At 35.2% G+C, this 69696-nt stretch overlaps 2 protein-coding genes across 2 annotated transcripts in view; both read right to left on the reverse strand.

The window, feature by feature from the left end:
- Positions 1-14676, reverse strand: part of tm9sf3 (transmembrane 9 superfamily member 3) — a 25815-nt gene extending 11139 nt beyond the window's left edge. The window contains 9 exon segments of the mRNA XM_030155936.1: positions 1742-1872; positions 1969-2063; positions 3063-3229; positions 3373-3504; positions 8462-8539; positions 8685-8845; positions 12192-12314; positions 12460-12655; positions 14584-14676. Of these exon segments, the coding sequence (XP_030011796.1) occupies positions 1742-1872; positions 1969-2063; positions 3063-3229; positions 3373-3504; positions 8462-8539; positions 8685-8845; positions 12192-12314; positions 12460-12655; positions 14584-14676 (1176 nt within the window).
- A 13320-nt stretch (positions 14677-27996) lies between these two features.
- LOC115434227 (lysophosphatidylserine lipase ABHD12-like) lies at positions 27997-53045 on the reverse strand. Its single transcript, XM_030156049.1, has 13 exons — positions 52882-53045; positions 35263-35375; positions 35076-35181; positions 34825-34944; positions 34621-34651; positions 34481-34526; positions 34067-34196; positions 32313-32350; positions 32133-32212; positions 29134-29216; positions 28971-29049; positions 28763-28884; positions 27997-28665 (listed from the first exon to the last, which is right to left on the reverse strand). Exons 1-13 carry the CDS (start codon positions 52965-52967, stop codon positions 28641-28643), a joined length of 1059 nt encoding a protein of 352 aa, XP_030011909.1. The 5' UTR covers positions 52968-53045; the 3' UTR covers positions 27997-28640.
- Positions 53046-69696: the final 16651 nt, after the last annotated feature.

A 69696-nucleotide genomic window follows, 5' to 3' on the forward strand; every position in this document is an offset into this window, starting at 1 on the left:
TCACTTTTAATTCCGGGTTTATACATGCATTTTGGGGGTGTGTGTGAAGTGTCCTATTTATTGATGTAATATGCTATAAACTCTATATGCATCACATCAGCTGCAAACTTGTAACGATGTTTGACTGCATTGTTCCTGTCAAATAAATAAATGAATAATAACTGCACGCCAGGTGGCATCACCACCACCAAGACCAAGCGCCTGCGTTGAACCTTTCTACTTCTCTTCTTCTTTTCTCCTTGTGCCAAATACAATCACAAAACAGGAAACAGAACATCTTCCTTCTCTGCTCTTTACTACTCTCCATAAAGATTTGTGACAATGGACTCTATGCTCAGCCTCACTACTTCCTGAACTTCAGGTGGGTCCTTTATTTCCTGTCTTTCATCATTGGACACACTGATTAGTCCAGGTGTGTCTGCTACTTCTTGTTGTGACTACTGATTAATTAGGCACACCTGGATTAATGAGTGTGTCCAATAATGAAAGACAGGAAATAAAGGACCCACCTGAAGTTCAGGAAGTAGTGAGGCTGAGCATAGAGTCCATTGCTGAAACAACTCTTGGATGTAAACTGAAGCGGCTAGGGCAACTTGAAGTCCGTCGCAGGGAAATAATCTGACATGTTGTTTTCCTGGACTGGCGCGTTTGTCACAAACTATGCAACGAGAAAACGCAATTTTGTGTTTTCAACCCTTTAGACGGTGATGCGAGAGTGAAGCATTTTTAAGGCAGTGGTTTCCAACCTTTTTTGGCTTGTGACCTCATTTTAACATCACAAATTTCTGGTGACCCCAGACATTCAAAATGGAGCCTTTTTTTTTTTTGCTGAAATTAATTTGTTTTTGATCATGTAAAAGTTTGCTATACTATGTTGCAAATAATCGTTAATTTTAGAGGACATTTAGTCTATATAATGTATATTATTATGGATGGAGGCAGTAAATCCAGGTGTAGATTACTGCACAAAGGGAGAATTTTATTTTCCTTGGTCAGGATATGTACAGTCAGTCCAGCTTGGATTTACAAGGAGGACAATTAATACTGAACAAACAAGAACTCAAACTATGAATTATGAAAGAGCTGCAGCATCTGAAACTGACCACAATGAACGTTTGAAAAATAAACAGAACCACAGTGCTGCAGTTTCAGACTCACAGTTTGTCATGTCTTTTATGTTTGTGATTGTCTCTGTCAACTCAACATATATTTTTTATTAATAAGTTTTATTTATTAATTTTTTTTTTATCAATTACTAGAAATTTTAGGTGACCCCATGGATGCAAAACACTGCAATAGAACCTTGATTCTAACTTTATGTGTAACAGTGTAGATTCTATTGCATCATGCTGAGCTTTCAGGTAATAGGATTTTTTTAAAAAAGGACTATATTTTTACATTTTTTATCAATTACTAGAAATTTCAGGTGACCCCATTTGAATTCCAGGCGACCCCACGTAGGGTCCCAACCCCAAGGTTGAAAAAACAGTTTTCAGATTTCCACTCTGGAAGGTGGTTTCACTTTTTGCATTTCCAACCCCAAAAACACTGTTGCCGTCTAAATGAAAGGCGCATCTGATCAAATATTTTGTCCTTTTCACCCGACAGTGTTGTGGTGTAAACTGGGCCTTAGTCCCATCTATTTCACCGCATACTTTCACAGATGAAGTGTAGCTGTTGAGTCAGGGGATGCTTTTCATACTCTGTGGTTTTGGTGGAAGTGTTGCAGTGTCAGACCTACCATGGTGCCAAATGGGATGGCTCTGGAGGCGTGGTAGTAGATAGCAATAAAATTGATGAAGAAGGCGGTCCCGCACACCATGGCCGGGATCATGAAGGCCCCGATGAACATCTGCTTAATCCATCTTCTGCCTGTTATGGAGGCAAAACAGAACAGTATGGTGTGAGACGCGCAGCCTGGGACGCCCCGCTGCGGGAAATAAAATATCACAGTGACAGTCAGATTACCTCCTTGTTTGGCGTACAAGCTTCCCCCAAAGTAGCCGTTGACGGGGGAGGTTGCAGCGTACACGAAAATGGCTGTGCTTAGCATGGATCCCCTCCTGCAGAGAAAAATGATAGGTGTCAAACCCAGATCCACCCAGACGGGTACCGAAAGTGGTGTTTATTAAAAATATTATCTTAAAAATTTTAACCGCTACAAAAACTCATTCATCCCAACATCCTGCTAAATAATCAGCAACATCTGTCAGAACAATAAGCTACATGGTGCAATAATATCATACTTGTGTGTGCAATCCACATCTGTGCAATAACTTATTTATGAATATGTATATATTGCATGCAAATCTATTTATCTGGTACTTTTCCATTTTATTCTGTTGGCTCTTCTTATTCTGTCCACCTGTAAACTGCAGCTGAACAGAGTCCAAGAAAAATTTCCCCACAGGGACAATAAAGTATATCTTATCTTATCTTACAATCATCTGTAATGTTTTAACCCATAAAGACCCAAAAAGCCATGGACGACATCTACTGATCTAAAATGTTTAATAAATTATGACTCAATAATACTATCAATACATGTAAATGGTGTAAAATACAGTTCTTCATCTTGTCATGGTCATTAGATATGACCCATTTGGACGTTCAGAGGCTCCGTAGTTACCGTGGAAACACCGTCATCTTCTACAACATTGATTCACCAGTAAAAATCCATGGAGTTGGATCAATGACAGTGGATAGACACTTGTTTTTATATTCAGTTAATGATGTATTTTGCTGGAAAACAAATAATCACTTTTTCTTCAGTTTTCTCTGTTTCTGATATAATAACCCTCAACTTTAATCTGAGCTTTTATGAACATCTACATTATGAGTGAATATATAAAAAATATATAAAAAATGAAAATACAGAGGATAATGTCATGATAAATGTTGATAAATCACTTAAGAAAAGATAAATTTAGAGAAAAATATATTTTGGAACTGCCACAAAAGTAGCTCTGGGTCTTTACAGATTAAAGAAAAGGCTCTCCAAGTACCAACAGAGGACAAAACAATCTTGTCATTTCAACCAAGCAGTGAAACGCATTACTCACTCTGTGTACAAATCTTCCACCATAGCGACAATAATCACAATGAGGGAGACGGAGAAGATCTGGCAGCCGGAGCCGATGAGTGAGGAGAAGATCAGCGGATGGCTCGACGGCCGAAACACATCCCCGTGGACCTGTTTCCACCCGTATTCGTCTCCCAGGTCTCGGTCCTGTTGGTGCGCAGTGACGATAAAGAAAAAACAAAGCACTGATGAGGATGAAGCTTCATGAAAAAGGCCCCGTTCTGACAAAACTGAAATGAAAATGAAGCAGGCCTGCTTTGAATCAAATGAGACTCAATCAGTGGCGTTACCATGTCATCCATTTCCTCTTCTTTGCTGTATCTGGCGTAATCCTTTCTTAGTGTTCTCATCAATATCATGGACACCAGACCCACCAGGAAGATAACCATCATGAAGGAGTTGAAGATGGAGAACCAGTGAATCTAAAAGAGGAAACAAGATGGTTATTCAGGAAAGTGCATCTTCCAAAATGTATTTATGAAGCACATTTTAACCTCCTGAGACCCAGTATTTTTGTCCTCTGTAGCAGATGAGACTTCCCTTAAAAAATAAAAATGGTTTCAACTGCAAAGAGGTCAGAATTTAGTCCGAATTTAGTCTGATATGTGTAGGATTTTTTAGTTACTTATGGGATCTAACATAGGAATTTAGAGTAGGTAGAAGGATTGGGTGGGGGGGCAGGAGATTGTAAGTTTAACTTCATCCCGCTCCTTTTCAAATGTTTTCCTTTCTTTTTATATAAATCTTTTTATGGTTTGGTTTTAATGTTATATTTGAAATAAACAAACAAGAACATTCCATTTAAAAAAAAAATCTATCTGGGAAAAAAAAAAAAAAAATGCTTCATGCTGTTTCCAATCAAGGCAATTATTTAATGTAAATGAGCCTAAACTTGTACTTTCCTTGGTCTCAGGAGGTTAAAACAACAGGTTGGCAAAAGGGCTGTACACAAACCAATAAAATAGAATATATTAAACCAATAAAATATTTTAAAAGAAATATATAAAATGCATAAAGGACAGGGTAAAACCATCACAAAATGTCTCCTCTAATGACAAATATTTATTTCAGATTTGAAGTGCTGCTTGTAGGAAAGCCATAACAAGAAAGTGGCTATAACTAGAAAAACCTACAGTGGAGGAGTGGATGGACATTATTTATGACATTTTTAAGATGGAAAGAATTACGCTTACAATAAGACTACAACAAGGTCTGTTTTTGAAAAGATGGGAAAGATGGGTTAGGTATGTCACACCAGTTCAACCATCGTTTATCTAAGGCCATGTCTTATGTCCATTTCACCCCTTTTGTATCGATGTTTTTTTTTCTTCTAATATCACAAATGCGCACCCCAGCATTCCTGTTCTAGGGAGTTTAGTTCTTAATATTGGACTGTATAAATTACATCTTTTGTATTGCTGAGCGAGGACCAGTCATTCTTATCTGTATTGTCTGTGGAGTCACAGACGTATTGCTGTGAGATTCAATTGTAATTTTCAGATGAATGGATGAGAATGGTGAATAGTTAAGTGAATAAACCTGTGAACCATAGAAAATCCAAATAAAAAGATAATTAAAAAAAAAACAAAAAAAAAACAATACAAAGTGACAAATTCAGTAACAACTGTTGCTAAAAAATATGTGTGTGTCTAATAGAACCCCTTATACCAAAACAGAATTTCCTTTAACAGGAGGTTTAACTCAGTAAAAGCTATTGTGTTTCAAAGCATCAGTTTCAAAACTCAAACCAAAACAAGAGAAACAATACACCCAACTAAAATCCTCGCTGCCAGAGGCACAGATTCACTGTACCAGTCGGGGTTAGAGACCGACCGTTTCCCCACTGAATGCAGCAGAGTTTGGATTGTGAATTTCAGGTTTTACTTTTAAAAACAACAGACTGCAGATTTGTACAGAAGTGAGAGCAAAAAGAGTTCACAGCAATTCAACGCACCTTTGTGTGATGTTTTCTAATGGTTTAGTTTCAGTGTTTTTTTCTGAATAAATGAACTATGACTTCTATGTCTGTTGTAATTCGCCTCATTACGTCCTCCTTCATGTGCGCTCAATGCCTTTTAATTAGAACATTTTCTGACATTATGGGAAAAAAAATAGTAAATCTTGAATATAACGACATAAACAGTCCTGTGCAAAGGTTCCTGTTCCAACATTCTGTTTGTCAGTTTAACCCTTTATTGGGCAAATGACTATTTTTGGTAATTTACACAAATTTTAAATATGGGGCCAGTCCTGTGCCTCAGTGAGGTCCAGAAGCATGTTGGATTTATAACACTATACAGTGATTCACAGAGATTTTATAGAAATTTTGAGGCTATAAATAGTGAATACAAGTAATTTTTGTCAGTTGTAACAGTTATTTTATAGCATTTGTTTACTTTTTGGCAAGTGTCTGCTCAGATGTTTTAAGGCAAGATGAGATAGATGATGATGTCCAATTACACACCAAGGTAAGTATTTCAGTGAGTGCCCTATAAAGAGTTTAGTAAAGTTCTACTGTCCACACACATGCATTTGTCTCTGTATTAGATCCAATCTGATATGTGAAGTATGAACAGCAATAAAAACAAAAGTTTTAGAGTAAAAACAGCTTCTGTACAAAGTGGTTGTATTTAGTGTGACCTCCCTTTGCATTAACATGTCTTCAACCCTTTTGTTCAGACAATATGAGATTTATAGGATTAATTTTTTGATGTTTTATACCAGGTTTCATTCAGCACATGTCAGATGTTTCTGTTTGTGCTGCTTCTTGTCATGGGGTCAGAGGTCACAATAAATACGGACATTAACCTTTAGAACACTTTTAGTTCAGTTTTTGTGCGTGTCTTTTACAGCTGTGCACATATTTCCTGTATTTATTGTTGTATCTGAAGAAAAGAGAATGAGAAATAAATATATAAATTCATTTCAACCCTGAAAAACAACAAAGATAAAGGTGGACTAAGGCTACGTTCAGACTGCAGGCACATGTGGCCCAAATCCTATTTTTTGCTCATATGTGACCTGTATCCGATCTACTAAAGAAAGTTTGAGAAGCACAAACCTGATTTTTTCAAATCTGACCCAGGCCACTTTCAGATGTGGTCCTAAATCAGATACGTAGGGATGTAACGATATGAAAATTTCACATCACGGTTATTGTGACCAAAATTATCACGGTTATCATTATCACGGTATTGTTGAAATGTGCTCAAAATGTTCAAAAAGTACTTATACACACACTGAAATAATGTAACCAAGTTATAGTTTGGAAAAAAACAAAAGAAATAACATGCACAATGTACTTTCTGTTGGTAAAAACATTGAAATATTAACATGTAAATATCGAACATACAAATGTGCATTAAAGATTGCACCTTATGACCCTAAGAGACATCTGCACTAGAATTAATAGGATTTTATCAATATCACTGCCATTATCGATTCTGCTTACTAATCCAGCTGTATGACTGAAAGAATGAGGATTTTAAAACACGTTAGGGTGATCTGCTTCTCCAGGAAATGAGCATTATCACTGTGAGTTTCAAAGTGCGGTAATCAAACACGGTTACCATGATAATTAGAATTTAAACGGTAATACTAACCGTTGGAAATTTTACCGTGGCTTATTGCTATACCGGTAATTGTTACGTCCCTACAGATACATATCTGATATTTTGCAATGCAAATTCAGTCTGAACGGCCAGGTCGCATTTATCCGACCTGTACATCATTGAAATGCAACAAATGTCACAATTCTGCGTCCCAGGAGGAGGAGCGGAGGGAAAAATATTTCCTTCTGTAAACACAGTGTGTTCCTGCGTGGTCACATATTATGTCAGGACCTCCTTTAGTGCATGCGGGTCACTTCAGGGTAGGACTGCACGCTATTGGAAAAAACTGACATTGTGATTTTTTTAACCCTGTGATATATATTGCGATATGAAAAAATACTCAAGAGGATATAATAGCTGTGTGATGTCGACGTACAAGGTCAAACAAATTGGTTGTGTTTCCTCTCGTTGTGGCAACAGGTGGAAGGCACTATCGACACAGAACATGTTTCAATATCATCCTTGTAGCTGAAATAATTCCAGATAACTGAGGTTGCTTTTCTTTTTTGCACCAAGTCTTTGTTTTTGGTGATTTTCTCTTGTTCGTTGCTCATTTTTCAATGTTGTCACTAGGGATGCAAATTATTGATTAATCCATGAATCATTATTTGGCTGACCTTATTGATCGATTAACGATTAATTGATAAGCAGCGATTTTCCTGAGAATCCAAATTTCTCTCTTGATAGGGTCTATAAGAATAAAAGCTAAATACTGTTTATATACTTTATGAAAAAAGCATGTCATATTCATTAATGATTGATTTATTGTACCAGTGGATACAGTACAGGCAATGACATTTATGGAGTAGAACTAAATAAATTCTGCAGAGAAATGCAATAACATAAATGGATCTGAAGAGGGGCAGTTTAGAAGAAATGGGCATTTCTGACTTTGCATCACTGACATGATGGAGTGAGATTTCAGCGGAGATGTTACCAGTGACTCACTCCAAACTGATTAAGAACGATTGTGATTTGTGTACTACTATGTGCAGTGTGTGTCACATACCCTTGAAATTAGATGAGAACACACTGAGTTCATTTGCCTCCTACATTACAGGACCTGCGATGTGACTACTGCGCACACCTACAACACAACGATGATGCTCAAATGATATATTGTGCAGCTCTACTTCAGGGTTGCATTCAGTTTATTCTCAAAACTGATAAAAGTCGCATTTAATGTGTAATATGAACAAGCACACAAAAAACTCAGATTTCACAAAAAAAAATCCAAATTGTGCATTAAAACCTGCTGTCTGAACATAGCCTCAGACTTTTTTCACAGTATTGCACATGTGGTAATACAACCTCTGCAGTGGGTGTTACCCCTCAGCATCTCTGCTAAATATCTGTAGCAGACTATGTGGAAAATCATTCTGGATTCTTTCATCTCACAAATCCAGCTCCCTCACAATACAACACAAAGTGGGCAGCAGGACCAGCATATTCTCATGGTGGCAGTAATGTACCCTTTAATTGTTTTTTCTACCAACATAGAAAAAGAGAGTGAAAACAGGAGGGAGAACGTGACATTGCAAATACAGCGCAGGACGAGGCAGGGTTTGCTCGCATGGAAGACTCAAATAAAAGACGACAATGATAAGGTTCAACTGAATGTGGTTATTTTATGTAACTATTATATGCATCATTACTGTAACTGCCCATAATGTTCACCTCTGTAATACAAGTGTGTCATTTTACACAAAGCCACTTGGTGTTCTGGGCTGGAATGATAAAGCACAGAACACTTCTGCATTCAACTCACCCTGTGCTGAAAGAAAGACGGATCGAGGTACTTGTCAAATCGGTCCTCAAACTTAACATCAGACCGCTTCCATTTCACCTGCAAAAAGGGAAAAGGTGTTTATTTTATGTTTTCATTATATAATGTTGACACCTCCCTGCTCCCACATGATTCTCAGTCATCTGGTCTTGAAATAAGCAGGAGGCGTTTACACAAGACAGACTAGACGAGCGGTGGCACTCACAGAATAAGACATTCCGATTCTCGTGTTTGGTATAAGCCTGACTTTGCCTTCGCTGGTCAGATTCACGTCCACAATTCTGTTGCCGTTGAAGCCGATCTCCAGTTTCTTGTAGGTCCACAGGTAATGATCTTCTCCATTTTCATCAGCTTCACCAACAATACCTGAAGAAAAACAGAACGACAGAGCCTTTAGGTGTTTCTCAATGGCAAAGTCGGGCTTGTTAGCCACTGCACAACAATTAAATGCATTCCTCCAGTATCTCCTCTGCATATTAACCAGGGGTGTGCATTGGCAAGAATTTGGCGATATGATACAATCACAATACTAGGATCACGATACAATATATCGCAATACTGTTAACAAAGTGATATTTTTGGTTTTGTTTCTTTTTAAAAGATTATTTCCTGGAAAAACTTTTAGTGCAGCATTTCGATGTAAAGTTTTAACAGGTGGCTTTACTGGTACAAAAATCACACAAATTAATGAATAAATAAATAATGTTTTACAGACAATACAGTTTAAGATCCTGCTTAAATGTTCATATTCTATTGCGAAAAGAATGCATAGTGTTCAGTCCCAGAATCATCCAACATCAGAACATTATTTTTGTGCATTCTCAATAAAAAAGAAACTAACATTTGCCTCTTTCAGACACTAAAAAGTGCTTTTAGGATTCTTGAAATGACCATTATCAATTTAAAAAAAACTACATGTATGACCCGCAATATCACAATACTACTTTTGTCGTATACAAACAACTGAGCAAAATACCCATTTGAATATAGAAATAAAAGAGCAAAATACCCTTGTGAATATAGAAATAAAAGAGCAAAATACCAATGTGAATATAGAAATAAAAGAGCAAAATACCAATTTGACTATAGAAATAAAAGAGCAAAATACCAATGTGAATATAAAAATAAAGAACAAAATACCAATGTGAATATAGAAATAAAAGAGCAAAATACCAATTTGAATATAGAAATTAAAGAGCAAAATACCCATGTGAATATAGAACTAGAAGAGCAAAAATACCCATGTGAATATAGAAATAGAAGAGCAAAAATACCCATGTGAATATAGAAATAGAAGAGCATGATAAACAAAAAAGAAAAACAAAAATGAATCTCCACCATGTCTGCATTTAAATAAATACTTAAAAATATCAATACAGTACTTTTTAATATCGATACAGTATCATGAAGTGAAATATTCCAATATATTGTGGAAACTAATATTTTCTTACACCCCTGATACTAACCTGAGAAACTGAGCTTAATATAGAAATTAAATATCATTCACCTCATGGAAACACACAGTGAAGCACAAGAGAAGGTCTTAGAAAAGCATGAAACTGATACAAATGTCTTCCACACTGACCCAAATATGCTTTAGTGTGATCCCACTATTTCTGATAAGAGCATTTATGACAGGTAGGCATATATACTCGACTTCTAAGAAAAATACACACCATCATTGCTGACAAATACATCTTGGCAGGATATGTCTTATTAAAGATAGCATGAATGACATGAGTTGAAGCTAATTTAGGATAAATGTAATAAAATGCGATCAGACAGTGAATACAAAGCACATCTGTCCTGTTTCTCACACACTGGTGTAATTACAACTCTGGCATGAGGTCAAAGTCCACTTTTACTTATTGTAATTAAACCCTCAATGTGCTACATAGGACGTGGGACTTGTTTGACTAGTGCCCCACCCATAATCCACGCCATCAGAACTGACATTAGGTTTGAGCAAATGAAGGAGTGGCATGCATGTCCAGGATGTCATCTGCTGAGAGCCTGTTAGTGTGTCAGTCTTAAGAAGTGTTTGGGCTGATGGTGACTCATTAATATCCTGCTTAACGTGGAGTAACAATGGAGCGCACTACCTGTGTGTTAAAGCTGCGAGTGACAAAGTTCAAGGTCTGATTTTATACGTAGAGCTGATGTATCAAAAGTGTGAATGTAACTGAATATATACCACATGTCATGACATAAACAGACAACCAGAGTGCTGTAATGTTTGACAGAATCTGAAGCAAAGACCAAAATTATCCGCGTGTGCAGGCTCTCAGTAAGTCACATGATACAAGACAAAGTGCATTGTTACACCTTCAGGAAAATGAACGTAAGGTTATACAAAACTGGTTTAACTTCTCCAACATTAAGATAAACACACAAGACATCTGCCTTGCTGATGAGAACAACATCTAATAAGCAAATACTCAGGTCACACAGACTCAGTGTGAGGCCATGACAGCGTTTCTTCAGGCTATAGCAACTCCAGCTTAAGACTTTTTAAGATCATTATGAACGCAATTTAAGAGCTTTTCCACGTCCATACTGGCAGAATAAGTGTAAAGGGGCACTAAATGCATTGGTCTCAAGTCAGATCTTGTTGAACTTGCACTGGCTCATATTAGATCATTACCACATTATTATACTAAAGCTGGGTGTGTGCCAATAAATGACTGGGATGCACAGTTTGTGTTTCATTTTGGAGTTTGGTCACAGCCGGATCAAGCAAGATTTTTCCCCCAAAACACATTTAAAAGCAAGAGAGTTAATGCAAATTAGGGCTGGGTGATATGAAAAAAAAATCATATGACGATAATTTTTTTCATAGCAGATGATATCAGTATGTGTCACGGTGTATATCAAATCACTATTTATTTTTGTCAAGCTGAAATTTTCCATTACTCATAAGTTAGTTGTGAAGACATCAGAGGGTTATTTTTGATTTAAATGATTTATTTTCTGTCAGAAGTTGAACATGACAGATGTGCTGAAGAACATTATACAGTTGATTCAGATAATAAAACAGGTCCACATACTTAAAACTACACTAAAAGTCTGACCAGCAGGAAAAAGCTTTCAAGTTTTAAAATAGAACAAACAAAACAGACCATCTTCATCAAACAATATCGGGGGTATATTCGTGGAGGTGCATTCCATAACTGCCATAAACCGAAAAACGAAACTTAACATGCTTTGAACGTCTGACTCCCAGCTTCTATGCAACACCCAAATCTTCAGTAACCCAGTCGCCTGAGTTCTTGGGCAAATTTTCTCCTGAGGGAACCCTTATTACCTCCCACTGCAGCCCAAACATTAGCGTGTGTGCTGCGCCTGCTCTTAGACCTGTACTGTGTGCGTCAACCTAACTTGTCATGGCTCTAGCATGATTGGTTCACTGTGGCGCTACTTAATTATGATTGGCTGTTCTTATGACTGTCAAAACATGGAATTCTATCAAAACTGTATCGAGCATGTCTTATATTTCTATCGAGGAAAAGTTATATTGCAAACTATATCATTATCATTTTATCACCCAGCTCTAATGCAAATGTATTGAAATAAGACAATAAATTCTGAAGATACCTCAAAATTATAACTCCTGGATATTAGGGTTTCGAAAGACTCACAGAACCTCCTAAAAAGTCATTTCTAACTCTATTTAGTCCAAAACTACACATATTTAAAGTAAAGCATCACTCACCCCAGATGGGCAGGTCATCTATGTACATTTGGTACCAGTAGTGATTCTTTATAGCATAGACAAAGGCGTCCCGCTTCGCTTTGTCCAGGTCTATTTCACAGTATGTTGTCTGCATCACTTCATCTACAGGTGTGAGAAAAAGGCATCATCTTTGTTAGACAGAAACATGTGCAAGATAATACATCCAAAGCTTCATATTCAACCGTTCATTACCCTCATTACTTGGTGTGTGCTGAGCAGGTGAAAGATGGCGTTAACAGCTAGATACCTTTGAACTTTATGTCGAGGCCGCTGAATTCCAGCTCCACGCCCTGCAGAGCCTCTCCAAGAGTCTCATGGTAATGACTGATGGTCTTCTTCGAGCCCGCACAGAACGGCAAAGAGAAATACTTGTATGTCTCCTGTCGGTTGTGGTAAGGCCCCACTGTGTTCATCCATAAAACTACCTCCTCCTTATCTTTGTACTGAAAAAAGGAGAAGATTTCTTATTGTGAAGCCCTGGAATGCAACACTGGTTCTGCTTGTCCTACTGGTTTCATCCTGTAGTTACCTGATATTCCAGCAAAATAAAGCAAACCTCCTCAAATGCATGTTCAAACTCAGACTCTCAAACTAGTGACGCAACGCTGCAGCATTTCAAAGAAAATCATGATAACATTTCAACTGAATCTGATTAGTACAGAGAGCGGTATGACATTTAGAGTTATGCAAAAAGTATGAAAATACATCCTGATGGAATAAGTATTCAGATCCTTAAGACAAAAATAGCATCCTGTGAGAATACATCACTACAAGTAAAAGTCCAACATTGGAAAGTATGTAAGTATTACCAGCAACAAGGAAAAAAATTGGAGTTAATAATCCTGACATGACAATGTCACTGTGCAGTAAACAGTCGCTCTCAGTTACAGCTATGACATTTTACACTGATGTTTTGAGTTCATGATACTTCTGCATTCATGAGTATGTTGCATTTAACTGTTGAGGACTTTGGACTAAATTTAGCCACTTTCTTTACTCTTGGCTCATTTTGTATCTAAGATCATCAAACAGTACGTTTGTGGCATTGTTTTCCAGGGTTACTGACTCTTTGCATTACAATATTTATAAAATAAAAAACAGCGGTCACATATTTTCACAATTACACTCAGATATAAACAGGAAATGAGTGTAAATGTTACCTTCCTGATATAATCCTTCATAGTTTTATGTGCCATAAAAATTACAATCAGAAAATGTTCAACTGTAAATGAAGAATTTGAACACAAAGAAACCTAACTATTGCCATAAATGACAACACAATGTAACAGAGAACTGTGCAGATATGTTTCCACTTTTCATTTGCTTTAGGAGCTGCAGTAGTGTCATAACACCAAGTGAAACCCCTGTTTTCATGAGCACAAATAAAGGGCTCTGGTTCCAGCTTTGTGCCTTCCAAGATGTTTTTTTTAAGCGTCGGTTTAACTTTCAGAATGGCCCCTGAGGGAATACATAACACTTCAGTTTACCACAAACATTCAGTATCTATAAATGTGGGGATTCGTAGCTGTCACTGGAGAGGAAGAGGATGAAAAAACTATGATTTGAAAAGTAACTAAAACTGTCAGACAAATGCGGACGACAAATGTCTTAAATTTGCCTCTGAGATGTAATAGAAGGTGAACAAGTCCTTTAAAGTTGAGCAGAAGGAAATGGTTTAACTCATCACTGAAAAACAGCCAAGGAAGTCAACTTCACCACCATATCCGTCTGATCACATGTAACCAGAGCATGCAGACAGTGCCTAGTATGTGTGGATTAGGTGTTGTGGACAGAGTAGTGTAATAGAGGTCATGGCTTAGTCAACCAGCTGTAGTTAGTTACTGTGATTGTGAATGAAGGTGAAAAACAGATGAAACACCAGGAGGCCTTCAACCGGTGTTTCAACATAATGTCACACTGACTCGTTGGACAACTATCACATCAAGGAAATTATGTTTTAGAAAAATAGCCCAAATACTAAGACTCTACTTTAGAATATGACAGTGTTTTTTTTTTTTTTTATTTTAGTAAACGTCAGCAAGCACAACTTGAGTATAGTCCCGCCGGTGCTCAAGATAAGATTGTATGGTAGACATGCTAACATGCTAGCAGGCAGCCGTTAGCCATAAGCACTTAGGCCGATAAGTGGTGACAGGTTAGCTAGCTAATTGTATCCATATCTGTGTGATAAATCTCACAGTACCGATAATTAACCCCACAGGCCCGGCATTCTGTACTCTGTCATGTCTCCTGGTTCTTGTGAGCTGCTAGCCATCGCTGCTACATTCTGCTAGCAGGGTCCACAGAGCACAAACGTCCATTATTTTCAAGGCTCCCCCTTTTCTATCGGCCTCTGTAAACGCCGTCTTACCGTGTGTTCGTGTTCGTCTGCGTGGACAGGTAATAAAGAGCCGACTACAGCGAGAAACGCCGCCGCTGCCACCTTCCACCTGGACGATCCCATTATTATCGGAAAAAGTGAGCAGAAAGATTGGGGATGTTAGCTTTGTAGGGCTATCCCACCTTCTTCCTGGTTGTATGACAGAGGCAATTTTTAGGGATGCTCATGTACGCATTTGGCGTAAGCGTTTCACGATTGCTCATCACACTCACTCCGGATTGGTTATTTTGTGTCACGTGGCTCTAAGGGTCCAATAAGAGCCTAAAGCGATGGATTAAGCGGTGAGTAAAGAAACTGTGTCGGCGGATCGTCCGCAACCTTCAGCCACGTCATCCGACTGCCAAGGCTGGAGCTTCACCTCTGACAGAGCTGAGCTGCTGCAGGAAACACGATGCCGGGCTCTTGTGTCTGCTCAAGCCTCACACAAAAAGTCACTTTTATTGAATTGTTATCTTCCACGGCGGCTTCAGTTGTCACCTAATCTGTTTTCTTTCTCTTGGTCTTTCCTTTGTCATCATGAAGAGCAGACAGTAGTACTGAGGAAAACAGAAGCACTGTTGACCAATGGGATCCAGGACAACACACACACACACACACACACACACACACACACACACACACACACACACACACACACACACACACACACACACAGTAAACTATGAATGCATCAAGTTGTAAGACACGTCCTTCTCAGATTCAGAGCAGTCCAGTCACACTGCAAAAGTCTAAATCTTGCCCAGTGTATTTTTTTTTTTATCATTTCTAGTCAAAATATCTCATCGCACTTAGAATAAGACATAATCACCTAAAGAGGAACTTTTCAGTGAGATATAAGAACTTGTTTTTAGACAATAGATCTTGAAAATCTGATTTCAAAAAATCTTACCAAGATCATTTATACTTGTTCCATTGGCAGATTTTTTTTTTTTTTTTGCTTGATTTAAGCAAAAAAACAAAACAAACAAACAAAAAAATCTTGAATTAAGCAAAAAAATCTGGCAAGTGAAAATTATCTTGGTCAGGTTTCTTGAAATAAGATTTTCCAGATCTATTGTCTAAAAATAAATTCTTAAATCTCACTGAAAGTTACTCTTTAGGTGATTATGTCTTATTCTATGTGCGATGAGATATTTTGACAACAAATATTTTAAAAAAAAAATACACTCGGTAAGATTTAAACTTTTGCAGTGTGACTGGGCTGCTCTGAATCTGAGAAGGACATGTCTTACAACCTGATGCATGCCTCTGACAAAAAGTCACTTTTATTGAATTGTTATCTTCCACGGCGGCTTCAGTTGTCACTTAATCTGTTTCTTTTCTCTTGGTCTTTCCTTTGTCATCATGAAGAGCAGACAGTAGTACTGAGGAAAACACAAGCACTGTTGACCAATAGGATCCAGGACAACACACAGACACACACACACACACACACACACACACACATACACACAGTAAACTATGAATGCATCAGGTTGTAAGACATGTCCTCAGATTCAGAGCAGCCCAGTCACACGGTAGAAGTCTAAATCTTACCTAGTGTTTTTTTTTTTTTTTTTTTTCATTTCTAGTCAAAATATCTCATAATATCTCACAAGTGTTTGCTCCTGGAGGATTCTGTTGGGTTTCTGTAAATTGGTTTAGAGTCTGGTTTTGACCAACTCTATATATAAAGTGTCATGAGATAACTTTTTTGTTGCAATCTGGCGCAATATAAATAAAATTTGATTGATAGAGTGATTTCATTGGTTTTTCCCCTGTAAGTCGCTTTGGAAAAAAGCGTCTGCCAAATGCATAAACATAAACATAAACATCTCATTGCACTCAGAATAAAACATAATCACCTAAAGAGTAACTTTCAGTGAGATATAAGAACTTATTTTTAGACAATAGATCTGGAAAATCTTATTTCAAGAAATCTGACCAAGATAATTTTCACAATTTTTTTTTTTTTTGCTTAATTCAAGATTTTGTTTTTGTTTTTGCTTAAATCAAGCACAAAAAAAAAAAATCTGCCAATGGAACAAGTGAAAATGATCTCGGTAAGGTTCAAGGTTCAAGGTTACTTTATTTGTACCTGTGGGTAGATTTGTTTTGCAGTCGAGGTGATTGCTTTGGCATTACAGCAAGACATACATTGAACATGTTAGACAGGTACTTGATCGAACTTACAGACAGGACAAAAAGTGCTCAGTGTTCCACCATTCATTATTATAGCAGTATGGATAAGTAAAAGAATAAAATAAATTAATAAGATCAAATAAATAAAAACAAGATGCAATCAAACACAATAAAAACCCAGAAGATAAAAACAGTCTGGGATAAAAACCAGCATTAGAACATAAAAATTAAAAACAATTTGAAGTCACCATAATAATAAATAGAGCAAAGAAATAGAATAAATAAATAAAATAAGTTAAAGTGCAATGTCACTATTTCTTATTGAGCTCAGTGACGGCGACAGGAACACAGCTGTTTTTATAAACGCTGTGTCCTGCACCTGGGACTAAGAACCTCCATCCAGAGGAAAGGAGCTGGAATTCACCTCGTAAAGGATGGGAGTCATTATTAAGAACTGATGAAGCCATCCTCTGGACCTGCTTAGTGTACAGGGAGGCGGGACAAGACTGGGACTCACCAATCAGGCGACTGGACCATCTGACTATTTGATTCAGTGAGTTTCTCTGCAACTGAGGTCTGACCGAACCATGCCACCAGGCAAAAAATTATATTTTAGACAATAGATCTTGAAAATCTTATTTCAAGAAATCTTACCAAGATAATTTTCACTTGTTCCATTGGCATATTTTTTTGCTTAATTCGAGATTTTTTTGTTTTGTTTTTTGTTTTTTGCTTAAATCAAGCAAAAAAAAAAAAAAAAAAAAAAAAAAATCTGCCAATGGAACAAGTGAAAATGATCTTGGTAAGATCTCTTGAAATCAGATTTTCCAGATCTATTGTCCAAAAATCGGTTCTTATATCTCGCTGAAAAGTTACTCTTTACGTGATTATGTCTTATTTTAAGTGTGATGAGATCTTTTGACTAGAAATGAGAAAAATACACTTGGTCAGATTTGGATTTTTTCAACGTAACTCCTCATGCACTACTAAAACTGTTCCAAACCCAAACTGACAGACTGATGAATATGTCAAACCTACAGTAACTCTGGTCTGAAAACAGATCAGGTGTGATTCTTTACCTCCTCTTGGCGTCTTTTCAAAGACTGTAACAGACGCTTGTAAATGTTAATACACTCTTAGATCATTCCCCAAAAATCTAAATCATTTTCCACTCCAGACCTGTTGTTTTATTCTACCGACACTTATTCATTTTATGCATTACTCTTTAGGTGATTATGTCTTATTTTAAGTGTGATGAGATATTTGGACAAGAAATGAGAAAAATACACTTGGCAAGATTTAGATTTTTGCAGTGCACCTATAATAATGAGATCAGTGCTCCAGCTGCAGAAGCTCCAAAGTTTGCAATTTTATTTCTTAACACACAAGTGCAACACATAAATAAAACTCATAACATACTTAATTTAATGTTCAAGATTAATGCTAAAATAGTTTGCAGTAGTGACTTGTACTGTATTTATTGCCTTTTGTCCACTTTTAAAGTTACTCTTTACATACTCTATGTTGGTCTTTATTTTTTTGTTTTAACATTTTGCTCTTTCTTGCTGTTACACTACATTTACACTGTGGCACAAATAAAGTATTATCTGTACCTTCCTGAACCAGAGAAAGATCACATGAGAACTGCACCACAAGCTAAGTTTTACATGAATTTTACATGTTAAATATTGGTTGTCTTTGTAATGTTTTTGTTTATATCTTGGGCTTATCTTGCGGATATGAGCCAAATTTCCATTTTTGACAATAAAGTTGTATCTTATCTTATCTTATCTTATCTTATCTTATCTTATCTTATCTTATCTTATCGCCGTATTTTGCATTCAATTGTGGTCAAAATTGTCTTAAACTAGTGTATTTGAGTTATATTTGATTTGATTTAGTGATTTATTCCGAACATGCAATGAAATTTAACATATATGCACTTGCAAAACATACATAATAATACAAATATCAAGAATCATAACAATCTTAGTCAGAAGAAAAGCACAACAATTCCATTTACATTTACCCGAAAAGGGGTGGGAAGAAGTATAATTTATTTAATCCCACCCCCTCTTCCTACAATATTATTAATAATATATGTCCCTCTTCCTTTTACATTACTCTTCTATATTTATATATCTATTCACACACACACATACACACACTCATTCATCTATATACACATATATACATTTATACATATACACACATACAAATACACATATAATCTCTTACCAGTGCCTTTCTTAGTTGTGCTAGCTAATAAATAAACAAATAATAACTAACTCAAGGAAGGATCATATACATAAACAACAGTGAACAGTGAGTGTATTAATCTACTCTATTTATACATACTTTGAGTGTATTAATCTACTCTATTTATACATACTTTTGAATCCATGGTTTTAATAATGCAAGGATGTAAATGTTCTGTATCAGTCAATTTTAAACAGATGTATAGGGGAATGAATATACAAAATTAATATATGAAACAAAGAAATAGGCTTAAAAATGAAGAAGTCATGTAATTAAACACAGTAAAGTTGAGACCAAAAGTTCTTCCAGTGAAACAAACTGATTCTTTGCTTAAATGAAAAACATTTTACAACAGAACTTGTGTCACTGCAACATGTGATTTTTTTTAAAACAGAAAATCAATATTGCAGTTTACACTTATACTTGGAATCAAATTTTTTGACATTATTTTCCATATCAGATTTTTCTGTGACTTTAATTTAAATACAGCATATTTCCTTATTTCATTTGTAAAGTAATATTACGCATCTTCCAGGTGTTTGCCTGAAATTTGCACACAAGAAAAAAAGGCGTTTCATGAATTTGTCAGTGATAACATTATAATGAACCAGTCTCAGTTTTAATAGCTGTTTTGATTTTTTCTCGATGTATTGACCTAACATGAGTGCGAGGTTTTACTTCAGAGATTTTAGATTTAGATACTGTAGATTGACTGTAAACTCGTGGTTCAGAAATGTCTTAACATCCACAGACGTCATCACCGAGGTCAAACCGGTTGAAAACTTATGTTAGATTTTTCATCATGTGTCAGACAGAGCTCTCCTCTTCCATCATCAAACACAAAATATCTCAAAAATGTTTTCAGTAGAGTTCACAGACATGTAGGATCACTGTGGAGCAGCAGGGAAGCTAGAGGCATGAGGTAAAAAAGACATCAGAGACACTTTTTCCTTCATTTCTCACCTCAGGCTTTATGTTAATTTTACTTCTTACTGTAACTGAACCAGAGATTATAAAGAAAAATTTGCAAAGTTAATGACATCTGCAGACAAAACATAAATATATCACACAGGGTCGTAAATCAACAGTAAATGAAATGATAAAGTTGTATATTCTCCAAAAGGAAAAATTGCATGAAAGGTTTTTTGACACTAAGACAAATCAGACCAATTTAGTGCAGGCAGATTTACTGGTAACACATCGTTGTGGATATTCGACTCAACACCTCTCATAAATCTCATAAGACAGAGCACAGTGTTTGATTTAAGTTAAGTTTTACTCATGCAAAAGGTAACTGAAATAAGCCTTTATTGTGAGAGTTTAATCCTTTAACCCCCGAGACATGATTTCTGCAGTGAACTGTTGTCTGTTTCAGGTTCGTTAACCTCCTAAGACCCAGGAAATGTCAGCAAAGTACCAGCTGTTTTTGTTTTTTATTAACTCAGTGCCTATACTGGAAACATGATGCAACAGTTTTTTCAGATGGAGTTTTTAAAATTTCTATAAAATGTCCTTTGTGATGACAGTTTTCTTTTCTGTTTTTAGGGGTGGCTGTGGCTCAGGTGGTAGAGCAGGTCATCCAATAGCCAAAGGGTTGGCGGTTCAAATCCCGCTCTGTCCTAGTCAGTCCGTTGTGTCCTTGGGCAAGACACTTCACCCTCCAGTGCCACTCACAGTGGTGTATGAATGTTTGGTGGTGGTCAGAGGGGCTGTAGGTGCAAATTGGCAGCCACGCTACTGTCAGCCTGTCCCAGGGCAACTGTGGCTACAGATGTAGTTTACCACCACCAGAGTGGGAATGTGAGAGCGAATGAATAATGGGTCAATAACACTGGGTTACAAAAAATGTTTTTTGCAAGTTGTCTAGGTTTTTTCAACTGAATTAGGACCATTTTGCACCACTAAATCCAAAAATGACATCTGTTTTTCTCAATCAGGTCAGGTGTTTTTTTGCTAATTTGATTTTGAAAAATTTGATCTCACAAAATTGATTACATTTTTCTGACTTTATCAGTTAATTTTTTTATATAGTTCTCACCCAAAATAGGTTTTAAGAGAAAAAAAATCATTTTCTAACAGGATGTATTTATTAAGTGTTACAAACTTTAATTCCTGTAAATTGAATAATAGATATTGATAAAGGTACGTACATGTAAATTGAACATTAAATCGTCATTGTGCAAAATTCAGGGCATGAACTTTCGTTTCTTCGAACCTCTCCAATGCTCAGCAACAGGGATGTCTCTCTTCAGAGTCCAGCAGTAATCAGCCATCATGACCGCATCCCAGCGTCCCTGATACCTGGCCTCCATCTCTTTTATGTCCTGATGGAATCTCTCTCCCTGCTCATCACTCATTGATCCCAGATTCTCAGGAAACCGATCCATATGTGAGAATAAGTAATGCATTTTGATGCTCATGTTGCATTCAAGGTACAATGGTGTATTCACCACAGATGTAGCAGAATACGTCAGGCTTATTTTTGCAAGATCTTCTAGTCGAAGCCATTTCATTCACCTGTAATATTAAAAAAAACAATCATAAATTGGCAAAAGTCAAATCTTCAGAACTCGTTTATTGCAAGAAATATGAAAGAATGTTGTATCATATGATGTGAAAATGCCCATAAATGTAAGCAAAAATGTTAAAAAGCCAATATGTAGCATAGTTCAGAAAGTTGACCTGATTGAGCAAAATTAATGTGATTTTTGGATTCAGCACCAAAATGATCCTAAATCAGCTCAAAAAACTTAAACAATAAATTTGTTGTTGACCAGTGTAATGCAAAGTGCTTTGGGTGTCTAGAAAAGTGCTATATAAATCCAATCCATTATTATTATTATTATTTTTTGTATAAAGTTGTGAAACCATTGTCCACAAACGTGGAGGTTAAAGCTGTTGTATGTGTTTGTGTTCCTTTTCTTCAGTGGTTTTGTTTTACTGTGTGTTTTAGGGTCAAAACAGGTGGAAGAACAGCAAAAGACAAAGAGAGGAATTGAAGTTTGAAGTTTTTACTAAACAAGGCACTCACAATGTACACCAATAAGAGATTTAGGATGTTGAACATGAACTGTGAACTGGAACACACTGAACAACAAGAAGGATTTGAATTTTGGGTTTTGTTTTGGGGCTCTTTTTTTTTTTTTTTTTTTACTAAATCAGTCCAGGTGCTTTTTCACACCTGGTTGAATGCCAAAAAGCACTTACACAGTCAAAACCTGATAAAAACATAGTAAAATAAATAAATAAATAAATAAATAAAGGAAAATCACAACAACACCGCAAACAACAGTAAAAACAAACATAACCTGCTGTGCACTTTTAATCCCCTTCAGCCAAATACAGTGTAAGGTTTTGTTGAAAGTTACTGCCCTATAATTTAGATTAGATTGTCTTTGTGTAAAATGCATTACATACATATACTCAGTGCCAATGAAAACGCAACACTTGAATGTGTTTTATTGTTCCTGAGCTGCAACAACATGTTTAAGTTTCACCTGTATAAGATAATCCCAGACAGTTTCTTAACAACCTGAGACGGGTTGAGCTATTGTCACGCTTGAATGAATTTGTCTGCATTCATAAGACTTGTTTTTCTCATTTCTCAGCAATGAACTGCTCAACTTAAGGAATTGTGGTCAGTTAAGGAGTGGTCATGTTCTGTATATAAAGGCAAACTGAAAAGCACCAAAATCATTTGCAATAACTCAGCGATGCCCAGACTGACACGTGACCACAGATGCCATGCTATGGGGCTCCTGGAGGCCGGAATCTCTGCTCGGCAGGTGGCGCTCCGTTTTGGATGCAACGTGTCCACCATAGTCAGGATGCAACAGAGGCATGAAGAAACTGGTTCAACTGCAGACAGACCTGGACCCTGGACGAGCACGTGTGACCACGCCACAGCAGGATCGCTACATTGAGCTGCAGCACCTCCGGGACCGCTTTGTGACTTTTGGTTTGGGGGTCCTTGAGTTTCTTTCTTTATCCTTATTTTTTGTCAACAAATTTGGATGTGATTTTTTATTTTTACTGTATAGAAATGGCCTATGATTAATTCCAAAGAGCTTATGGAATAAAAATCCTCATCGATTTAAAAAAATATAAGAACCTTCAAGTGTTGCGTTTTCATTGGCACTGAGTATATTTATATTTGAAAGTTCTCAAATATTATAGCTGCACAAGGCCATTTGACCTTAAAAAAGTAGGTCAAGGTCACCTAATTTAAATAGGCTTCTGCTTCATACCAAGATGCATCCACAGTATAAATTTGGTGCAGATCTCAATGCAAAAAGGATTACAATACCCCTTCTAAAAAATGACAAGGAAAATGTTAAAAAAAAAACAAAAACCTCAAACCATCTATTTTTATAGCGAGTCGGTCTCACTCAGTGCTCTGTGTTTTGGGGGGTGCACTGAGCATGCTCAGATGTCTGTGGAAAGTGCGAGGTCTATTCTCTGAGCACACTTTAAAATTTTTCCTACTGAGCAAATGGTTGAATTTTTATGAATATTTAAAATAAACCGTACATTCCGAACGCTCACCACAGACACATCAGGGGTTAAAGGGTTGAGATGTGATGTTATGTATTTGTTTTTTGAAAAATTAAAAATGGATTAAAATGTTTAAGTGTTAAAATATAAAGACAGACATGACACAATTTGACAGCTTTTTATGTATTTATTAAAATTTATATGCAATGACAGAGATTTGTAAAAACAGTAAAAAAAAAAAAAAAAAAAAAATCAGAGCTCAGTCTATGTTGAGTGTCTCAGAGGTATTTCTGAATTCCTTTGTCTTAAACCCAGATTTGAGGACAGAGGAAGTCTGTGACCACAGATGTTTCACAGCTGTTCTCATGGTTCTATTTTGAGACGTAACCAGACCCACTGATGATCCAGTGGAATAGACACAATATTCACCACATGACAATGTCCAGTAGAGGGCGCCTGCTCTGACAACAACTCACAACATCTGCATATTAGAGGCAGATGTTCCAAAATGAATGAACATTATCTAAAAAGTAAAAAAAAAAAAAAAAAAAAAAAAAAAAAATCAGTGTTAATTAGTTGTTCTTATATGGAGACATCACTTAAAATTACAGGATTTATTTCTGTTTCTTCTTCACAGTTGAAATGAAATGACCAAAAATAAGAATACATGAAGTCTGTTCATGTTAAAATAGTTACGATCTTGAGCTGATTTATGCTTATAGATTTTAGGAAATTAAACAAACAACCCAACAGTGTAGCTCTGCTGTGTTTGTCTTTCATCTGTACTGTTCTGACAAACTGCAATTCCACTGCTATGTAAATATGTATATAACCTGTAGAGTTTTATTACTTACAACTGTTATTTTTGTATGGTTTGTATTTGGCACTATCTTTATCCATGCACATTTTTCTTGCTCTTTATTCTGTGGCTGCCTCGAACAGTGAATTTCTCCACTGTGGGATCAATAGAGTCTCATCTAATCTAATCTTAATGTGTGTATTTGTTTGGAAGCTGTAAATGTCATTGAGTTTTTTGACAGTGAATTAGTTTTATTTTCAAACCGTTGGATAATTAAATGATCAGTGAAAGCATCCAGGATGAATTAGTGCAGTGGTTCCCAACCTTTTCTGGCTCATGACCCCATTTTAACATCACACATTTCTGATGACCCCAGACATTCAAAACAGAGACTTTTTTTTGCTAAAATTAATTTGTTTCTAATCATGTAATAGTTTGCTATACTATGTTACACATAAACATTAATTTTAGACAACGTTTAGTCTATATAATGTATATTATTATGGATGGAGGCAGAAAATCCAGGTGTAGATTACTGCACAAAGTGAGAATTTGATTTTCCTTGGTCAGGATATGTACAGTCAGTCCAGCTTGGATTTACAAGGCTGACAATTAATACTGAACAAACAAGAACTCAAACTATGAATTATGAAAGAGCTGCAGCATCTGAAACTGACCACAATGAACATTTGACAGATTAACAGTACCACAGTGCTGCAGTTTCACACTCACAGTTTGTCATGTCTTTTATGGATTGGGATTGTCTCTGTCAACTCACCATATATTTTCTATTAGCAAGTTTTTTGTTTTTTTTTTAATCAATTACTAGAAATTTCAGGCGACCCTATTTGAATTCTAGGTGACCCCACGTGGGGCCCCGACACCAAGGTTAAAAAGACACTGAATTAGTGAAATTGTGTGAAAAAGTTTTGTTAAAGAACCACAATGAAATAGTTGTACTCTGACATTTTTTTCCTTTAAAGGAGTGATATTTTACTTTTTTAAATGGAATTATGCATCTTCAAACATGTCCTTGTGGTCTACATAAACTGTAAATGCTCTGCTTGGGTCTGAATTCATAAATTCAACTCCACAGGTCCATCTTCAACCCTATTTCTGAGTAATGACACCAGAAAGGTGGTTTGGAGCGGTGGCCCTTTAAATGCACATGAGCCACTTCAGGCCCCGCCCCCTCCAGGTTGTTGACTGAGCGTTCTGTCCCGTTCAGCCACTTGTGTTCATGAATACAACCAACAACTGAACATTTTAGGTAATCGGCTCAAAGTTTGGACATATTTTCAGTTTTTAGTACAACTGCTGCTGCTGATAAACAATTATGTCGTACTCAGAGAAATGTTCGTCAGAAGTCTGGACCTTACAGTATATGTGCAAATGTCGTGATGTAACTAGTTCTAAAACGTAACAAATTTTAAGACTGTCCATCGTCTCCACAACTCCAAAGTCAGGCTGAACTAGATTTATCCCTCAGTCTCCCCAGTGTGTGATAAAATGTTGGAGGGTACCTTGTCTCATTCCTTTTTTTCCAGTTACTCATCGACAGCTTTCTGGTCTAAAATATTTGACTGGTTCTCCTGGGCCTATAAAAGGCCTCTTCAGCCTGAACCAGGACTTGCTATTTTTGGCTGTTCTCAGACTGTGGGGAATATACCTGCAACACTACATCATCCACTGGAACTTGGAATGATAATCACTAAGAGGCTGATATTAAAAGAATGTAAGTCCCCAAATCTTCCTTCTTTTTAAGCGTGGGTCAATGACATGTTGTCATTAATACAGATGGAAAAACTCAGGTCTATGAGGACCTGCTCCGTGAAGACTTTTTCAAGTGCTTGGACTCCATTTCTCACATACTTAGAGGAAGTTAAATTGGACTAAGAATTATATCTGTATACCAGTGACTCTCCTCTGCCCCTCATTCTGTCTTTGAATAAGGACTGGCTACTTAATTAATTAATTAGTTGTTACACACATCAAGGTTTTAATAGTTTTGGATTTTACATCATAGTTTAGTTTTATTTTGTTTTGACTTTTTTTCCCCTCTAATTCAGTTAGTTTTAATTCGTTTTTAGGGCAGGTTTGCTAGTTTTTATTAGTTTTTGTTATTTTCTAAAGGCTTAGTTTTAGTGTAGTTTTGTTTTTTTCATATCTTTTATCTTCCTCGCCGTCAAATTCATATAAATCACGTACAGGACTCTGTTACTTTCTCCCACCTTTAGTCTCCATGTTTCCCACTAGAGTGGGGATGAGAAGACAACTCTAAACGACAAGTGACGAGAAGTAACGGACCGTTAAATATCATATGGTGCCAGCAGCTAAAATTGCTTGAAAGAAATAAATCAATTTCATATCAATCTGACATTGACAAAGATGAAAACGAAGGGAATTTTATCCATAATTTTTATGCGTTTTAGTTAGTTTTCTAAGTACACAATACAGTTTCAGTTAGTTATGTTTTTTTCTTTTAATTATAGTTTTTATTTATTTCAGTTAACGAAAATGGTTTTACAATTATAGTTTTCATCATTTCGTCAGGTTTCGTTAACGATAATAACCTTGACACACATCCTGGGGTGCCGTTAAGGGGGGGTAAACATGACAAATTCATGGGGTCCAGTATTCCTGGGGGGCCCATACAGCAGTGGAGTGTGCCTGGAGAGTTAGAGGAATAGTAAAGTGTTTTAAGTTTCACTTCCTATCTCCCATCCCCCCGCTCTGACAATCACAGATCGCTATCCCCTCACCCTCATCCTCTGGGCTCCGAACATCACAGACTACTACCCCCAACCGACAGATTGTTTCCAATGAGTTTTTTGTAGCAGGGGCCCAACATGATTATGTTTCAGGGTGCCCAAAATTGGTAGTGGCGCCCCAGCACACATCTGAGCCTTTGTTTTTGACATAACTGAAAACTGCAAAAAAAACCCAAAAAAAACCAAAACTTAAATTACGCAGGAAATGAAACAGGTTGTAGAAATCCACTTGATTTTTGCCAAAATGAATATAAAGATAACTCTGCAGCACCTGGAGGGTTCAAATTCAAACTGTATGAACTATTAGGGTCCAAATATAATACTAATATAAAATAATAATTTAATAATAAGTATCATATTATCATATTATAGTATATAGCATCGTTACACTTAGACTAGGAAGATTACTGTTATTAATTACACTGGGTTACAAAAAAATGTTTTTTGCAAGTTGTCTAGGTTTTTTCAACTGAATTAGGACCATTTTGCACCGCTAAATCCAAAAATGACATCTGTTTTTCTCAATCAGGTCAGGTTTTTTTGCTCATTTGATTTTGAAAAATTTGATCTCCTCAAAATCTGCGCCCAAACTTTATCTTGGTCACCAAGTTTAATACCAAAATAAAATTGGTAAGCACACTTTATGAAACTTGTGACTTGATTCCTGTTAGGTATAATGGTGTATTCACCGCAGATGTAGCAGAATACATCAGGCTTATTTTTGCAAGTTCTTCTAGTCGAAGCCATTTCATTCACCTGTAATATTAAAAAAAAAACATTAATCATAAATTGGCAAAAGTAAAATCTTCGGAACTCGTTTATTGCAAGAAATATGAAAGAATTTTGTATCATATGATGTGAAAATGCCCATAAATGTAAGCAAAAATGTTAAAAAGCCAATATGTAGCATAGTTCAGAAAGTTGACCTGATTGAGCAAAATTAATGTGATTTTTGGATTCAGCACACCAAAATTATCCTAAATCAGCTCAAAAAACTTAATAAATTTGTTGCTGACCAGTGTAATTTAAGGAGAAGGGGAGGGAGTTTATAAATTATGTTTCTTCTCACTCCTTTTCAAATATGTATTATATGTCTTGTGTCTTATGTTTAAGTGTTTTGTTTATTTATTTTCTTCTGTTCTGACATTCATATTTGAAATACATCAATCAATCAATTAATCAATCAAAATCAATCAAATACACAAATAAATGTACCAAAAGACTAATAAAAGTGAGTTTAGCAAAATATGACCTACTCCATATTCTGTGGTGTCCTGTTTAAATTCGCAATTTCTCTTTGCCTTTTGTTCACCTTTATTATTATTTTATTCCTACTTATGTTTGAAATCAAGCTTATCATCATCATCATCATCATCATCATCATCATCATCATCATCATCATCATCATCATCATGTTAAGCCTGAGTGTCAATCAAACATCGGACGTCAAAAGCGGAAAAATCACCACTATAGCAATATGATCAAGAACGATTAACGTATATTTATCTGTATATGAAGATGATTTTGCTGCAGCTTGTGCCTCTGAAACTTGGTGAGATTCTTCTGCGTTAATCGTCTTTTCCTTATGACAGCGAATCCACAAAATTCCTGTATAGGAGACGTGCAGAAATAGAACACAAAGACTTAACAAACATTAATTTTTTCCAAGCAGAGATATCATCCCTTTGAGTGAAATGTTGATTACTTTAAGATGCCGGGCAGGCGGTGGTCTCTGTATAAGCCGTTGTGCAGATATCCCAGAGAACCTTCAAACATGACCAGCTTCACCCGCTCTTCACTCTGGTAACTTGCTGCAATGTCACGCATCTGTAAAAGAAAAACAAATATGGAAGCAGAAAAAAAATGACCATCTGAGTTCGTTAGTGTTCATTAAGTCACAGAGTAAGCCATACCTGCTCACAGACGTGGGGAGGGACTAGGTGATCGTCCTCTGAATGCAGGAAGAGAATCGGGCTTTTCATTTTCTTCAAACTACAGAAAAACAAATGCTTTATTAGTTCAAACACTATTACGAATGAATATGTGTGAACGAATGCATGTTTCATTTAAACGTACTTCTCTTCAGTGGGAAAAACCAATTTGTTTTCAGCCCATGGCTCTGGAAACAAATACTCCTGTCCTGGAAATCTCCAATAATACTTAAAAAGAAAAAGAAATAAACACGAGATGATGTGTACGGTAATAGTAACCATTTGAAGTAAATTAATTCAGGTCCATAAGTATTTGGAAAGAGACACATATTTTGTAATTTTCCTCTTCATACCACAGTGTGTTTATGGACTTGTAGCTTTAATTCAAGAGGCGAACAAAAATACTGCATTAACCATTTAGGTTTTATAACCATTTTCAATAAAGTCCCTCCATTTCCAGAGGCTCAGAAGTAACTGGACAACTGAGCAACGAGCAGCTTCATGTCCAGATATGTCCTGTTCCCTGGTTATTCTATGACCGATGAGGCAGATAAAGGGTGGAGTTGATTCCAAATGTTGAATTTACACTGATAAAGTTGGAACGATTTTATTTTCAGACACATTTTTATTCGTATTTCTACACATCAGTATCACTTTCAACCAGGTGCAATGATTACATATTCAGTTACACTTTATCCATTAGGAATAATTCATACTGTCACGATCATTTACCGTGCTTTTAATTGAATGTGCAATAACCTGTTCTACCTCCCAGTACTTTAATTCAAATGTGCAACAACTCGTTTTTTTACCTTCCAGTACTTTTATTATTACTATTATTATTTTTTCCTGACACAGTACTCTATTTTACAAGTGTGTATTTGTGCTTGTCTGTGCAATAACTGTTTTTATATGTTTTAGCTGGGTTTCTGTTCTGTTTCGGTTTTTGTTCATGTCTTTTTTTCTTTGGATTCCGTGACTCAGGGAAACGCACAAGAATTCCAATGTACCTATACTGCGATGAATCTGTGCAAATGGCAAATAAAGTCTATTCTATTCTATTCTATTCTATTCTATTCTATTCTATTCTATTCTATTCTATTCTATTCTATTCTATGAGAAGAAAATAGTTTATTCCAATTTTATGTACCAACAGTGTACATTTGGCAGATGTTCACTGTAATTTGTAATATGACGTCCAAAGAGGTGTCAACACAACTGAAGGAGGCGTCATTCAACTGAAATAAACTAAATACTGAAAACTTTAGAATCAGAATACTTTATTAATTCTGTTGGGTTTCTGTAAATTGGCTTGAGAGTCTGGTTTCGACCAGCTCGATATGTAAAGTGTCATGAGATAACTTTTGTTATGATTTGGCTCTTTTTAAATAAAATTTGATTGATTGATTGATTGATTGATTGATAATCCCAGGGGAAAGTGCCGTGTTACAGTTGTTCCATTCAAGTAGAATAAAAAAGAAGCAGGAAAGAATTTATCAATACAACAAATATATATACAGCTCTAAATACACACATGTATAGCTCTAAATACATATATACCAAATATACATATTAAATCACTCTATTAAAACACAATTAGAACAGGAGTGGTCAAATAAACAATTTGGTCTCATTCTTAAACATAACATGATGCACACTTTTACATTAAATTACCATTAATTTGGCTGGTTATGTTTTCTGGTTTTCTGGTTTAGATTCACTTCTTTATGTTTTTGCTTATTTGTTTGTAGTTTTGTTTTCTCTTTTTGTTATATTGAACACTGGGTAGCTTAATTTGTTATGTAGGACAGGCATTAATATAAGTATTATACTTCTGTCTGGGCCTTTTCAGTCACTAACCTGTTGGTAATGTTTGTAGTGTTGACAGTGGTTGTACTATGCAATGACTGAATAAAGAATTTATTATTTATTATTTATTTATTTATCATCATCATCATCATCATCATCAATACCCTTGGCCAAATATAGTGTAAGACTCTGTTGACAGTTACTGCCCTATAATTTAGATTAGATCAGGGGTGTCAAAGTCATTTTGGTTCAGGGGCCACATTTAGCCCAATTTGATCTCAAGCGGGCCAGACCAGTAAAATAATGACTTAATAACCTATAAATAATGATAAATCCAAGTTTTTCTTTTTGTTTTAGTACAAAAAACCCCCAATTAAATTATGAAAATATTTACATTTTACAAAAAAAGATGTGAGTAACCTGAAAAAACAGGAATTTCATTTGAAAAATTAGTGCAATTTTAACAACATTATGCCTCGACTTATTATTTATACATGTACATCACACACAATGTTACATAAACATTTGGTAACAGGAAGAATATTGTTAAAATTTTGGCGTTTGGAACTAAAATTTGAACAATTTCTACAATATTCCATCTCTTATTATTAATACAACTACAGATCACAGTGGATCCATAAATGCACAAAACATTTAGTAACAGGCAGAATATTGTTCAAATTTCACATTTTGGGTTGTTCATCTTTGTTTTTTTGTATTTATTTGGATTTTATTGTGAAAGAATAGTTTTGTAGATGTAAATATTTTCACAGTGTAATCTTAATTTTTTCACTTAAATTTTTCACATAATTTTTCACAAAGAAAATTTGTAGTTGTCATTATTTATGGGTTATTGTGTTGTTATTTTTACTGCAGATCACATTGGTCTGTATGTGGAACCTGAACCAAAATGATTTTTGACAACCTGGACTGTTGAGGTTAATTTTTGTACTTTCATCCCGCGGGCCAGAATGGAACCTTTTTTTTGGCCCCCGGGCCGCATGTTTGACACCTGTGGATTAGATTGTCATTGTGTAGAACTTATTAAATAAATATTTATATTTGAAAGTACTCAGACACTATAACTTCACAAGGACATTTGACCTTGAAAAAGTAGGTCAAGGTCACCTATTTTCCATGCCAAGATGCATCCATAGTATACATATATGTCAGTGCATTCTTATATAGATAGATATAAGATAATGCCAGATAATGCCATTACGTCGTTGAATGAACAAACGTGGACGGGTAGACAGATGACAAAACAATTACAATACCCCTCCACCCATTTTGGTCGAGGGGTAAAAAACTGGTGTGTAAATTCTTTGAGCCTACCCAAGAAAAAGCATGACCTGGAATTTTCTGTCGAGCGCTATTGAACGCCCCCTCCAGAATCACACCATCAACAACCACACCTGAAAGCAAGAGAACATCATTTTATCCACAGATTGAGCCTGAAGTCACGGTCAGACCTGGGCTTTCCTCATTAACCTTTGTCTTGGTGGCCCTACGTACCTTGTTCAATCAGTTTGACAGCAGTGTTGGTGGAGACTCTGCAAAGACATGAAGAGCAACATCCTGAAAAATCAATTTCTCCATCCTGTGTCAAGGCTGTTTCCTCTTTATTTACTGTCGATGTTGCAGGGCTATTACATAATTCATATGACACACATATATACATAACACCTACATTAAGAAATATATTTGCTCCTCATTTAAATAATTTACAACGCAGGGCGAGTGTCATTTTCTATTTCCAGCTACTTCATTTACTGTATGTTATTGTGCTAGTGAGTGGGTTTCTAGTATTTCTCCCACACGTGTGTATTTAAATATCATGGCTGGAAAAACAGGACATAGGGTTAATTGACATCGGATTTGCAGACAAAAGCGAGAAACACTATATATTTATGCACTGGTGGATTTGACCTGCAGAAATAAAGAGCATCTTCAGCTGCACACTTCAGGGTTGTGCCTTATCTCTATTTCACATATTCTGCTCTTTATAGAAAATAAATAAACAAATGGCAGGAAATACTGGGATAGAGGGATGGAGAATGACAGTCCCAGGCACCCACAAATGAGGAAAGCTGCACGGTTACATGTGCCGCCTATGTTCAGCTCTTAATGGTCTTTTCTGTTGTTACTGTTTAGTGCCTGCAATTTTAGGCTGGACAGTCTTTGTGTTAATAAACTGTCATTATAAGTGGAGTTTTTGCTCCTATTATCACTGCCTTAAATGCCTGTATTCATTTTCAATACAGCCCCGTAAAATACCCTGTACACAAATACACAGCAGTTATAAAATAGTAAAATGCAATACAGTAAAATAACAGGACCTTTAAGGTGCAGTGTGTGGTACGATAGGATATAAGCCCTCGCTTCGCCCTGTTTAGAGCCAGTGTTTACTTTGGATTTCTTGGTTAAAGGGATATTAACTCTAGTCCAAAGGCCAAAGTAGTAGCTGACAGTAATGCACCTTAACACTGATGACACCTGCCATTAAACTGAAAAAGAAGGAAATATGTTTTCCACGCTACTGTACAGAAATGTCGGTGCAGAATGTTGGTAAATGTAGTAAAAGCTAGGCACAAACGCCTAATTTTAACGTAATGAAAATGCAATACGGAATTATGAACATTACATTCAATTTATGTGATTAGATCCCCTTAAAGGAGTCAGTATGGGTCAGGTCCAGCGGTGACACGGTTTCATGTACAGGTATTTTTCTACATTTAATGTACTGACCATGTAGATGTCCATAAAAGCTCAGACTAAAGTTGACGATTATTATATAAAAAACAGAGAAAAAGTGACTTTTTTAGTTAAATATATCATTAACTGAACATTAACCAAGCATTTCCATCCACTGTCACTGATCCAACTCCATGGGTTTTACTGGTGAATCAATGTTGTCAAAGATGACGGCGTTTCCATGGTAACTATGGAGCCTCTGAACGTCCAAACGGGTCATATCTGATGACCATGAAAAGATGACAAACTGTATTTTACACCAATTATTTACATGTATTGATAGGATTAGTGGATCAGAAGTTATTAAACATTCTAGATCAGTAGATAATTTTGGTCACCACTGGCTGTTTGGGTCTTTATGGGTTAAAGTTTAAGGATAAAATCTTCATTCTGAATGTGATCAATCACTATGAAGTATTTATAGAAACAATGCATGTGTCTAACGTAGAAAATGTTCCAGTACAGTCAGAACAGTGCAAGTTGTGACAGGTAAACTTGCTTTTTCCTTTACGTACGCAGTGCCAAGAGAGTGTCCCCAGAAGATGACCAGACTGTCCCCACTGCGTGCTTTGACCCAGTTGTACACATAGAGGGCGTCCACAGTCAGTCCGCCTTCAGTCGGCTCGCCGGTGGAATCTCCAAACCCTGCCAAGAAGGTTCTCACATCAACACTGACAAACCCACAGAGCTGCTCTTCTACACCACCAGGGGGCAGTCACTCAGAAGGAAAGCAGAATGATAGTGACCTAAAGTTGAACTGATGCCTTTTGAGCGGTTTAAAACCAACACCTCATCATGGGCAAACATGCAGGAATAGCACAGATGAAAATTAGATCAATGAGAGAATGTTTTGGATTAAAATCAATAAGGAAGCAGGAGATTGAAAAATATATTCAAGAGAATAGTAATAAATCTTCATCAGCACCAACCTCTGTAATCAGGCACCACCACATGGTAGCCGAGTGCGCTCAATACCTGTTGACATATGACGCTTGTTTGTCATCAGAATGGTTATTGAGATTTTAATATCATCCTAAAGATTAATGTGTGTATATTGGTCATCACTCACTTTTGCCACTCCAACTCGATGGGGGGCTCCCCTGTTAAAATTATGCATAAACAAGCACAGATGCCAATAAATTGTTGTAGTCCCACAAAAAAAGAAAAAAAGAAAAAAGAGAGAGAGAGAGAGGAACAGGAAGGTTTAACAATGTGGACTTTCCACTCAGCCGTTCACCAGCCTGTTATAATAGAAATGCATTATTTATCGTACCTTGTTTGTGTATTCCCATGGAAATATATGAAAACTGGACTTCCATCGCTTAAAGTGCTCTGGTACCACGCCAAGTCCTTCCCTTGTGCCTCTTTCCACCGACTGTCAGGGACAGTGTGCCTTTAACAGTTCAGAACATACTCTCTTAGAGACACCAATAATAATTAGCTCATTAAAAAGCAGGTACAGGCCCTTTTTCTGCCTTTCTGTGCTAACACCGGAAAAAAGGAAGAGGTCAAATTCACACTCACCACACGCCGAGGGAGATTCCCTCCTCTGTTGTTAAGTACATGTTGATGGTGTGATTGAGGGAGAACTCAGCAGGTCGGTTAAGGTCAGCGAAGTACGGCAGCCTGACTACAAAGAGGTGACAAAGAGCGGTGGGTTATTCTGTGTGTTCCTGATGGTATTCTGAAAGTGTAACCCAGATTGACTCACTTCTATAAGTGTAAACAAGGTGCTGGATTAATGCAGGTAGTTTTACTGCGACAGGCAGCGAAACAGCGATAAGAAACAGCAACAATAGGCATCTTTTCATCCACTGTTTGGACCTGAGAAGAGACAGAGGAAGACAAACAGATTAAACCAATGTGAATTTACTCAAGTACTGCACTCAAGGACAGTTTTAAGGTTCTTTAATTGAGTTTTTCCATTCTATGCCTCATTATACTTCCACTTCGGTTAATGTTATGGACACTTTTTATTCCTCTACGCCTGTAATTTTAGTATAAAATATTATTAAAAATTACAGAAATATCATCAGAATGATTAGAATACTGGGGTGTGAAGTTCTGCTAAAGAACCCTTTGTATTGGATTGTACAGATATGAACTGAATTTATTTCCGGTGAAAGGCTGAGGATTTATGTGACCACTAGAGGGAGTAGTGAGTCACTCTGATGGTCTCCCATGGTGAGGAAAACTAACAGCAGAAAGTGACCAGATGAGATGACATCCAATCAGAAACAGCTTTTACAGCCAAAGAAAATAAGTGATAAAATAGATGCATTGAGTTGTTTCCACTGGATACAGACTCTAAATGACCAGAAAAAAAGTTTGATGTCTAAATGTCCGTGTTTCGTCTACACAGGTGAGTTTGATTCTGAGGCTTTTGAAGATATAAAGTTATTGTGGGATGTTATTATCTTTGCCAAGTTGTCGTTTGTTGATCCACGGTTCAGACTAAACTGTGACAGTTCTGATCTTGTTTGTTGGATCCAAACAGATCTTTAGTTCAGCTACTGACAACACAAACCGTACAGAAAACAGAGGTGATTTGTGGTTTTACTGTGGCTGTTTTCAGTCTAAAAACAGAGCTAAGCTAACAGAGCTATAATGTAAACTATCAGCTGATGCAGCACGTGAATATTGTAAAACTGTTATTTTAAACAACTGTTAAAATAAGCATTTATGAGTTTTAGTTTGAAGCATAAAACTTGATTATACAATAATACAGATGTATGTAAACAATGAGCTTTATACTTTATTCAGTGACTGATTCAGTCTCTGTATACATACAGTTGCGGAAAAAATTATTAGACCATCAAAAGTCATCAACAACAATGGTTATGCAATCAAGTACAAACTCCTGTGTGTGTCATGTGACTAAAACAGACAGAAAAGAAAACATGGAATGCCTCAAAGCACTGTTTTTGTCAGTACGTCAAAGATATTGATGTAAAAACTGAAATGATTTTGGTTATTATCAAGAAAACATGGAAAATGGACAGATATCAGCTCTGAAATTAAACTACTATGAGTTATTTTTGTTGTTATCATTATATTTGTCCAAACAAATGTACCTTTAGTTGGACCAGGCTTAAAAATGAACAAGAAACTGAAGAAAACAAGGGTGGTCTAATGATTTTTTCCACAACTGTAGAATTTATTTGTTGGTGGTTTTGGTAAAACTAAGTGTGTTTTCATACATGACTTCCCCCTGGCTGGTGACAGTTTGTAATATCAATACTACATACTTCTACACAATCTATAATGTAATAAGAATTTAAGATACAACACGCTGTGAAAGATTAACCCAGTACTTTCCACCTTTATTGGCCTCTAAAAGACTTCTGACATGGTTTCAATGTAATAAATATGCAAATTATTTACCACCTCGGAAAAAAATCCAAGGTTAAAATTTGAAAATTGATTTTTTTTTGCCACTGGAATGAAAAATACAGCAGGGGCAGGTTTGATAGGGAAGGAAACATGCATAAAATTCAGAAAACACGGAAAGTCAGAGAGAATCAAAAATAACTACAAAAAAAGTAATATCGCCAAGCTATGTGCATCACAACAGAAGTAATGCCGTCAAAGGGTGTTTTTTAGTCACAGTGTTCCAGCCGCCTTTACAGTGAGACATTCTGAATTTAGACCAATTTTCTTCTGTCTTTTCCAATTAATCATCTGTGCCCTCAGACATATCTGATGTATCTGGATGCAAAACTGGGCTGGAACTGGTTGAATCTCGCTCTCCCTCCAGCAGATCCACAGTAACACGATGCTGATAATTCTGATGATTCACTATTAATCACCTAATGATGCTAATGATGATATATAATTACATCGCACTCAAACCTGTGCTGGTACTCCGATACGTCAAGGACTGAAAAGTGAAACTGGGTTTTTATTTTAGAACCTAGTCCTGCCTCTCTTCCAAGGCCATAAAGAGACCTGCTGCTGCCACATTTATGTCAGTGCTGGATGTGATATGCATGCATCTTCTCAAAGCTTACATGCTCTGGATACAGCCCTAAGGTTTTATCGTGAATTCTAAAGCCTTCACTCATCATTATTTGTTGTACGCTCACGTGCGAACGCCTGCCTTATCCACTTGAAGCCAAAAAACATCAGTATATTCGTGTTTATATGTCAATCTTAAACCTATCTTATGTTTGCATTGTATCATAATGTCTTCATCTGTCAAAAAAAGTGCAGGGAGTTACAGTTTTCAATGCCAAGATTTATTTTTACCGTCTGAACAAAAGGTCGGTTCTGAACTGGGAAAAAAAGCGTTTTTACGTTTGATGTTCTCTCAGCTTGGGATCAATTACACAATGACCTGAAAATTAAAGCTGCAGGAGATGAAATCAGTGGAGAAAATACCAGAATCAGACGCTAACCTGCCTCCACTTGGTCAAAACTAAAAGATTAAATATAAAAAATGATCTGAATTCTAGTTGTGTCCAGGGATGCAACGATTACCGGTATAATGATAAACCACGGTAAAAATCCCGATGGTTAGTATTACCGTTTAAATTCTAATTATCATTAAAACCGTATTTAATTACCACACTTTGAAAACTCACGGTGATACGCTAATTTCCTGGAGAAGCAGCGGCATTCCAGGTACGCTGTTTGCAATGTTTGTCACAACCGCAATACTAGGATCATGATACGATATATCACGATACTGTTAACAAGGCACTTTTTTGTTTGTTTCTTTTTTTAAAATGATTGTTTCCTTGAAGAATTGAATTACATCAGAAACAAGCACAAATACTGAACACATTTTTATGTGATCAGAACAGAATCTAATGCTATATCACAAAATGTTCCTGTTAAAACTTAAATGTTTTACAGACATTACAGTTTAAGATCCTGTTCAAATGTTCATATTCTATTAGTTCAGAACTAAGATCATAACTTTATTTTTGTGTAATCCCAACAAAGGAACTGACATTATTTAATAAAACGGTGTTAAATAATAATAAATAAAACATAAACAAAAAAAATAAAAATGAACCTCCACAATATCTGCAATTGAATAAATACCTAAAAATATCGATTCAGTACTTTTTAATATCGATACAGTATTGTGAAATGAAATGTCACGATATATTGCAGAACCAATATTTTCTTACACCCCTAATTGTGACATTATGAATGATTTGATATAGAAAATGGTTAAACGTCTCCTCTAATGACAAATATTTATTTCAGATTTTAAGTGCTGCTTGTATGAAACTAGAAGCACTCGGAGAGCGCAGACCTCCGCCAAGGCTGATCAGTGGCCCCCCCTGTGGGCCCCCCCACCCCCGATCACCACCAAAATTTAATCATTTCTTCCTTATCCCATTTCCAACAAACCCTGAAAATTTCATCCAAATCTGTCCATAACTTTTTGAGTTATGTTGCACACTAAGGGACAGACAAACAAACAAACAGACAAACAAACAAACCCTGGCAAAAACATAACCTCCTTGGCGGAGGCAAAAATGACATCTTTGGTATTAGTGAGAGAGGACCAATCATCCTTATTTGTATTGTCGGTGGAGTCTTGGAAGTATGACTGTAAGATTCAATTGTAATTTTCAGATGAATGGATGAGAATGGTGAATTCCACTGTGAATAAATATTTGAACCATAGAAAATACCAATAAAAAGAGAATTAAAAAAAAAAAAAAAAGAAAATGGTCAAACAAGCTCCACTATGACCTGTCCAGTTACTTTTTTTCCCCACTCAAAAAAACACTCAGGAATTGATAAGGAATTGAATTGGTAAACAGAATTGACAGTGGCATTGATATTGATAAAATCCTATGAATTCCGACCCATAATGCAGGATATCTTTTATGGCTATAAGGTGCCATCTTTAATGCACATTTGTATGTTAATTTTTTAATGTTTCTGCCAACAGAAAGTACACTCTGTGTGTTATTTTATTTGTTTTGTTTCAAAATACAACTCGGTTAAATTATTTCAGTGTGTGTATAAGTACTTTTTGAACATTTTGAGCACATTTCAACAATACCGCGATAATTTTGGTCACAATAACCGTGATATGAAATTTTCATAGCTGTGCCCCATGGGACCTTAATTCTGAAAAAAATATTTTACAGTAAAAAAGGTGAGAGGTAAGTAATTTAAGGCACGTTTTAGTGATGGGGATGTGCATCGTATGCAACAATAAATCCAGTAAAATGAGCCATTTCATACAAAAGTAGATGTGACTTTATTATCTTCACCACAAATGACATTCATGGCTCATAAAATTATCTTAAATTAATGAAGTCATGTGTAAATACTGGCATAATTCATATTTTTTTTCCCAAATGATATCCCATTGGGTACAAAAGGAAGGGGCGGGACTTCAGCTCTCCATAAATGACATGAAGTAATTTCATACTGCTGAAGAAAATAAAGGCCGTTCTTAAATGCTCATCTTCATCTCTGTTTTCGTGTTTTACTTAATGAAACTGAATTGTACTTATCAACTATTTCACAGAGCTTAAACAAAAAAGCTGTAAACACATGAAAATTGTTTATCACTGAATGTTTATACATATGGTTTATTTATTTATTTAATTATTTATTTTGCTGTTTGAGCTTTCTCTGGATATGCTCCTGTTATTCTTATGTTCCTCGTGTTACTACGTTCTAGAATTATTCTTTGACATTGTAAACAAAGACCTTGAATAAAGTAAGTAAAAAAAAAAAAAAGGCCGTTCTTTCAACCTACACATGGTGGAACAGTAAAGTCACGTCTAAATATTAACAGTGATCACTAATTACAGCTGTCAATCTTGTATTTTCTCCGCTGCCTGCCTGACAACACCTGTAATTAGTCAAAGTCTGCTTCACAGGAAACATTTTCCACAGCTACAAAAGTGAAGGAACTCCCATTTCCTAGCAGACCACTTCAACTGCAATACGCTGAAAGGTAATTATGGAATATTTACACAATGATGCCAAAAACTATTAAGCCCTGCAGGTTTAGGGAGTCATTAAAAGTGATGTTCGATGATTGGAGGCACCCTGGGCTGGAGATGTTTTGCTTGAGTCACTTTAATATTGATTCTTTTTAGACAGTATCATTTTCATACTTTATGATTCTACAATTTAATTAATTGTCATGTAATTTATATGAAGTTGGTGCACATGTTGTATAAATGGCTGCAACCGTGTCTCAACCTCATAAACTGTGGTGTTAAATCATTCCTAATTAAATAAAACTTTAAGTATATTTTATTGCTAATTAGCCTTGACCTGATTATTACACAACTGCTGTACCACAATTAGCTGAAATAATCATAATTATTTTTCATAATCATGATAATCATCTACATTCACCTGAAAAAACATAATAGCAATATTTTACATCATATTGTTTCACTGGCGCTTTTTAATGACATCATCTTGTTGCGTCTTACTCTTCTTCTGCTGGGATTTTAATGTTGAATTAGTACCACAGCAGTGTGCTTTGTATTGATTCATTTGATGTTTCATGACTCTAAGCCAAGAAATCTATCTTCTTCTTCATAAAGTATGTGCATAATTATACTATAATTAGATTTATACAACTTTGGTGGCACAGAGTAAATAGAGAAGGCAATAATGTCATGAATTGTGATTATTTGCTTGACAATTAATCAACTCAAACTTTAATCCATAAAGACCCAGTGCTACTTTTGTGGCAGTTCCCAAAATGAATTTTTCTCTCTATTGAACCTTTCTTGAGTCATTTATCACCATTTATTATAATATTATCTTCTGTATTTTGCAATTTTAAGTGAAAAATCTGGTATTTTCCTATATTTAATTTACTGATCATGTAGATGTTCATTTAAAGCTCAGATTAAAGTTGACGGTTATTATATCAAAACAGACAAAGGTGAAGAAAAGGTGACTTTTTTTTTAACTAAATATATCATTAACAGAACATAAAAACAAGTGTGTCCATCCACTGTCATTGATCCAACTCCAAACGTTTTACTGGTGAATCAATGTTGTAGAAGAGGACGGTGTTTCCATGGTAACTATGGAGCCTCTGAACGTCCAAATGGGTCATATTTGATGACCATAAAAATGACAAATGGTATTTTACACCAATTATTTACATGTATTGACAGGATTAGTGGATCAACAGGAATTAAACATTTTACATACATGGGGACGAGAAGCCGACTCTAAATGACAGGTGACGTAACATGACGGGCCGTGAAGTACCGTATGGTGACGTCAGCTAAAATTGCTCGAGTGAAATAAATCGATTTCATATATATCTGACATTCACAAAGATGAAAGGAGTTTTATCCATAATTTTTATAAGTTTTAGTTAGTTTTGTGAGCACATAACACAGTTTCAGTTAGTTTTTTTCTTTTTTCTTTTAATTACAGTTTGTATTTATTTCACTTAACAAAAATGTTTTTTCAATTCTAGTTTTCGTCATTTCATTAGTTTTCGTTGATGATAATAATCTTGCATTGCACATGGAGTGAGTCGCTGGTAACAACACTAAAAAATGAGCAACGAACCAGATAAAAAAAAAAAAAAAAAAAAAATCACTGAAAATGAAGACTTGGTGCCAAAAAGAAAAGCAGCGTCAATTATCTGGAATTATTTTGGCAACAAGAAGGATGATATTGAAACACGTGTTCTGTCAATAGTGCCTTGCAATTGTTGCTACAATGAGAGGTAATGCAACTAATTGTATTTTTTGTCTATAATTTTGCTTTTTAATCTTCTGTAGGACACTGTTTTTAATTGTACAGCTGCTTTATGTCTTTAATCCATTCTTGTATTTAATTTAATTTAATTTTTTATTATTATTTTTAAAAATTTTGGTTTTTCCCGATAAGTCGCTTTGGAAAAAAGTGTCTGCCAAATGCATAAATGTAAATGTAAACTAATTTGTTTGACCATTTACATCGGCCCCACACAGCTATTATATCATCCTGAGTATTTTTTCATATTGCAATGTATATCGCAGGATTAACTAAAAATCACAATGTCAGTTTTTTCCAATATGGTGCAGCCCTACTTCCCATCTCCCAGCACTCTGGAATGCAGCATCAGTCCTCTTTCTCAACACTTTCCACGTCTGTTACTGATTATCCAACGCTTACCTCATGTCACTGTTTGATATGACAAGGGCAGAGTGCCCCACAAAGACCAACTGAGATTGAGATTATTCATTTACTAGTAAAAATTAGAACATTACACAATGCACTAATCAACCCCACATGACACCGTCAGATAATTTAGCAGTAATCATTATTAATGATTGGTGCTCAACCTCCGTAATCAACACCTGTCCACCTTGTGCTGTCACACAGCCAAAGCAACACTACTGTTAACTTTGGAAAAAAATAAAAGTTTCACTTTCACCTGTCCTCTTTTTCAACCACTTTATCTGACTTCAAATGAAACCCTGCTGCATTTCAGCTGCAGAAGTTTTGGGATGACTCAGCAATTGTGAGGATCATTTGGGAGGAGAGAGGAGGGTGATAGTAGCTCTGAACTATACATAGACAAAACATGTAGGAAAAGACCGTCCTGATAGAAGCTGGAATGGTAATAGGCCAACATAGTGCTCAGTGCGTGATTTTTGTTTTGTTGTTGATGTTTTTTTTTAATGACTTGCATTTTTTATTAACTTTTTCCAAACATATCACATCACACAGCAAATAATAACATTGGAGCATTGGTAAATTACCCACCCACCCATAACCAGAAGGGGTCTTTATATTGATATTGAGGCTTTTATCCCACACATATCAACTTTAAGTATCCGTGTATATTATGTATACATACACTAGGGGTGTGTATTGGCAACAATCTGGCGATACGATACAAATCACAATACTAGGGTCACAATACGATATATCACAATATATCATAAAACTGTTAAAAATGCAATTTTTTGTTTTTCTTTTTTTAAAATGATTTTTTCCTGGAAGAATTGAATTACACCAGAAATATGCACAAATACTCACCACATTTTTATTTGATCACATCATCACCAAATTTTCCTATCATAATAATAATAATAATAATAATCTTTATTTATATAGCACTTTTCATACATTAAAAACTGTAGCACAAAGTGCTTTACATATCAGTTTAAAAATCAGTACCGCCCCCCCACCCATAACTTAAATTATGTTTTACAGATATTACAGTTTAAAATCCTGCTCAAATGTTCATATTCTATTAGTTCATAACTAACATCATAACATTATTTTTGTGCAATCCCAACAAAGGAACTAACATCTGCCTCTAAGACAGTAAAAAGTGCTTTTAGGATGCTTCAAATAACCATGATTTAATAAAACAGTGTTAAATAATAATAGATAAAATATAAATAAAGAAAACCAAAAAACAAAAATGAACTTCCACCATATCTGCATTTGAATAAATACCTAAAAATGTATCGATACAGTAGTTTTTAATATCGATACAGTATCGTGAAATGAAATATCACGATATATTGCAGAAACGATATTTTCTTGCACCCCTAACATACACCATAAATATCTAAACAGAGGTGTCTAATCATAATATACACACATACATACATAAGGTATGTGATCATTGTCTCTTCAGTGTGAATCCTCTTAGCCTTTAGTCTTTGAGATCTAAAGATTCCAGGTATTTGCTCCATTTCAAATTAAATGTTTGTCTTGTCCTGCATCCTACAGGACATTCTTTCATATGCTGTTTGTTGTTTTTAAATGTGCACAATATTAGATTCCGTCAAATCACATGCAGACATGTAAACATGGAGGCCATTGACTTCAGGCATTAGTACGTTAACGTGTATTGGACACTGACTAATTTGTGGCCTGATCATAATGAAGTTGAGAGTGAAGAGAAAAAGGAACCAAGATTTCTCACCAAATGATATAAAATAAGTTAGTTATTCATTCATAAAAGTAAAAAGAAAAATAAGACTTTAAAGAGAAAGACGTAGAAAAAGAAAATCTGCTTTCACGTTTCAACAGAAAGCTCACTTTATGATGAAGAGGATCAATGCAGAGTTGTGATAAATGTCGGTCTGGAGTGCCACGAAATTTGCATGAAATCCTTATGTTGTCGTGCTTGAAATTAGTCTTGGTCTCGTCTCGGTCTCAGACAAAGAAAACTCTGGATTTTTTTTTTCAAGATGAGTCAGTCAAAGCCACAGTTGTCACATTTCTGGTGCATTTTCTGACTTATTTCTTAACACCATTATTGTTGCTGAAAGAAAAACTTCTTGCCAATTCCTGACCCTGTGCTGGTCTTGGTCTCGACTTGGTCCCAGTCCTTCGAAGTCCTGGTCTGGTCTCAGTCTCGGTTTCTGCAGCCTTGACTACAACACTATGAATTCCAATGAGACCGTTCAGCCTTCAGGCCACATATGAAAGGCTACGCTCCGACTGCAGGCAAAAGTGAACCAAATTTGATTTTTTCTGCTCTTATGTGGCTGATACTTTATGACAGCACAAAAAAAAACATGGACTCTAAACTTCAAATTTTGACCCATTTCCATATTTTCCTTCAGTCTGAACAGAATTCATGCGACTTTTACTTTACTCTAGATCAGGGCTGTCAAACTCATTTTCATTCAGGGGCCACATTTAGCCCAGTTTGATCTCAAGCGGGCCAGACCAGTAAAATAATGACTTAATAACCTATAAATAATGATAAATCCAAGTTTTTCTTTTTGTTTTAGTACAAAAAACCCCCAATTAAATTATGAAAATATTTACATTTTACAAAAAAGATGTGAGTAACCTGAAAAAACAGGAATTTCATTTGAAAAATTAGTGCAATTTTAACAATATTATGCCTCGACTTATTATTTATACATGTACATCACACACAATGTTACATAAACATTTGGTAACAGGAAGAATATTGTTAAAATTTTGGCATTTGGAACTAAAATTTGAACAATTTCTACAACATTACATCTCTTATTATTAACACAACTACAAATCACAGTGGATCCATAAATGCACAAAACATTTAGTAACAGGCAGAATATTGTTCAAATTTCACATTTCGGGTTGTTCATCTTTGTTTTTTTGTATTTATTTGGATTTTATTGTGAAAGAATAGTTTTGTAGATGTAAATATTTTCACAGTGTAATCTTAATTTTTTCACTTAAATTTTTTCCACATAATTTTTCACAAAGAAAATTTGTAGTTGTCGTTATTTATGGGTTATTGTGTTGTTATTTTTACTGTAGATCACATTGGTCTGTATGTGGAACCTGAACCAAAATGATTTTTGACAACCTGGACTGTTCAGGTTAATTTTTGCACTTTCATCCCGCGGGCCGGAATGGAACCTTTGGCGGGCCGGTTTTGGCCCCCGGGCCGCATGTTTGACACCTGTGCTCTAGATCAACATTTGTCATAATTCTGTTCCGTGATTAGAAGTAGCTCAAAAAAATCATGACTTTCTGGATGGAATTTTTTTTAAAACAAAGATATTCACATCACATTCCCACTGCTCCTGAATGCACCTCCACATCTCCAGACATTTACACACATCTCCATGGAGAAATAGCAGCCACTGCTTCATAAAAGCCATCTTCATCTACCTCATCTGCTCATGATGATGACTGCCTTCCACTACACATCACTCATAATAAATTATACATTTCACAAATTTCTGCGGCCTTTGTGTTTGCCTTTGTCTTGTACGTGACATCTTTGTTAATCCTCTTTTGCAGATGTGAGTCATTTCACAACCAGAGTCTGATACGGTCCACATTTAACAAGTACTGAACATAACAAAACAAAGCAATCCGATCTGAATCATAAATGTGAACGAGCGCCAAGTCTGGACGTATGAACGGACCAAATGGATCAAATCAGCACAGAAAACATCAGGTTTGGTGTGATTTGGGCGATTCACAGTGTCATGAAGAAACAGATCTAAGTCACACTTCAATGGGGAGATGGAAAAAAAATCCGCTTTTGGCCATATTTGCCTGCAGTGTGAGTGCATCCATGGACAGCTGGCTAAAATGGGCAGGCAACCGAGGAAACAGATCAGACTGATGTCCATTGGCATGTACCGAGCTGCTCTGCACATGTCCCACCAGTCTGCAGCATTAATATGGAAGAGAAGAGTTAATCTAATCATGAAAGCCGGCCGTCATTGCAGGCAGCATTGACTCCCTAAAGGCAACAGCACAAAGAGGATGCTATTCAGACTATTGCCAATTAATGGACAATACATCCCACCCCCACCATTAACACTCTAATCATCCAGAAGAGCCCTTTTAGTCCAAGACTGATGTCTCTACACCACTCAGGGGAAACATATAGAAGGTAATTTATTCTAACAGCCATCAGACTATAGACTCATCTGTCCAGAGTCAGCACTACAATTTACTTCCAGATCTAGATCATTCCAGATGACGTCCAAGAGCTGTTTCCAAATAATGAACATAAGCAAAAACACAAAACTGAGCCAAGCACAACTGAACAGCTCTAAAAATGAATGAGTTTTCTTTGTAACAAGACTTGAAATATCTATCTATCTATCTATCTATCTATCTATCTATCTATCTATCTATCTATCTATCTATCTATCTATCTATCTATCTATCTATCTATCTATCTATCTATCTATCTATCTATCTATCTATCTATCTATCGTAGTGGAAGAAAGTTTTCAGACACCCTTAACCCTTTAACCCCAAACGTATCATATTTGATACATGAGTTGTGAAGCCCTCTACATAATCAGTGATATTTTTTTTTCTTGAAAAACCTGATGTATACAATTAGATACATGCAATACAGAGATAATCCACCAGGGGGAGGAACTCATTCACCAGAGGCCTTTCCGGTGACATTACAAGACTGTCATTAACGAGGAAGGAGGAAGAACTTTGACAATTTTGAAAATTTGTCAGCCATGTTTGTACTATATTATGTTCTTGTTTGTTCAAAAATAATAATATTTGAGCATTGAGACCTGATGTGTCAAATATGATGCACAACTGAAACTCATACATGGAACTTAATATTTTAAAAAAAAAAATTTTTTTTGGTTGTTCAGAAGGACCAATAAAGGCTCCAATTTCAAAGGACTGGAATTTTCTGTCAATGATTTAATGGCTCAGGCTTTACAGGGTTAAAATCTTACAAAATCTCAAATATTATCATTAAATATTTGCAGAGATATCTTTTTTTGTGTTTCAAAAGGTGTGGCTGCATTTGACAAACATAAATAAACAAATGCAAATTATTGTTTTGTCAACAAGAAAAAATAACAGAACTAGATTGTTCACAGTTTCAACATGTCATGCCCCAGATGCGTTCCATTATTTTTTGCTAAAACATCCAGTTTTGACCACGATGGAACAGAGCACATGCAGAAGGGGGCATGTGGGTTTGGAGAATGGAAAAATATGTATCGGAGTTCAATGAATTAAGAGTGATTCATTCAATATAATCACAAATTGCATGAGGTGTCCAAAACCTTTTTTCCATTACTGTAACTGTGCAACTGTACATCTGGAGCTCCACAAACTTCAGAAAGATAAGGATGAGGCAGCTCAAAGGGAAAGACTCTACATTACGCCACTGATTCCTTCACTCTGTATTCTCACCAACTCTGACAACAGCTATTCTTCTACGATGCAAAATGTGAAACAACAACTTCTGTCCAAATTGATGACAGCATCTGCCTCTAATTCAACAAACATGGATTAGGGGTGGAGACGAGATGAGATGGACAAATTCTTATCAGATTTAATTAGCGGTAAAACACTGACCTCTGCTCGCAGGAGGTTTATAAAGTGAAAGATTAAATGTTTGATTTTTTGAGTGGTAGTCTCAGTGTGAATGAGACTGTACTGATGAAGGTTTAATGAATCTGTGATGACGTGACCTCTGGTTGAAAATTAGTTAACTTAATTGTTATTTGTGACAGGACTGGGTTGGGTTTGTGTTGTATTTTAGACTCGTGTAGTGTCATACAGCATCTGTTTATATTAAAGGGTACAGTTTTGACTTAATAGAAGTCTTAGTCATGTATATCTTCCACAACATATATATTGTGGATTGTTTTGCTAAATAAACAGCACTGCACGATATTTAAGCAATGGCCAAAAGAAAGGTATTATTTAACGATTGCTTCTGTGGCACCAAAGAGATTATGTGTTCATTACTGTTTGTGTATCTGTCAAAAAGGATACACAAAAACTACCACATTTTCAGGCCATGGATGAACTTTTTGCTGTTGGAAGTGATCCATAAAAATTATTGGAGATTTTTCCACTGTCAAAGGAATCACGCAGTCACCTTTTGGTTTCTAAATGACTGTTTTGAAACCGGTAGTTTGTGATTTGGCTGTCACTATGTTGGTTTTTGGAGCCAGAAGTGACCATATTTGGACAAAAAGAACAGCTCCATCTGTGAGGGGTCATAGGTGAGCAGTAAAACTATCAATTTCATCAAGTATTGCACAGAATGTCATTTTACATCTGGTCAGCAGGGTTTATAAACCACAGCTACAGTGGTGCGGTTTGTTGGGAAAAAATGTTTCAATAAATAAACAGAGGATCCAAAAGCAGTGAGCTGTCAATCACACCTGTCAGTCAAACCCAAACACCTGAGACATTCAATAGAACATCTTACAAAAGGAGCAATAATTTAAAGATGGATCAGGTACTTAGAGGCTCCACATAAAAGACACTAGAATGGCTCCTGGAGAGAGGGGGGGAAAAAATATCACTGAGTTGTATTTTTAGTAGAGGTAGACTGATATATTGGCTGACCGATATATTGATTTTTTTTCAGTATTGGCCAACGGTATTAATTTCTTTTTTGAAAGCCAATATTTGATAAGTAGTAAAAAATGTAAAGATATTTGATCAGGCACCTGTGTGGGCGGCACTTGAGGTTCAATACATTTTTGAAAGAGTACTATGTGTACATGTATTAATAAATTAATTTATACTACTGCATAAAAATCTTAATTATCTGAGTGTTTCAATTGTATTTTATGGTCAATGTGCTTTATAAAAAAAAAAAAAAAAAAAAACGGCCATAAATATCGGCTGTATTAATTGGCCATCGGTTGACAAAAAAAAAAAAAAATCAGCATTGGCCTTAGAAAAACCTATAGCTGTCGACCTCTAATTTTTACAGAGGTTCAGTGCAGTTTTTGGTAGGCAGGGCATTTTGGAGCAGCACCTAATGGCTGTCAGTGGTATTACACTGATACTTCCACAGTGGCTTTGTTTTGGAGAGGAGGTTCATGTCTGTTAAAACTAACCACAGCAAACTTAATAAAAGAGGAAAACCTGGGTCACAAATTGTGTTTTGTTTGTGGTTTCAAGATTCAGTGTGTGATGGTGGCCACAAAACAAATGTCATGTTTACTTTGTCTTTATCTTATCTAGCAGAGGGGAAAAAATACAAAAGAAGGTGGATGAATAGAATGTTTTGGAAACCCAGCTGACCCTAATTTAGTTTGGAAACGTCAACACTGCAATGCAACGCAGATGGACAAAAAAACACTTACATTTAGACCAGACAGTGTACACACACACACACACACACACACACACACACACACACACACACACACACACACACACACACAGATACTGCACTGGATGTTATCAGTGACTGCATACACTTCCCTGATTCATCTATTTTCATTTAACTGACCCTGTCCCATGGGACCTTATTTAAGAAAAAAACAAAAAAAAAAACCCAAAAAACACAAACCGTATCACAGTCAGTGGAAGGAGAGAAGGAGTTTCTGATCTACTATGAATTATGAATCATTTCCACAAATTATTCTTTAAATTGACAAGCGTCTCAGCTTGTCAATTTAAAGAATAACTTCAGAAGTCAATAAAGCCACAGTTTGTTGTAAAACTGTTGAAGTATCAAACAATATGTGATTATAAACACCATGTACACATATGTCACATGGTAACACTTGATGTTTTTGCAACTACCATTAAAAATTACCCAACTGGACACATTTCAACGTCTTTTTATACTTGTTCACTTCACTCTTGAAGAATGAGGTGTTTGGTGACATGCATCATGTGTGTTAATAGATTCAGTCCATTGAGCGTCCATAGATGTCAAATGTGTAAATGGTGACAAAACTCAGAAAATTATGTCTCTCAATTAACTTGAGATATCTATTCATAATGGATACTGATTTGAGTCTGACCTTGTTCTGGTTTTAGCCGCTTTTGAACAGGTAAATTCTGTCTTTTATCATGACACCACTGACTACATTTCACAGCAGGAAAACTGTGACTGAAGTAATTATTTGCAATCCTGTGTCCAACACAATCATCAGCTCCCCACTTATGTGATGTGCATAATTTCTGTATCAGTTGGACATTACTTCTGTAGTTTTATATTTAAAAATGAAAATGCATTGGTATGCATGGAGCCTAAAGTAACAAAGCACAGCATTTTTAATTTCCAGACGACTGTGCACTATAAAAACTCCTTAATCCTCTTAAATCTTACACATACTGGACATTTAATAATGTTGCGCAAAACAAAAGGAGTGGACAATGTTCTGTGTGTGCCCTGTTAGTACTGTAGCTGTGAAACCATAACCTAAATTCCATATTTTCTATCCATCTTTGCAGTAAAACAGGGCTTTGCTTTAATTTCTGAAAGCCTCAGATGCTTTACTCCAGTGGTTCCCAACCTTTTTTGGCTTGTGACCCCATTTTAACATCACAAATTTCTGGCGACCCCAGACATTCAAAATGGAGACTTTTTTTTTTTTTTTTTTTTTTGCTGAAATTAATTTGTGTTTGATTATGTAATAGTTTGCTATACTATGTTTCAAATTGATGTAAATTTTTTAATGACGTTTAGTCTATATCAGTGTCTCTCAAACTGTGGGGTGGGCCCCCTAGGGGAGGCATGAAGGCTTGCCGGGGGGGGCATGGGATCATTTTTTTTCTTCAGGTTAGAACATGTAGCCGGTGGAACTAATGTTTAACTGTTGGAGCACCCTGGACTCATTTTAGAGATGTACAACAAACAAATCCACTGCCATGGTGATCTGTCACTAGACTAGACAAAGAGTTTAGGTTTGGAGAATGGACCAGGATTTTACTGGAAAAGTTTAAAAAATGTGCAATGTTTCTGTTTTTGCACAGTTTGTACAGTTTGCACTTTAATGTTCTGAGATGTGCAAAGTGAACGGGTTCATTGCAGCCACTGATATTGTTAAAATGTTCATCTTTGTTACCAAAATCTGTTTGCTGTTCTGAAAAAAGTAACTTTATTGTCATAGTTGCAAGATAATTGCGCATTTCCTATTTTTATTTGGAAAAATATTGTCAAAGGGGGCAGTCTTGTTGAGTTTATTTATATTATTCAAGCAAAAATCTAAGTTATTTTTAATTTGCACAAGAAATATTTCAAGGACAAGCAAAAAGTATTGTTACAATATTGATGTTTCTTTCAATAAAAGTTATAATTGCACCACTGTTACAATGTTGTTGGTGTTTAGGGGGGCCTGGAGATTTTTCATCCTCCAAAGGGGGGGCCCGAAAGAAAAAGACTGAGAACCACTGGTCTATATAATGTATATTATTATGGACAGAGGCAGTAAAGCCAGGTGTAGATTACTGCACAAAGTGAGAATTTGATTTTCTTTGGTCAGGATATGTACAGTCAGTCCAGCTGTGATTTACAAGGCTGACAATTAATACTGAACAAACAAGAACTCAAACTATGAATTATGAAAGAGCTGCAGCATCTGAAACTGACCACAATGAACATTTGACAGATAAACAGTACCACAGTGCTGCAGTTTCACACTCAGTTTTCATATCTTTTATGCATTGTGATTGTCTCTCTCAACTCAACATATATTTTTTTCTTAGTAATTTTTTCTTTATTTTTACCAGTTACTAAAAATTTCAGGTGACCCCATTTGAACTCCAGCCGACCCCCACGTTGAAAAACACTGCTTTACTTGCTGGTATATTTCCTGAAAACTGTGCATTTTCAGCTTATATTCTATTACTATTACACTATTTATAAACCACAGAGATGGAACATGTGACTTAATATAATTAAATATGTAGTAAGAATGATGTCTTGACATTTTGTGTGCAGGAAAATAATTAAATATTGTAATGGAAACGACCTGGAACCTTGACCAGGAAGTAGTCGTAGCCCAGCTGTCAACACTAAGGTTAAAGGCGTTACAACAGAACAGGAGTAAAATGTATAAAACAGTCGTTGTATGAACTCAAAACCTGCACATTTACAGTCACATAAAGTACAGTTGTTGTTGTTATTGTTGTTGTTTTTAATACTCACGTCCTGTCCTTCTTCTGCTGTTTGACTCTGGGTTTCTTAACTTGTGCTGCAGAAGAATCTGCTTCATTTACGCCTCTTTTCCTCATTCTGAAACCTCGCTTTCACCTATTTACAGTGGACTTTAAAGCGCTTTCCAGGTCTGTATTTGTGGTATTAGTTCAGTGACAACTAACTCTCAGCTGATAATAAACTTTGATTCAATTCTAAATCTATGAAAGAGGGAAGAGGAGGAACCAAAAATTTAAGGTAGTGCCGCTTTACAATAAGCGTATATAAGCAGCTGTTAATGTTTAACACGACGCGACCTTAACTATAGTATAACATGGTACAAATGGTAACATGACAACTTTTTTTTTTTTTTTTTTTTTTTTACATGTTTATTTATTTTCTGTCATACAGAATACAATGGAAACATAAAGAATACAGTACAATATTGATATAACAACATGAACAGAACATAGCATATCTATCTATCTATCTATCTATCTATCTATCTATCTATCTATCTATCTATCTATCTATCTATCTATCTATCTATCTATCTATCTATCTATCTATCTATCTATCTATCTATCTATCTATCTATCTTTTTTTGGGAAAATGAACATTGAACAGTATATATACATAATAGTATACAACAAACAAGGATAGAAAGTTTCATAATTCACAGAATATTTTACATTTCAAATATATAGAAATACAAAGAAAAAAAAAATAGCTCGAGGTATAAATAGAAATTATACAAATTAAATAAGATTATACACTATTTACTTTAGAATTTATGATGTTCCTCAAATTGTCTACATAATTGGAAAAAAGGGCTTTAAAAATAGCAATGTTTGGACTGTAGTGTGCAAATTTGCAGCAATGAATATGAAATTTAGCAAAAATAATCAAACGGTTGATAATATATTTTTTTTCTGAAGTTATTTCATCAATTTGTGATAGGCCAAATAAAATGTGTTGAAAGTTCAATTTACATGAAAAGTCAATTTTTGTGTTTATAAAATTATTTAAATCAATCCAAAATGTATGTGTGTAGGTGCAATCCCAAAATAAATGACATATTGTTTCCTCTGCGTTGCTGCAAAAAGAACAAAGAGTGAACATCGCCGAAATGTACAGGCAGAAATAATACATCAGTTTACGTCACTGGTTCCCAACCTTTTTTTGTCTCGTGACCCCATTTTAACATCACAAATTTCTGGTAACCCCAGAATTTCAAAACAGAGTAAATTTTTTTGCTAAAATTAATTTGTTTTTGATCATGTTATATTTTGCTATACTATGTTGCAAATAGAGGTTAATTTTAGATGACATTTAGTCTATATAATGTATATTATTATGGATGGAGGCAGAAAATCCAGGTGTAGATTACAGCACAAAGGGAGGATTTTATTTTCCTTGGTCAGGATATGTACAGTCAGTCCAGTTTGGATTTACAAGGCTGACAATTAATACTGAACAAACAAGAACTCAAACTATGAATTATGAAAGAGCTGCAGCATCTGAAACCGACCACAATGAACATTTGAGAGATAAACAGAACCACAGTGCTGCAGTTTCACACTCACAGTTTGTCATGTCTTTTAACTATCATGATTGTCTCTCTCCACTCACCATATATGTTTTATTAGTAAGATTTTTATTTTTTATTTTTATCAATTACTAGAAATTTCAGGCCACCCCACATGGGGTCCCGACCCCAAGGTTGAAAAACACTGGTTTACGCAAAGATTAAAAGTGTTACATAGATCAGTGGTTCTGATAGCTTTTTTATTTTCAGAATATTGAATACTTGAAATATATTGTTTAAGCTCAGTTTTAAAGATTAAAAAAGACGTTTTGTGATTGGAGAATTTGGATTTATGAATATGATATTTTGCTACAAAAAAAAAAAAAAAAAATTAGATTGATGATGTAGTATTGATCAGATTTGGTAGCAGGATATGAGAAAATACCAAACAATATTTTTGCATAAGTAAGAGAAAAATCAGAATCTGGTAAAATTACAACTGTTTCACTGCATATCAATAATGTGACTCATCTACAAATTAACAATGAACATGAATTTGACTCTATGACGAGACAATGGAACAAAACCTTTTGTCTTTGGAATTAAAAATAGCATATTAATTTTAACCCATAAAGACCCAGTGTGACTTTTGTGAAAGTTCCCAAATGACTTTTTGTCCATATTTAACCTTTTTTAAGTGATTTATCACCATATATTATAATATTATCCTCTATATTTTGCATTTTTTCAGCAAAAATCAGTTATTTTCCTATATTTAATTTACTGATCATGTACTTTAATCATCATGATGAGATTACATTTGAGGGTTATTGTATCAAAAACAGGAAAAACTTCAGAAAAAATGTACTTTTTCAGCATATATATCATTAACTGAACATAAAACAAGTGTGTCCATCCACTGTTGTTGATCAAACTGGTGAATGAATGTTGTCGAAGATGATAGTGTTTCCATGGCAACTACAGAGCCTCTGAATGTCCAAATAGGTCATATCTGATGACCATGAAAAGATGACAAACTGCATTTTACACCAATTATTTACATGTATTGACAGGATTAAAGGATCCACAAGTATTAAACAGTTTAGATCAGTAGGTGATACTGGTCGCCGGTGGCTGTTTGGGTCTTTATATATATATATATATATATATGGAGAGAGAGAGATAGAGATAGATAGATAGATAGATAGATAGATAGATAGATAGATAGATAGATAGATAGATATAGATAGATATAATGTATATTACGATATTAATACATTATATTCTGTTCAAACTGTTCATAAAATTCTAATAAATTCTAATCACGCTTGACATAAAAAAGAAAATATTAATAACTAAAACTATGTGCATGAGGCAAGGCTCGTGATTACTTCATACATGAATTAATAAAAGATGAGAGGAGCTTGTAGAAGTCATGTTAAGGAGACGTACATGGAACAAAGCAGATATGCTGCATTTTATTCCTGGAACTGCAGTATGTTTTACGTTTAACCCTGAAAAATCCATAATTATTTCTGTGGTGACTTCAAGATAATTTTTTTCCTACACTGTAAAAAAAACCAAAAAAAAAACAAAACTGTAAAAAACGGTATTATTCCGGCAGCAGGGGTGCTGAAAAAATACTGTAAAATAACAGAAAATAACCACCTCATAAAAATACAGTAATTTGCTATAATTAAAATACAGTTTTTTTCCCCCTAACTTTACATGAGATTTTGCATTTTTAAAAAAAAAACTTTTTAATGTTTAACAAAGAATATTTTCATGTATTAAAACAATCAATTACACACACACACACAGACAGATATATATATATATATATATATATATATATATATATATACACACACACACATATATACATACATATATACATACACACACACACACACACATATATATATATATATATATATATATATATATATATATATATATATATATATATGTATAATTTTCAATGAGACTAAGTGGTCCAATCCACTGATAAAAACTGTATTTGGACAGTTTATCAGTGCTTATACATGTTATACATTCACAAAAATACATTTATTCAACATTTTTGTTGTGAAACCTCCTGTAATTACACAAGATATTTTTCAATTAACAAACAAGTCTTGTTAAACTTACAGAACAAATACTTCTTTTACAGTTAATTGTCAGTAATTTTATCTCTTTTTATTTTATTTCTTTTTACAGTATTAAACTTTAAATGAATAGTTTAATCTCATAAGTAGAAAATAAATATTTGTGAAATTATGATACATTTGCAAATGTATTTTAACTGTATTTTTCTGTGAAAAAGAAAAAATTTCTTTTAAAAAATTGAAATTTTTGGTTATTCACAGTTACAGTTTTTTCGTGTTATTTTACATTTGACATGTAAAATCACAGTCTGTTTTGTCATTTCATTGATATTTTTCTGTATCTTTAAAATACAGCAAAAATCAGTAAAATAAACAGTGAAAATTCTGTTAAATTACAGATTTTTTTTTACAGTGTACATCTAACCTTTCCTACATGATTTGCTACTAGTTATTATTTTTTATCCTCTGTATTTTAAAGTGAGAGGCAAGTATTTTCCTATATTTCATTTACTGATTATGTGAATGTTGATAAAAGCTCAGAGTAAATTCAAAGGTCATTATATCAAAACAGTGAAACCTGAAAACATAAACCAAGCATCTACATCCATTGCCATTAATCCAACTCCATGATGGTGTTTCCATGTTTACTACTGAGCCTCTGAACGTCCAAATGGGTCATATCTGATGATCATGAAGAAAGGACAAACTGCATTTTACCTGAATTATTTGAATTATTAGTGGCTCAGATGTTAATAAACATTTTAGATCTGTAGATACTTTCAGTCGCCGGTGGCTGTTTAGGACGTTGAGGGTTAATGTCTGTTTTCTTTCCTTTGTGTTTTTGTTGTTTTCTCTGTCTTATCATCATTAAAATCCACATTAATCCTAACCAGAATCCCTGCTGCTCATCATAAACTAATCATCAAGTCACTTTGGCATTATGTGATTACTTCACAGTGACTTGATCATCAGTTAAGAAATGTTAATTCACAGTTTGTATTTAATTCTTCCTGATTTGACGAGCCTCCAAATTAGCTGGTTTCCACAAATGTTCATTTCAGATCCATTTATTTCATTAGCTTGTTTGGAAGAAGAACAGCAAACGCTCTGATATAAAACAACACACATATTACAACCAAAAGGCAAACTTTGAAAATTACAACCAGATGAGGTACAGACTAGTGATAATGGAAAAGCCTGAATCAGTGGAGGAAGATGATGAATGCAAATGCTTTCATAGGGGTTTCCATGACATATGATATTTATTTGTTGGATAAAAACAGGAGCAGATGAAGCATAATGAGCAGGTGAGTTTAAAAACAGGCTCATACAAGGGGTGTCTCCTCAGTAAATATTAAGAAGCACTGCAATCATAATCAATCTACACTGTAAACAGGCGTGGATGTAGGGTTCTTTAGAATACTATAAGAGACAAATTATTAGATTTATTATTTATACACCTTTTAATCTCCTTATGCACCTCTATCTTTTCTGTAACACTGTCTGTGGACCTATCTTTACTTATATCACAGCATGTACATGTAATAATAACACTGGGTTACGAAAAAATGTTTTTGGCAAGTTGTCTAGGTTTTTTCAACTGAATTAGGACCATTTTGCACCGCTAAATCCAAAAATGACATCTGTTTTTCTCAATCAGGTCAGGTTTTTTTTGCTAATTTGATTTTGAAAAATTTGGTCTTCTCACAAAATTGATTAAATTTTTGTGACTTTATCAGTTGATTTTTTATATAGTTCTCACCCAAAATAGGTTTTAAGATAAAAAAAATCATTTGATCACTTGATTCCTGTTAGGTACAATGGTGTATTCACCGCAGATGTAGAAGAATACGTCAGGCTTATTTTTGCAAGATCTTCTAGTCGAAGCCATTTCATTCACCTGTAATATTAAAAAAAACATTAATCATAAATTGGCAAAAGTAAAATCTTCAGAACTCGTTTATTGCAAGAAATATGAAAGAATTTTGTATCATATGATGTGAAAAGGCCCATAAATGTAAGCAAAAATGTTAAAAAGCCAATATGTAGCATAGTTCAGAAAGTTGACCTGATTGAGCAAAATGAATGTGATTTTTGGATTCAGCACACCAAAATTATCCTAAATCAGCTCAAAAAACTTAAACAATAAATTTGTTGTTGACCAGTGTAATAATAATAATAATAATAATAATAATAATAATAATAATAATAATAATAATAATAATAATAATAATAATAATAATGGATTGGATTTATATAGCGCTTTTCTAGACACCCAAAGCGCTTTTCATTATTGACCCATTATTCATTCGCTCTCACATTCACACTCTGGTGGTGGTAAACATACATTTGTAGCCACAGCTGCCCTGGGACAGGCAGGACATGTGCAGCCATGATGATGTAAATGTGTAAATAATATTTAATCTTTAATGCTAATTCTTTATTTATATAATGTATATAAATACCAAATTTCTTATTTTTCTTTTTATATTTAAATTTTTTACTTGTTTGTGGTGTTTTTGCTGTCTCTTTTTCTCTGCACTTGCTTGATTGCTGCTGCTGTTAACTGTGAAATTTCCCCACAGTAGAATAAATAAAGTCTTATCTTCTTCTATGTGAGGTAAAAAAAAAAAAAAAAGCCTGAAAGTCCAAAATACACTGGGTCACCTTTAGCTTTGATTGCAGGACACATAAACCAGCGTTGGAGAATCTACTCTGCAGACATAGGTTGTAAAACTATAAGTAGTTCAGTATGGCAGTAGTCCAAACAAACTACATTTGTACCCGTGGAGAAATGGAGTTTGTAAAACTACGGCTAGAAAAAATACTTTTAGCAACTACTTTTTATTTTCAGCATTAAATTGAGAATGTACATGTGGTGTGAAACCAAATATGGCCATGGTTGGGGCGGCACGTCGCTATTGGGGGTGGTGTTGGCTGGAGGGTTGTCTGTCGCGGTGACGACCACATGACATTAGTAATGATCGTACATCTGTGAAGCATTCAAGTTCTGCAGCGTTGGCTGTGATGTCATGACATGATCATGACTTCAAAGCAGTTCAGGAGGAAAGAAAAAGGGACTGTCTGGGGTTCAGCGGTGAGATAGAATTTATATGACAAAAAATAAATCTAATAAAACCCCCTTAATTTTATGTTGTTGCCCAAAATTGTTACAAAAAATTACCAAAAAAGTACTTGAACTACTTGATGCTAGGGGTGTGTATTGGCAAGAATCTGGCGATATGATACAATCACAATACTAGGATCACTATACGATATATCACGATACTGTTAAAAAGGCAATTTTTTGTTTGGTTCTTTTTTTAAATGATTATTTCCTTGAAGAATTGAATTACACCAGAAATATGCACAAATACTAAATACTAATGCCATATCACAAAATTTTCCGGAGTTCAAACTTAAATTATGTTTTACAGACATTACAGTTTAAGATCCTGTACAAATGTTCATATTCTATTAGTTCAGAACTAACATCAGAACAATATTTTTGTGCAATCCCAACAAAGGAAAATAAAAATTATTTAATAAAAGAGTGTAAAATAATAATAAATAAAATATAAACAAAAAAGACAAACTAAAAAACAAAAATGAACCTTCACAATATCTGCATTTGAACAAATACCTAAAAATATCGATACAGTATTATGAAATGAAAGATCGCAATATATTGCGGAAACGATATTTTCTTACACCCCTACTTGATGCAGCACAAAATATGAATGTTGTTTAACTACCAGCTAGTAACAGCAAAATGTAGTTTGACTACATGTAGTTAAAGTCTCTCCAACACTGACATTAACCGTGACATTGCCATGGTGTGTCACAAAATGTTCATGCAATGTTACAATAAATGCCACAACATTTATATCCATCCATAGTTTCATTCAGTTTTCACATAGATCTTGTATTGATAAGTTTTACCGCTACGTACAGTCTTCTATATCAGACCTCTCAGATTTCTAATGTGGTTCTGATCTGGACTCCGGAAGAAAAAAAAATCCACTGATGTTCAGTCCTGGTCATTCATGTTCCTCATTTTATGGACACACAACAATAGTGAACTTAGACCTGAACTGAACTTAGACCTGAATAACTGAACCAACCCCAGACCTAAACACTGCCCCCACAGGCTTGTACTGTAGGCATTAGGCATGATGGGTAATCACTCTATCCAGTGGTTAAATTGGCTTTTGTAAAAAGGGGGGGTCCTTGTGTAGCCTTCGGTCAAAGGTCATCGTATTTCACTAGCACCTACATTACATGGCCCTCACACTGCCCACACCTTATGTAATATAATATTTTTTTGTTGAGTTTTAATGTGTAGGCTGTGATTGAATAGTCATCTAAGCAACGAGGATGTTCAAACTTTTCAATTTATTATCTTTTAATTCTTATCATACAACAATAAAAAGTTATTTATTTGTACATTCCAAAGCTGCATGAAGATGCAGAACAGCAGATACGTTGAACAGTGCCTCACAGAATGTGAGAAAATGTTAGATTAGCAGCATTAAAAATATTTTTATTTCATAGTTTTCACACAGCGTATCAGTAAATATGTTTCTTTGCTTCAAAAATTAAATGTATGGTGTCCAGTTGAGTGGACCTTTTTGCAACTCAAATAGGTTCATAAAAAAAAAAAAAAAAAAAATTCAATTGCATTATTTTTTTTAATGCCTAGAGGAATTAAAACACACAGGAAAAAATCTTGATTAAGGCTCTCATAACACTGGGTTACAAAAAAATGTTTTTTGCAAGTTGTCTAGGTTTTTTTCAACTGAATTAGGACCATTTTGCACCGCTAAATCCAAAATTGACATCTGTTTTTCTCAGTCAGGTCAGGTTTTTTTGCTCATTTGATTTTGAAAAATTTGATCTTCTCACAAAATATAATAATTAATACCAAAATAAGATTGGTAAGCACACTTTATGAAACTTGTGACTTGATTCCTGTTAGGTACAGTGGTGTATTCACCGCAGATGTAGCCGAATACATCAGGCTTATTTCTGCAAGATCTTCTAGTCGAAGCCATTTCATTCACCTGCAATATTAAAAAACCGTTAATCATAAATTGGCAAAAGTAAAATCTTCAGAACTCGTTTATTGCAAGAAATATGAAATAATTTTGTATCATATGATGTGAAAATGCACATAAATGTAAGCAAAAATGTTAAAAAGCCAATATGTAGCATAGTTCAGAAAGTTGACCTGATTGAGCAAAATTAATGTGATTTTTGGATTCAGCACACCAAAATTATCCTAAATCAGCTCAAAAACTTCAACAATAAATTTGCTGTTGACCAGTGTAATTCATGCATGAAAGGTTAAGTAAAAAAAAAAAAAAAAAAAAAAAAAAGGCTTAAACTTTCACTTTCCTGGGTCTCAGGAGGATATAGCAGACTGAAAAATCTAGATATCATGTCATATCAGATGGAGATACGGTCAAATAGTGTAAACGCACCTTTAACCTAGTTCTGTGCCACACCTTTCAGCCTCTGAAAGGAAACAGAAGCAGAGAGTTGAAGTCTATGGACCTTGGGCTGTAGAGCTGTAGACATGTGGTCTGGAGGTGCAGCTGGAGGACACAACTCAAGGTAAAGTATGCAAACAGCAGCACACCATGACCCGCAACCTGACCTCAAAACAAAGATAAAACCACAAGCGATGTTAGGATTTCTCCAACAGCCTGGTTTTAATCACAGCACTGTGTCAGTACAATGTAGTGAGTTTTTTTTTTTTTTTTTTTTTTTTTAAATCACCACAAACCTTAGACTTATCCTTATGCTGTAAATTTACAACTAAAATAATCACTTGCAATAAAAGATTGGAGACATTTCCTTGACATAAATTATATTACACAAATTGTATCACATAAAAATGACTGCAGAAAAGCAGGTGACTGTCAGCAGGTTCTACTCTCATCTTATGCAAGATTTTATGGACATAATAAACCATGTATGCATTAGAAATAATGCTTAATGTGCCATCAGATTTGAAAGACTGAGAAAAAAAAACACACTAAATGACTGTATTGTGGAAAAAATATACAGTATATTCTCTGTAGAGTCAGAATCAGAAACAAGTTTATAGCCAAGTAGGTTTTTCACAAAGTAGGAGTTTGCTTCAGTCTGTTTTTGCAACAAATACAATCAGAGTGAAATTATCAGTAAACAGACAAGTTCTACTGCTTCTAAGCATCTACAGTTGTTCATTTCAACCCATAAAGACCCAAACATTCATCACTGACTAAAACCATCTACTGATTTATGTTTATGTTTATGTTTATGCATTTGGAAGATGCTTTTTTCCAAAGTGACTTACAGGGGAAAACCAATCAAATCACTCAATCAATCAAATTTTATTTATATAGCGCCAGATTGCAACAAAAAAGTTATCTCATGACACTTTATATATAGAGTTGGTCAAAAACCAGACTCTAAGGCAATTTATTTATTTAAGCCATTGATTTAAACTGTTTAATACCTGTTGATCCACTAATCCTATCAATACATGTAAATAATTGGTGTAAAATAAAGTCTTTTATCTTTTCATGGTCATCAGATATGACCCATGTGGACGTTCAGAGGCTCTGTAGTTACCATGGAAACACCATCATCTTCTACAACATTGATTCACCAGTAAAACCCATGGAGTTGGATCAATGACAGTGGATGAACACACTGGGTTTATATTCAATTAATGATATATTTGTTGAAAAAGTACATTCTTTCTTAAGTTTTTGTTTTTGTTATAATAACCCTCAAATGTAATCTCATCATGATGATTAAAGTACATGATCAGTAAATTAAACATAAGAAAATGGTCGAGTTTCACTATAAACGCAAAAGATGGAGGATAATATTATGATAAATGGTGATAAATCACTTAAGAAATGTTAAATATGGACAAAAAGTCATTTGGGAACTTTCACAAAAGTCACACTGGGTCTTTCCTATCAATACCTGAAAATAATTGGTGTAAAATACAGTTTTTTATCTTTTCATGGTCATCAGATATGTCCAGGACATTGGGTGCAAGCGCTGCCTGTCCAGAGTCCAGCGCATCTCCGACCCCTCACACCCACACAACGAACTGTTCACGCTGCTGACCTCGGGCAGGAGGTTCTGCTGCATCCTCTGCAGAACCTCCAGATTCAGAGTGAGTTTCTTCCCTCTGGCCATAAGACTGTTGAACAGCCAAGGAAAATAGGACTTGTTCCAAATCTGCTGCTGCCTCATTAGTGCAATAATTTGAAGCACTTTATTGCACCATGCACTTTAGTTTTTAGTCTTTTGAAAATTTTTTTTATAGATAGATAGATAGATAGATAGATAGATAGATAGATAGATAGATAGATAGATAGATAGATAGAGATATACATTTAAAATGATTACAGTATTTTAGGCTACTTTATATTTCGCGAGGTGTGTTTTTATTTATTTATTTTTAGGGATGTCTGATATTGGCTTTTTTGCCAAAAACCGATATGCCGATATTGTCCAACGCTTAATTTCCGATTCCGATATCTACCGATACCGCTGCCGATATATGTGGGATATTAAATTAATTTTAGGTAACTTCACATATCTCCTGTCATGGAATTAACACATCATGCCTAATTTTATTGTGATGCCCCATTGGATGCATTCTCAAATGCAACAAGGCTTTCAAAATGTAAACACTGTCTGTTCAAAGAATACATACTTCAACTTAAGTTGTGGAAAAAATGCCATATTTATTTATTTTCTCTCCCTCACTCCATGAGTCTATTACAGTGTGGCAACTCTACGGTGCAATTTTGAAAACTGCACATTTCTTTCAGCTACAAACAATGCTTCATTTACGTGTCGGTAAATGTCGGCGAAATCAAGGCATTATTTTATCGGTTTTAATGATAGGCAAAAAAACACGATAACAGTATTCACCGATATTACATTTTTTATGCCAATATTGGGCCGATAATATCGGTGCGCTGATATTATCAGACATCCCTATTTATTTTATTTATAAACTGAAACTGTGGTGAGCAAAGCACCGATATTTCGTTTAATAAAGTACTGATGGTGCATTTATTGAATGACAATAAAGCAAGTCTGAAGTCTCTGATTTGGACGTTCAGAGACTCTGTAGTTACTGTGGAAACACTGTCATCTTCTACAACATTGATTCACCAGTAAAACCCATGGAGTTGGATCAGTGACAGTGGATGGAGACAGTTGGTTTATGTTCAGTTAATGAGAGATTTACCTGAGAAAGTCACTTTTTCTTTCAGTTTTCTCATCCTCAAATCCTCTTCCCTTCTGACCTTGAGCTCCTCATCCACACCTTCATTTTCTCCTGTCTAGACTACTGCAACTCACTCTTCACCTGCCTCAACCAGTCCTCCCTTAATCGTCTACAGTTAGTTCAAAATTCAGCCTCCAGGTTGTTAACACGCACCAGTCGTCGGTCCCACATCACACCAGTACTCACATCCCTGCATTGGCTACCAATAAAATTCCGCATCCACTTCAAAATACTCCTAATTACTTTTAAAGCTCGGCACAACCTCACCCCCAGTTACATTTCTGACCTCCTAGTTCCCTACTCACCGCCACGACCACTCCGTTCATCAAACATTAACCTCCTATCCATCCCCCGCTCCAACTTCTCAACAAAAGGCGACCATGCTTTTGCAATTCTGGCCCCAACCCTCTGGAATAGTCTTCCACATCCCATCAGATCATCAGATTCTATAGACGCCTTCAGGCGACTCTTAAAAACTCACTTTTATAAACAAGCATTTCATTAAATCTCTTCTGTTTACGCCCCAGTGAATTCATGTTACTGACTTGACTTCTTCCCTGGAGTCTCTGTGCTTTATCACCTCACAGGTTTTCCCAGGATCATCACCGGTTTACCTAAGATCATCTCTGGACCTGCTGCTGTGGTCCTGCCTCTCTCCACCTTTATCGTCATCACTCACTTCTCCATATAGTTACGATAGTGTTTATTATACTGTTCTATACATGTTCTAGTTCGGTTACCTGTGCATGTGTCTCCACCTACCTCCCCCCTCTCCCCCCTCTCCCCCAGTCTCTCTCTATCTCTGTCGCTCTGTCTTTTCTCCTCCTTTACTTTCTCGCTCTAACCCCAACTGGCCAAGGCAGACGGCCATCCTTCAAGAGTCTGGGTCTGCTCCAGGTTTCTGCTGTTAAAGGGAAGTTTTTCCTTCCACTGTCACCAGTCATACGTGTTTGCTCCTGGAGGATTCTGTTGGGTTTCTGTAAAGTGGCTTAAAATTTGATTTGATTTGATCTATTTCTCCTTTATCTGAAGCACTTTGTAACATGTTGTTTTAAAAAGTGCTATATAAATGAAGCTTTACTTACTTACTTACTCTGTTTTTGATATACTAACCCTCAACTTTAATCTGAGCTTCTATGAACATCTACATGATCAGTGAATTAAATACAGGAAAATACCTGATTTATATTGATAAAATGCAAAATACAAAGGATGATATTATAATAAATGGTGATAAATCACTTAAGAAAGGTTAGATATAGAGAAAATTTCATTTGGGAACTGACACAAAAGTAGCGCTGGGTCTTTATGGGTTAATATATAGAATTATTTCAGCACATGGAGAACAACATTAAATCAGCAAAACAGGAAATAACTTAATAAATGTGGCTTTAGTGCCTGTGTTTATGAAACTCATTACAATGGAGCAGGAGTCCTCCAACATTTTCAACTGGAGGCCCAAAAGATAAATTCTCCTCAGGATCCAAAAAAACATAATGAGTTGCCACATCATCTGCATTTTTTTGTATTGTGTCTTCTGCCGTCAAAACACCGCAGGCAGCTTCTGAAACGAACAGACAAATGAAGCAAAAACAGAGAGCTCCTCTTCTGTTTTAATTAAGAAAAGTTTGAACACCCTTTTCTAATGTAGACGTAGAAATACTCTGATATCAGTAAAGTTAATTCAAGATGTTACGTCAAGACAAGACACTTAATTGTTTATCGCTACAAGGGTCATTCACGCTCTTATAGATATATATATTTTTTTTAACACTTTCTTTTTATTGTTTCATTTGTAAGAACATGTAGCAGATATGGACACACAGAAGTAAGACAAAACAAATAAAGAAATACAAACCTCAAAAGAAAAAGAACATAGTGGATTGCCATGCCTCTACAGTTTGCTCCAGTGTTGTTATCAATAGGATCGTCCTTATCCTGTCGTATAAACAGACCATTTCTCCCACTTTTCTCCACATTGTTCTTCTTGAGTCCTTATAGACAGATATTTTTATGGCAATGTCTACTGCCATAGTACTGTGGCACCAAATATGGGTTTGTCTATTGCCACAGAACAATCAAATGTTAGCATTTGTATTAGAGCCAATCAGGGATACTGTTACATGAACTCATTCACCTCTTGTTTTTGGTTTTTTTTTACTCACTCTCCTCTTGTTGCCACAGTACTGTGGTGATATATGGAGTATACTTCAGTTCATTCTTTTGTACATTTTGCTACCACAGTACTGTGGCAACTGATAGAAGAAACAACAAATTGGTGATAGTTTACACACTGTAAAAAAAAAAATCTGTAATTTAACAGAATTTTCACTGTTTATTTTACAGATTTTTTCTTTATTTTTAAGATACAGGAAAATATCAATGAAATGAAAAAATAGACTGTGATTTTACATGTCAAATATAAAATAACACAAACAACTGTCACTGTGAATAACCAAAACATTTCCATTTTTTAAAAGAATTTTTGTCTTTTTTCACAGAAAAATACAGTTAAAATACATTTGCAAATGTATCATAATTTCACAACAAAGAGGAACTTTTCAGTGAGATATAAGAACTTATTTTCAGACAATATATCTTGAAAATGTTATTTCAATAAATCTTACCAAGATAATTTTCTCTTGTTCCACTGGCAGATTTGTTTTCTTGAATTAAGCAAAAAAAAAAAAAAATCTTGAATTAAGAAAAAAAAAAAAAAAAAAAAAATCTGCCAATGGAACAAATGAAAATTATCTTGATAAGATTTACTGAAATAACACTTTCCTTTCCAGATCTATTGCCAAAAAAAAGTTCTTCTATCTCACTGAAAAGTTCCTCTTTAGGTGATTGTCTTACTTTAAGTGTGATGAGATATTTGGACTAAAAGTGAGAAAAATACACTTGGTAAAATTTAGATTTTTTGCAGTGTTGTCAAAGCTACAGTAGATGATTAATTTGCAAAATTTAAATTTTAAGACGTCATATTGAGTAAAAAAAAAAAAAATCTGGAATTTTTTTTGAGGTCCCTGCAGCTGTGGCTTATTTAGCTAGTACCTAAATCTGACACTGGGTAAAACTAATGTACAGTATAATTTATATAGTTCTTTCTGATCGAGGACATAACTTGTTTTTTTCCAGAACGGCAATGCTTTGTGCCAACTTCCCCATTAATATATTTATCTCTTGCACGAAACAGAACAGAAACACACAGATATGGAACACACACACATTATTACACATGCACGATGTAAATCACAGCACACACTGTCAAACAGAGCATGTGCACTCACTGTTCCAGTCCAGTAAAAACAGCCTTAAACCGAGCCAATGGGATCAGTCTGTCCAACTTTGTAAATTATTCTACCTCGCCCACAGACCCACCTGTTTTGTCTACCTTGACTTTCAAAGGCTGAAAAATCCTGGGACGTGGTGCGATGCATACCTGATGGATGTAAATGCAGAGCTGTTCTCCTCTAAGTGCCAATGTCAACAACGTGCTCTATTATAACTGTCCCCCATAATGAAAAAGAGCCGATGATAGACGGCGACTTTTAGTTTGGAAGTGTCACAAGTAAAAGCAAGTGCTGAACTAATTCTACAGAGTGGCTCCTTTCAAAGTGTTATATTATTATTATTATTATAAAATATCATACTGGTGTGTTTTTTATCACTAAGAAGTACATGTAAGAGCATTTTAATGTTGTGATTCATCAATGTGGAGTCAGCTTTAGACCATTTTTTCTGCTGGATAAATTCATGATATGGAGCTACACTGTACTGATATTCATAAACTACATGGACAAAAGTATTGGGACACATCATGGCTACAGCTGTAAGACCTCCCATGGAATATTATAGACTTCTAAGCCTGTCTCTCATAAAAAAGAGAGGGGGAAAAGTGCATGTAGGGTGTAAGTTTGAACATGTATGTGTGTGTAGACATGTTAGTTTAATTGCATATGCATTTGTTATTGTAAACATATGTGTTGGTGCATATTTATACGTGTGAGTGTATATACAGATATTTTTTTATTTTTATTCACCATTGTGAACATGATCAAGTGTATATTTTTATGAGTGGGAGTATATACAGATGGGGAAATATATGTATAGAGGAGTATGTCTTTGTGTTTTGTAATGCTTTGTAAAATCTCCAATTAAATAAATGTTATAAAATAATAAAATAAAAAAAATAAGATGTCCTGTTCATGCTGATTTGATGATGATGATGATATATAAACATCAATATTTCCTTAAAGTTTAATGGGAGATTTTTCTTCCTAAGTGAGATGTGAAGAAAGTAGATGGTTAGTTGTGGCAGAAAATGATGATTTACAAGTCAGAGCATGAAAATATTTACATTTAAAATCATCTACTACCAACAAATACACACAAATCATTCAGTATTCATAGGGGGGTTATGATTTAAGGGGGAAATTTAACTTTAATGTTCACTTAATATATACGACCAGGAAAAGGTTTAGTGTTTCAGTCAGCGGGGTGAGACTGTGGAACTGATTCAATATAGAGTTAAAGTTTTGTCCGAGCATGAAACAATTTAAAATGAGGTACAAAGACCCAATCTTTAAGAAGTACAGGGATGAGGGAGGTGTTGGGGGTCACTGGGTGTTAGAAGGATGTACAAGTATATATGTGGTTATATGTATATATGTGTGTGTATGTACAGGGTGACACAAAAAAACGGGAACTTTTTAACAATCCAATAAAACCAAGAGTGATGGAAGAAAAATATTTTATTCATAGTAGTTGAAACCTTGAAACATGCCATTTAAGAAACAATGATGGAATTTTCATTTTTTAAAAATTACAGGGTGACCCAAAAAATCGTGAATTTTTGAAGTGTGTATTGGCAGACATGAGCA

The sequence above is a fragment of the Sphaeramia orbicularis genome, chromosome 15 (assembly GCF_902148855.1).
Source record: "Sphaeramia orbicularis chromosome 15, fSphaOr1.1, whole genome shotgun sequence".
Taxonomy (NCBI): domain Eukaryota; kingdom Metazoa; phylum Chordata; class Actinopteri; order Kurtiformes; family Apogonidae; genus Sphaeramia; species Sphaeramia orbicularis.

Bases quoted from the DNA above. Each gene is read 5' to 3' on its own strand.
- LOC115434227 (XM_030156049.1), bottom strand. From the start codon at position 52,967: ATGAGGAAAAGAGGCGTAAATGAAGCAGATTCTTCTGCAGCACAAGTT. The intron at 35,376-52,881 runs GTGAGTATTAAA...GTCTCTTCTCAG, and splicing joins CAGCAGAAGAAGGACAGGAC to GTCCAAACAGTGGATGAAAA. The intron at 28,666-28,762 runs GTAATCAACATT...TCTCCTATACAG, and splicing joins CGCCTGCCCGGCATCTTAAA to GAATTTTGTGGATTCGCTGT.